Here is a 62,502-nt window from a genome sequence, read left to right on the forward strand (position 1 = left end):
ATTTCTAACATTCGGTTTGTGATTTCGATTCGTATGAACATTGAACTTATTGTTATGATGATTCACCAAGCTATGTGTGGTTAAACTCTCGGTGATCATCTTAGGTGAAGGTTTCTCTTGAACTTTTGTGTGTTAATTTCTGAATTTCTAGAATGATAACTTGCGTTGCTTGAATATCATGGTGTATGCATAATTGTTTGTAGCTTGTTAATCGATATTGCAATTTCTAGTCTCAATCGTACGTTCTTGGTGCCGTTGGCAACCGAGATATCACGGGAAGGGTTAGGGTTGGTTATTGATTAATTGATCATCGGGAAACAACCTCGCATTTAGAAATCCGAGTACTTTGTTCCCTTTTATCACTTCGATTATGTATGTACGAGTTATGTCTATGTAACTCTTTCTAGTTGAAATTTCACACAATTGTTAAAAGAAACTGAATCCTAAGATGGTCATTGTTCTCCTAATCTGTTAACAACCAATTTTGAATTGCCATTAGTTATTAATTTAGTTTTCTAAAACAACAATCCAAATTATTGATTTTATTTTCTGCAAATTAGGTTAATTGTAGTTTAATTGCAAAGCTATATAATCGACATATATTCCACATACTCCCTGAGTTCGATACCCTTTTACCACTATCTATAGTTGTTATTGGGATTAAATTTGCGTGTACCACGACAAGCACATCAAATTTTGGCGCCGTTACCGGGGAGTAGTGCGCAACGTGTGTCAGTTTGTTAGTTTTGCATTGTTATTTTCGGGTTTACACTGGTGTGTTTAGTGTGCAGGTTCTACAGGTGCATGCATACTAGAGGCTCTCACAAAGCATCACCATTGTCATTTGATCCGGAAATCGAAAGAACGCTAAGGCAAAACAGAGTTTTATTACGAGAAAACAGAATCATTGGTTCACCCACTTCACCCATTACACCAAGAAATATCATGGACGAAACACGAGTACCACCCACAACGGGTCAAACGACCTCATCTTTTATACCTACGTCCACACAACCATCACCAAACACAACCATACCAAATTCCACTACAATTCCTACTCCACCTTATGACACTACACCATCTAACACCACACAACCCATTACTACCCAAGAAGAACCAACCATTACCTTTAATCCTTCCACTACTATACCACCATTATCCCATTTCTTCCCGGGTGCGGGTCCGTCATACTCAAGCCATACCATAGCACCAATTTCGACCATTGTCCATGCTACATCGTTTCGACCGTCAAACCAGTCGGGTTTTCAATACTCGACTCTTCCATTTGGGCAATCGTCGGGAATTCAAGGAGATGGGTATGATGAAGGATTTGAGGAGCTTGAGGGTTATGATGAAGATGGGTATGCTTACGGGGGTTATGGTGATCAAGGAGAATTCGGTTATGTGCAAAGTCAATCTCAAGGGATGGCAAGTGTTGGTGGAGTGCCACAACAACAACAACTCGTACCACAACACATTCGGCCAAGACCACAAGGGCCACAAATGCAACGCCCTATACCATTGCAACAAGTCCGGCCGCAACACGTGCAACCACAATTCCAAAGACCACCCCAACGCCCACCGATGCGACAACAACAGTCGGGTTTTCAATACTCGACTCTTCCATTTGGGCAATCGTCGGGAATTCAAGGAGATGGGTATGATGAAGGATTTGAGGAGTTTGAGGGTTATGATGAAGATGGGTATGCTTACGGGGGTTATGGTGATCAAGGAGAATTCGGTTATGTGCAAAGTCAATCTCAAGGGATGGCAAGTGTTGGTGGAGTGCCACAACAACAACAACTCGTACCACAACACATTCGGCCAAGACCACAAGGGCCACAAATGCAACGCCCTATACCATTGCAACAAGTCCGGCCGCAACACGTGCAACCACAATTCCAAAGACCACCTCAACGCCCACCGATGCGACAACAACAGTTTCAACAACCAATCGCACCACAAGGGCAAGTACCAAGGCCAATGGGTCCTATTCCTCCAAGAGGTAGGTTCAGTGTACCAAGGAGGCACCTTAGAGAAAATGTGAGGGGCATCGAAGCGCATTTTAGACCGGTAATCACTCATAACCCTTCACCGGTAGTCATTCCTCACAATGATCAAGGAAGGACATTTGAAGTGAGGACTAACTCTTTGCAAAGTTTGCCAAAATATAAGGGGTTAGCAACGGAGGAGCCTTACTTTCATTTGGAGGCTTATGACTCGATTTGTAACACTCTTGGGAGTCAAGGGTTCTCAGCCAACGATATTAAATTGGTATTATTCCAATTTTCTTTGGAAGATAAGGCGAAAAAATGGTTCTACACATTACCTTCAGCATCCATATATACATGGGGGGAAATGCAACAAACTTTCTTGGATGAGTTTTACACCGCCCAAAAGACCAACAATGCAAGAAAGGGGTTGAGAAGCTTCCAACAACAACATGGTGAGATGTTCCATGAGGCTTTTGAGCGTTTCAATATGATGATAAAAAATTGCCCTCACCATGGAATCGAATTGTGGGAATTAATGAATGCCTTTCACGAGGGGTTGAGTGCCGAAGATGCTCGTGATTTGATGTCCATCACCGGTAGGACTTTTGGTACAAATTACGAGAACGATGATTGGGAGTTTTTGGAGAGCATGGCAACTACATCAAAGAGAAAAGCTCAAGAATCAAGGAGAGCCTGACCGGCCATTTCCCGACCTCAAGTGCACGCAATAGATGATGGTAATGTTCAAACTACTAACCAAATTTATGATGTTTGTGCTTTGTGTAATGAAATAGGTCATGCGGCTGAAAATTGCCAAGGAATGGTGGAAGGGCAATATGAAGAAGTCCATGCGGTTCAAGGTCAAGGAGGGGTGGTAGAAACTACAACAACATGAACTCTAATACCTATCACCCCGGGTTGAGGAACCACCCAAATTTTCGGTATGGGAACCCTTCAAATCAAGCTAACCCGAACTTTCAAGGTAGCCAAGGTAACTTTGGTTCACGCCAACCTTACAATAACCAAGGTGGATATCGAGGCGGGAACAACCAAGGCTATCAAAAGCAATATCAAACGGGTCAAGAACAAGGGGGTCTTCGGGTGGAAACGAGATGATGGAGATGCTAAAAAGCATGCAAATGGAGATGCAAAAATGGAACCAACTCGATGAAGTTCGAATGCAAAAGGATGAGGTTCGTGACAAAAGCATCCAATCACTAACAACCCAAATGGGTCAATTAGCAACCGACGTGGCTGAATTGAAGAAAAACAAGGGTCAACTTCCTAGCGACACTAAGGTAAATCCTTCGCATGGTACGTCACGAGGTAATGTTAATGTTCATCATGTTAGTGTTTTAAGAAGTGGAAAAGAGTTTAAAGCCAATTTGTCACCCGAATTGGTTGAGGGAGTAGTTGAGGACATCACGGGTAATGATAGTGATGATGAAGTTTCACCGGTTAATCCAAAAGAATTAAATGTTAACAAACCGGGTTTGGGTGAAAATGAAAAGAGTGAAAAAGTTGAGGGTGAACCGAGTCAAGTCCCTTTTCCATCGGCTTTACTTGACCCGGGAAAGAAAAATTTTATTGCATCAAGAGGTCCCCAAAAAGAAGAAATGTGGGACATGTTTAAACAAGTTAAAATTAACCTCCCACTTCTTGATGCAATAAAACAAGTACCCGCCTATGCCAAATTTTTAAAAGAGTTATGTACATAAAAAAGGCAAAACAAGAAGAAAGTGCCTAAGCGGGTTGATTTAACCGGGCAAGTAAGTGCCGTTTTAAATGGGGAGCTTCCTCCTAAGCTCCAAGATTCGGGTACGCCATTGATTAACATACAAGTTGGTAATTTTCAAATGGCTAAGGCGTTGCTAGATCTTGCAGCCGGGGTGAGCATTTTACCGGGGGGCTTATATGACCAATATGACTTTGGTCCGTTAGCAAGGGTGGAGACAACGGTTGTTTTGGCCGATTTGTCTCATAAGCTACCTCGGGGTATGGTTCAAAATGTAATTGTAAAAATTGATGAGTTTTATTACCCGGTTTACTTTCTAGTCTTGGACTACTCGTACGCGGACCCAAAACAACAACAAAACGTAATTTTGGATCGACCATTTCTGAGCACCGCACATGCCGTGATCGATTGTAGATTTTGTACGGTCGACATGACTTTTGGGAATCGGAAAATGCGTTTGAATGTTTTTACTAACAATTCTAATGCTAATGGTGTTAATGAGTGTTTCATGGCAGATATAGTTGACGGATGCAGCCCGCATGAGTATGAGGAGGATGGTTTGGATGTTTGCCTGTGTGATTTTTCTGAACAGGTACATGCTTATGCAGTCCGGGTTGAAGAGGAAAAGCAAGATGCAATGGCTTTGAAAGAAGGTAGACCACCATGGACTCATCAATTTGAAGGTTTACCGGTGGAGATAGATTCGGGTACTAAACCATCGTAAGAGGAACCGCCAAATTTGGAACTTAAAGACTTGCCGAGCCACTTGAAGTACGCGTTTTTAGGGGATAATGACACTTTACCGGTCATTATTGCCTCTAATTTGGAGTTGGCACAAGAGCAAGCGTTGTTGGAAGTCTTGAAAGAAAACAAGGGAGCTATCGGATGGATGATTGCCGATCTCAAAGGAATTAGTCCATCCATTGTCATGCATAAGATCATTACCACCGAAGATGCAAAGCCGACACGAGAAGCTCAAAGGCGGTTGAATCCGAACCTACGGGAGGTAGTTAAAAAAGAGGTAATTAAATGGTTGGATGCGGGAATTATCTATCCGATTTCGGATAGTGCTTGGGTGAGTCCCACCCAAGTTGTGCCTAAGAAGGCCGGCATTCAAGTAGTCAAGGACGAAAATGGTGAACAAATTGCCACCCGACCGGTAACCGGGTGGCGTGTATGTATTGACTACCGAAAATTGAATGCCGCCACTTCTAAGGATCATTTCCCGCTACCTTTCATTGACCAAATTATTGAAAAATTATCGGGTAAAAAATATTACTGTTTTTTGGATGGGTATTCGGGTTACAATCAAATCGCAATACACCCGGATGACCAACACAAGACCACCTTCACTTGTCCATATGGCACCTTTGCCTTTCGGCGGATGCCCTTTGGCTTGTGCAATGCTCCGGCAACTTTCCAACGATGTATGATGAGTATTTTCTCGGACATGGTTGGAGAGTCGCTCGAAGTATTTATGGATGACTTCTCCATTTTTGGCACTAGTTTTGATGCTTGTCTCAACGAATTACAAAAAGTTTTAAAAAGGTGCGTTGAGAAAAATTTAGTGTTAAGTTGGGAGAAAAGTCACTTCATGGTGCAAGAGGGTATTTTGTTGGGTCATGTAATTTCTGAAAGGGGGATGGAGGTGGATAAGGCAAAAATACAGGTAATAGCATCTTTGCCACCTCCGAAAAATGTTAAGGGTGTGAGGTCATTTTTGGGACATGCGGGGTTCTATAGACGTTTCATAAAGGGTTTTAGTGTTATCACCAAACCCTTATGCAACTTGTTATTAAAAGATGTCCCATTTGATTTTACTAACGAGTGTATGCAAGCTTTCACTGTTTTGAAGGAACACTTGGTCAAAGCTCCTATCTTACAACCACCGGATTGGTCAAAGCCGTTCGAGATAATGTGTGATGCAAGCGACACCACCATTGGTGTAGTTTTGGGTCAACGGGTTGATAGAAAGCCGGTGGTGATTTACTATGCAAGCAAAACTTTATCTGAAGCGCAACTCAATTACACCACAACTGAGAAGGAATTACTAGCGGTGGTGTATGCTTTGGATAAGTTTCGCTCGTATATTTGGGGGAGCAAGGTGGTGGTTTATTCGGATCATAGTGCGGTCCGATACTTGATGGAGAAAAAGGACGCGAAGCCTCATTTGATTCGGTGGGTATTATTGTTACAAGAGTTCGATTTAGAAATCCGAGACAAAAAGGGAAGTGAGAATGTAGTAGCGGATCACTTGTCTCGGATTCCGGTGGAAGGGATCGATGATGTTAGTGAAATCAATGAAAGTTTTCCCGATGAGCAACTCCTAGCCGTCTCCACCTTTGTTGCACCGTGGTATGCTCACTATGTTAACTACTTAGCCACGGGTGCCATCCCAAGTCATTGGACCAAGAAGCGTCGACAACAATTTATGGTTCAAGTGAAGCAATATATTTGGGATGAACCGGATCTTTTCAAGATTGGACCGGATCAAGTTATACGAAGGTGTGTGCCCGAGACAGAAGTGTTGGAAATTTTGACCCATGCTCATTCGTCCGCAATGTTGAGGTCATTTTAGTGGGCACAAAACAGGCTATCGGGTTCTCTCATGTGGGTTTTATTGGCCCACAATTTTCAAGGATGCATGTGAGTTCGCAGGAAATTGCATAAATTGTCAAAAGATGGGAAGCATATCGAAGAGGGATGAGATGCCATTACAACCAATCTTGGTTGTAGAGATATTTGATGTATGGGGTATAGACTTTATGGGACCCTTCCCGAATTCGAATGGTTTTCTATACATTTTGGTAGCGGTGGATTATGTCTCGAAGTGGATTGAAGCTATTGCAACACGAACAAACGACCATTCGGTTGTTTGTAAATTTGTTCAATCCAACATTTTCTCTCGTTTGGCATCCCGCGGGTTATTATAAGTGATGGTGGTTCGCATTTTAAGAACTTCAACTTCGGGAAATTATTGAAGAGGTATAGCGTGAATCACCGGGTTGCCACACCTTACCATCCGCAAACGAGTGGACAAGTCGAAGTGTCCAACCGTCAAATCAAAGAAATTCTCATGAAGACGGTAAGAACGGATAGGAAGGATTGGTCAAGTAAGTTAGACGATGCATTGTGGGCATACCGAACGGCCTACAAGACTCCTATTGGCACAACGCCTTACCGGATGGTGTATGGAAAGGGTTGTCACTTGCCAATGGAGCTAGCGCATCGGGCACATTGGGCAATTAAGACGGTAAACGCGGGTTATGACGAGGCGGGAAAGTTGAGAAAGTTGCAATTAAGCGAGATAGAAGAGATTCGAGACGAGGCGTATGAATGTGCATCGGCTTATAAAGATAAACTCAAGAAGGTGCATGATGCAAAATTGCAGAAGAAAATATTTGAAGTGGGTCAAAAAGTTTGGTTGTATAACTCAAGACTCAAGATGTTCGCGGGCAAGCTTAAAAGCAAATGGATGGGCCCGTACGTCGTTCGGAGAGTTGGAAGGTTTGGTGACGTAGACATCCAAGACAAGCAAACACTTAAACAACAAACGGTGAACGGTCACCGGTTGAAACCGTACTTGGAGGGAACGACATCAATAACTTGGAGCTTGATAAAGCGGGCTACATCTTGCGCCCGGTCGATGAGGAACAACCATGAGAGGCCCAGGTTTGGTAGTGTAAATAGTAGCGTTTTGTTTTGTTTTGTGTTGTATAGTTTGTGCAATTATCGTATTTCTTTGAAATTCGTGTTTGAAACAAGTGTGGGGATATTCGGGTCACGAATTGCTCTAACATTGTGTTGAGGACAACACGGAACTTTCGAGGGGGTAGGGTGATTTTTATATGCTTTTAAAAAATTTAAAAACATAAAAAACTCGAAAAACTTGAAAAAATATAAAAAATGAACCTTAAAAATCACATTTTTGAGCAAACCAGAAACTCCCAGATACCACCGTAAGTTACGGTTATACCGTAATTTACGGTGGGGAGCAAAAACATTTGATCGTTATGGTGTAACTCTCCTGAGTTACGGTGGAAATTTACTTCCAGGCCTTACTGTAATTTACGGTTCCACCGTAAATTACGACGGACCTGGAAGTCAGATGGGTTGTTTTGGTTTCGGTATATATATATATATAAAAAAATAATAATAATAATAATAATAATAATAATAAAACATCAGATTACATGACATAGCCCCAACCACTCATTCTTTCTTCACTTTCTCATACATCTCTTTCACCTATCACTTTCCAATTCCCACAAGACTCCATAGCCATCTTCAACCTTAATTCTTTCATATCTTACTCAATTCTTGTCCAAACTAAGTGAAGTTGGAGTCTATCTTGACTCATTTTTCACGTAGTTTCTGATTTTGCCAAGAAATTTACGAGAAAACGCAGTTTTAGGGTCCGAATTCTAAACCCTAGTTCGAAAAATTTTGGGGGTTTTGGGAGTTTTTGTTTCACAAGCATTCTTGCATCTTCAAACAAAGGTATGGAAGTTTATTTGTTGTATTTTGATGATGCATTGTGAAGATTGAGGTTATTTTTGATATTTGTTCATACCTACTTGCTTGTTCATAGTTTTGACTTGTTACTTGCTATTTGAACATGGTTATGGTGTGTAGATGTAGGATTGTTAGTAAAGTAGTGAACTTTTGGGAATCTCTACATTGTAGAGACATCATGCCCAAATTTTGAAAAAAAAAGATTTATAAAAGTTTTGGTTCACTAACATCTACAACCATAGTAACAAGCAAGTGTGGGGATATTTTGGAGAAAAGAGTCTAATTTTGTTTCGTTTGGTTGTGTTGTTTGCTCTAATGCGTGTAGGACAATGGTTAAGACGAAAGAGAAAGCGGGATCTAGTTCGTCTTCATCATCAAAGGGAAAGGGTAAACAGCTGGAACAACAACCGAAAAAGAGACAATATTTGGGCCGAGTGGATGAAAGTGAAAGTGAGGAAGAGATGGAGTTGGACCCGGCTGAAAAGCCGATATGGAACTCGAGTCCTTTGGATGAACAGCCGGAGCATTGGCAGCCAACGTTATATCATGACCGTATGAATAAGTTGAAGAATAAGGCAGCAGCCTTTATATGTGAGAGGGAAGTCCGGGAAGTTGAGCTTGGTTAGTTTGGGGTGTTTGACAAGTTCCGGGCTCTAGGTTGGGAGTCGGCACTTAAATGTTTTGACAAAGATAAAAGCAATTTGTTTATCACCGAGATACAAGAGTGGATGGCGACTCTTAAATGCAACACATATGAAAAGCCATCGCAAATGAAGTTGATTAGTGAAGTTCACGGGGTTCCAGTGGAGATGTCCTTTGATACGTTGAAGAAGCTCGGGAAATACGATAGCCTTCCAGCCCGTGATTATATGGTTCCCACCCTTGATGACCTTTTGGTGAAGCCAGAGAAGCACCCCCGTTGGAACGACATGTTGGCAACGCTATTTTTGCCCGGTACTTATCATGGAGTGTTGTATCGGAAGAATTTAAAAATCGAAGCGAAATTATTGTTGGCAATTTGTTTGTTGAATGTTATACCGCGAAGGGGGGACAAAGAGCAAGTGAGGTTTCCTGAAGTACCAGTCCTCTATTCATTACTTACTGGGGGCCCGCGTTTCCCAATCCGTTATCTAATCATAAACCACCTGTGGATCTGCCGAAACAAATATGGAAGGGACATTATCCCGTATTGTCGAATCATCACGGGGTTAATGAAGCAACAAAAGGCTCTTACGTCAGAGGATTGAGGGGCAACGAAAAGGCATCAGCCTTTTACGTTAGATAAGTTGGGGATTGGTTGGACGTATACACAATCGGAGCGGTATCATAAGCTTAAATCCGAGGGGCAGAGATGGAGAGCGTTAAAGGCGGGTGCTAGAGATTTGTTACCGGGTGAAGAGGATGAACCCGAGAGTGAGGCGGAGATCCCGAGTGGGGATGAAGATTATGAAGAGCAACCGCAAGGTGGTGTGAATTTGAATTTGGGGCAAGGGGGCCCGAGTGGAGGTTATGGTGGCGCTTTCTACGACTATACGGAGCGATCTTATGTGCCCGGGTGGGCTTATGAAGGTACCATGCAAGAGGTGATAGCAAATCAACGTCCTCCGGCTTCCGTTTTTGAAACTTGGTCGGGTCCGGAGCGGACGTTATATGATCAAAATACCATGATGAGTGCAAGCATAGAGCGGTCCTTGAAACAAAGCTTTGATCGTAGTGAGGCGTGGAATCGCACCTTTGCGTATTCCCAAGAGGTGGAAATGAATAATCGGTATCACGATGATCAAGAGAGAAGGATGCATGCAGATTGGCATGCCGGGAGGCCAGTGGTTGTGGATCCACAACATGTGGACTATGCCTCGCTACCACCTTATGATGGGAGTGTGTCGTATCCGACTCCACAGCTTCACCACTCACAATGGATTGATCCGAGGCAACAAGAGGGAGCCTAACAACAACAAGGAGGGAGTAGTAGCGGCTCATTTGCGTTTGGAGAATGGAACGACATGATGTCTTCCATTTTTGGACCTCCGGGACCGCGCTATTATTAGTCAGGTTGTGTTCCTCCTTTGTATATTTTGTGCATATTTGTTAGTTTGTTTTGTTTATGGTTGGGTGGTTGGGTGGTGTTAGTTGTTATGTTGTGTTTGGGTTGGTGCTAGTCGGTGGTGTGTTGGTGTTAAAAAAAAGAAGAAAAATATAAAAAAAAATTATAAAATGAAAAATCCAAAAAGAAATTTGGGGTTTGAGTGAAGAAGCTTTTTGTTGATGTTGAATGAATTTTAGTGATCAAAGCCTCCTAAAACCATACATTGGGGTCAATGTATCCCAAGTGTGGGGATGGGGGGAAATTTTTGGAAATTTTGAAAAAATTTTAAATCAAGCGAAATATTGTGAGAATTTGAACACCCTAGATTAACCCCAAATGGTGCACCGGCAACCCTTGATACCCTTTCATTCTTGGTGAGAGTTGAAGTCACATTTGTATATAAATAATGCTTATCTTTGATGAGAGTGGCTACGAGTGGGGGTACATTAGAACTTGTGCTTGAATACGATTTGAGTCCTTAGTTAGACATGAATGTGAAAAGGATAAGGGCATCTAGGTAGCCTCGTCTTTAGTGTGTGTGAGTGTGGGATTTGGGGGGTTGGACCTCATAAGTTATATATATGAGCATGGTTGCGAGAGGGGCGGGGGTTTGGACATTTAGTTGCCAAATTTGTGCCTAAAAGCCTATCGTTTGTTACCCCTAGTTACCTACCTAAAAACTTACCCAAATTTAACCTGGTCTTATAGTGTTAGTAATAGTAGTAGTAGTTTTAGTAGTATGATGTAGATATGTTTGAAGCTTTATTGTATGGTTGCTTGTTTTGAAAAAAAAAAGAGAAAAAGCAAGGAAAACTGAAAAAGAAAAAAAAAGATGTTTAGTTGTCTTGTACATAGTAGTTTAGATTGTTAGTGTTAGTTTGCTTTATTGTGTAGACCGGGTTAAGTTTTCGCTACTTCATATATATTCCATTTCCCACCTGTACACCTAGCCACGTTACAACCTTGAAAGTCCCTTTGATTTGCATTCATGTTTAGCACTTGTTAGGAGAAGGATCGATTTAGGTACAAGCTTATAGTTGTGCAACCGCCCGTTAGCCTTTGTGTGTCTAGCTCATATTGCTAGTGCTTACTTGTAACCGAGAGGAGAGACATAGTGAGGGGTGTATTATTTGGGTGTTAAAAAAAGGGGTTAGTAAAAGGATTGCCTGGTTTTGCTTGGTTTACATTGATCGCTTGTTTTGAAATTGATTTGGTGAGTTGCTTGGGACAAGCAACGGTTAAGTGTGGGGATGTGACGGGTGGTCCATCGGACAACCCTTTATGATGTTAAAAGACAAGTTTATCCCTCATTTAATTGTGTAATTATCTGGAATTAGATAACTACGGTTGCTTATGTTTCAGGTGCGGTTTGGGAGCTTAAAGTGGATAAAATGCAGCTTTGGAGGGTTCGGAGTTGAACGGGTTATGCGCGAAACGAAAGATGAAACAAAGTGCAAAATCCAGGTTTCCACCGTAATTTACGGTGGACCTGAATTCCACCTGGATCCCACCGTAAAACAGACTATTCGCACCGTAACACTTTGAAGGCCACCGTAACTTACGGTGGCACCATAAGTTACGGTGGAAGTTGCGGAAAACTTGTAAATGCCATCATTTATTCAGTTTTATGGTGTCTTTTCACCTATTCTCATCATTGGTCAATTAGAGAACATACTAGGGGCGATTTTGGTGATTCTTGCTTGGCTTGGAATTTGTGATTTCGATTCGTATGAACATTGAACTTATTGTTATGATGATTCACCAAGCTATGTGTGGCTAAAACTCTCGGTGATCATCTTAGGTGAAGGTTTCTCTTGAACTTTTTTGTGTTAATTTCTGAATTTCTAGAATGATACTTGCGTTGCTTGAATATCATGGTGTATGCATAACTGTTTGTAGCTTGTTAATCGATATTGCAATTTCTAGTCTCAATCGTACGTTCTTGGTGCCGTTGGCAACCGAGATATCACGGGAAGGGTTAGGGTTGGTTATTGATTAATTGATCATCGGGAAACAACCTCGCATTTAGAAATCCGAGTACTTTGTTCCCTTTTATCACTTTGATTATGTATGTACGAGTTATGTCTATGTAACTCTTTCTAGTTGAAATTTCACACAATTGTTAAAAGAAACTGAATCCTAAGATGGTCATTGTTCTCCTAATCTGTTAACAACCAATTTTGAATTGCCATTAGTTATTAATTTAGTTTTCTAAAACAACGATCCAAATTATTGATCTTTATTTTCTACAAATTAGGTTAATTGTAGTTTAATTGCAAAGCTATATAATCGACATATATTCCACATACTCCCTGAGTTCGATACCTTTTTACCACTATCTATAGTTGTTATTGGGATTAAATTTGCGTGTACCACGACAAGCACATCACCAAGCTTCCACGGTAGCTTCGGAAAGTGTTTTTTCTCTTAGTGGTAGGGTATTGTCGATTAGAAGAACAAGATTAACCCCGGAGTCGCTAGAGATGGCAATTTGCCTAAAAGATCATTTGGACGGCGTTGATCGTGTTCAACATAAGTCGAGTCTCGAAGACGAGGTGGACTTGTAGCACAAGATTATCGAAGAAGAGGAGGAAGAGGAAGACGAGGTAGAGACCAATGATTCCAAAGACGATTGTACCGAAGTGTCCGCACCAAAGCGTAGCGCAAGTGAAAGTGCCGCACCGTCCTCAAGCAAACGGGCAAAAAAATAAATATGAGGAACCGATTCTGATCAGTCCCGAAGGAACCGATTCTGTTACCAAACAAACGCGAACCGATTATGATTAGTCTCGAAGGAACCGATTTTGTACTAATTAAACGATTATAAATGCGAATTTTTTTCACAAACGAACTTTTATTTCACAAACGAAACGGTTACATTGATCATAAAGTTAAACCAATAAACATCACACATAACACATAACACATCAAACATAAACATAAGTAAACAAACGGATCCACCAAACTACACATTAGAAGAACCGGATCCTTCGCCCTTTTCTTCCTTTTTTTGTCTTTGTCACCGGGCAATGTTTGTCGGTATGCTTCTTGAGGGTGGAGTTGGCTGCCGCCTTCATGAACTTCCCACAATTCTTGCACCTAGCCATCTCATGGTTATCCGACATCAAACACAAATCAAAATTTTTCCAAATTGCGGGGTTACGTTTGGTTTCTAAAATCAAAACAACTCCGTCTTCCGATGCCATATGTTCTTCTTCTTTGAATTTTGAATGTGTTTACAGAAGAAGAAAGAAGATTGATGGAATGGATGCAATTTGAAATGAATGGACCGAGATCGATTTTTATATTTAAAAACCGGTTCCTAACGGTACAAAATAAAAAAACAGCTTTATCAGAGGAACCGGTTCCTAGCAGTATGGCAGCAGCTTTATTGAGAAACTCACCATAACCGGTTCCATACAGTACCCGTACCCGGTTCCACACAGTACCCGTACCCGATTCCATTGTACCCGAAACCGGTTACGCCGGTTCTAAATATATTAACGTGTACCCGGTTTGTACCCGGACCCGGTTCCACTGAGAACCCGGGTCCACTCACTTGTATCCATACCCGGTTCCGGGTTGGAACTGGTTTCGGGTTTTAAGAATACCCGATTATGCCCATCTCTAGCCATCGCCTCCAACACCAGCACCGCCAACACCGTCGGGCCAACCCCCACCACCGGAAGAAACCCCCCAGAAAAACCCTAAAGAAAAACCTACTACACCGCCTTTCAAGCTGGCTCTGATCCTCTAATAAATTATTAGATTGAACTACAGCCATGAAGAAAGACAGGGGGGTCGCCGGAGAAGGATGGGGTCGTCGGAGAAGGAGTGGGTCACCGGAGAAGGAGGGGGGCCGCCTGTAATCAGATGAAGATTTGATTCTTCTTCATTAGAGACTAGAGAGGATTTTGAAAAGATGAAAGAACAAGAGAAACAAAGGTTCTTCTTCATCAGATATGAAATTGGAAGAGAGAGGGTTTTAATTTAAGAGAGAGAAAGATGAGACATGTTTTAAAAAAGCTAGTTGCTTTAAATGAAGAGAGAGAGGACAAATATGACATTTAGGGTAAATGACCAAAATAACCCTTATGGTGGCAGAATCTAATTGGTTGAGAGTGGTTCTCACGGTTCTCGCAACTGGGGATGGTTTTCATTTTAGCGGCTCCATATATATACACACACACATATGTATTTTTATATATACGAATTAACCTCCATTTTAGTCCCTAGGGATATTTTCGTCAATTAGCCAAGAATTAAATGAAAAAGCAAACCAAGTTAGCCATTTGCATGAAAAGCGTTAAGAAATGCAAACCTTAGGGATGGTTTTGTTATAAATTATATTTTTGGACTAGACTAGTTAAAATGGACAAACCTCAAAAACGAAAACAGAAATTCAGTCTATGTAATTTTAATTTTAAGCCAGGTAAAAATGTAATTAAAATTTTTAGTATGTAATTTTCCCTTTAAACAAAAGCTTCCTCATGAAGATTTAAAAATCCTACCCCAAAACACAAATATTGAAATCAGGCAACCAAACATAAACCCTAAATTTCAAAACCCCCAAATCCCGCTTCACAAATTCATCAAACATGGACATCGATGTATCCGGATGGATCCTCGAATTCCTCCTCCGTCAAAACTCACTCACCGATCAAACCCTAAACAATCTCATTCGTGTCCTTCCACTTCCAAACACAAACCCTAGGCTCAAAAAGGCCTTAATTTTGCGTAAACTCCAATCCGACATCCAAAACGCCACAATTTCCGAACGCACAATCGGATATCTCGAACAAATCGAACAATTAGACCATAATTCATCACCTTCTACCGTTTCCGAAGCCATGAAAGCAGCTTACTGCACAGTTATGATGCACTGTACTTCAAAATTGATTGAGGAAACTGCAGGTGATAAGAAGGTTAAGTATTATACAGCTGTGAAGAGGTTGTGGAGTGTTAGGGTTTGTGAAATGGAAAGGTGTGGGGTGCAATTGGTTCATGATGATTTAGTGCGTTGGGTGCATGATGTTGAGGCTGGGGTTTTGGATGTGGATGTTTGTGAAAATGTTTTGAAAATGGTTTTGGATTCGGATGTGGTGAAGTGTGTTGGGAGGTATGTTAATGAGGCGTGGGAGACGATGGGACCGTCGTTTTTAGAGTTGGCGTGTGAGACGGTGTTGAATGATGATGGATTAAGTGAAGCTATGGGGTTGTTGGATGAAGTTGCACAACTTAGAAGTGGTGAGTTTAACTTCAGGTTAAGGATATTGTTATGTCAAATATATATGTGCAGTTTCTTGTTATATTGTGACTTCTAAATTTTAAATACTCGATATATATAACGCGCTACGAGCCAGGGGTCTCACTGGAAGCAGGCTCTCTATTACTACGGGTAGATGTAAGGCTGTCTACATCTTACCCTCCTCAGACCCTACCTTTGCTTTGCTATTGGTGGGATTTACTGAGTATGATGATGATGATATATATACCCCGTTAAGTGTGTTAGTTTTTTAAGTGTATTTCTCCCAATTATGCATCTTATTGCTAATTTATTAGTTCTTTTATTAGTGTTGTCTCATATATCAACTGATATGTTAAAACTACTTTTGATATTGTATATTGAGCAGCCGTGTTGTTTCATTTCACATTAGGATGTAGTTTATATGTCAATGTTTGGTCTTTTTAAAGTAGAGCATTGTATTTATGAGACTAAGGGTTTGATGTTTATCTTTATGTAGACACATTAAGGGCTCATGAAGAGGAAGTTTCCAAACTCAATAATCAAAGTAAAGACAGTGCACCAACAGATGATGCTGGTGCTAATAGCAAGGGTAATGGTAAATTAAACTTCGTTTTTAAGAAAGTCATAATTTTTCTTGTTAATTTGCGTCATGCTAATGTATGATGTTTATCTTCATGTAGAAGCAATGAAGGCTCACGTGCCACCTACACACAAGCATGTTGTTTCAAGACGCAGTAGAAGAGCTAAAATCGTTGATACCATGGAAGCTTCTCACGACAAATATGATTACATTCCTAGCCCAGAAGTGAGTAAAGTACAAGAAGCCCTTGAGTCAAGTACTTTCGAACTACATGCAGCGGTGAAGGACCCGCTTCCGGATGCATTACGCCTTGCAGAGTCTTTAAAAGTCGGCACGAGTGGAGAAAATGCGGCTCATGATCTTGCTGGAGGTAATGTTACCAGTGTCAATGATAAAGCTCCAAGTTCCTCACATGATAGGAAGGGTAAAGCTCTAGAAGCCGATGGAGATGATGATACCGTCAAGGATCAAAACAAAAGGATCAAACCTAGCTTATTTGAACGGAATCACACTGCTCATACTACTGAGGTATCACCGAATGTACTCATCATTTACAACTTGTTTCATTCACTAGTTACATTTTTAGTTTATTGGTCAAATTTTTGGACTTTTGGATGTTCACCCTCTATTCCTTATTCTTATCACCATCCTTTTGTTGGCTTTGATTTTGGAACTTGTGTGGAACATTAGTAACATTCTTAGGACGCTTTTTTCAACTTGTTTTGCAGCAGTAGCACCGTTTCTATTGAAGTTTTTGTTCCATTTGTTTCTTTACTACACGAGTAAACACCTTATCCTTCACCTACCCTAGCATAACCTGACCTACCCTTTTTTCACATGTATGTAGTGTAAACTGTAAAGTGTAACGAGCGGGTGGAACTTTAATGATATTATTTGGTTTGATTTTTTTGGTTCTTCAAGATGAAGGTGAGGACTAAGGAACATGTTGGTACTTTTATATTGTTGAAAAAAGTAAAAAAACATATTTTTTTTTAAACTAACATTCTTGGGTATTTCGTCCAAACACAGCATATTTTCATTGGATTTTAAAATGTTAGGCTGAAATTGGTTTCTAATGTAATTGGTTTTTAAGCTTCTGCAGAGGCCAAATAGTTATATGGCATTTGGGATTTTGGTCATTTATGAGGATGCATAATCCCTAATAAGTCGGTAATTTTACATACCACTTTCACTATACGAACAACATTTTTAGGGTACTTGAGTTATTGCTATTTGCTTGGTTTTAAAGAGCGCGCGCAGAGGCTGGCGCCTTATGTAGGGTGAGGCGCGCCTAAAACTGGAAAGCAAGAAAAGTGCATTTTTGGGGATTTTCCAAGTCTGAGGCAAACGCCTTGTGTACCCGGGAGGTTTTTATGCATTAAAATGTTGTACAATGTGTTTTTTTTGGCTTGTACATGTAGGTAAAATCATATAAAAATCTTAATATAGCTATATTTTAGATAAGGGATGCTAAAAACCGAGGCATGAAACCGTAATCGTTTTTTTTAATTTTTTTTTAATTCGATCTGTCTTTTTTTGTTCAGTGGAGTGACTCCATTGATACATCCGAGGAAGGGTCACCGACAAGGCCTCACTTGCCTAGCCCCCAAAAGAGAAAGGTCTCACCGTTAAACATTTACAAAATGGAAAAACTCGTAAGACAGAGAAAGAAAAAAAGATGGTCTCCCTTGGAGGAAGACACGTTGAGGACCGGTGTGCAAAAGTATGTCATACTTATTAACTTTCTTTTACCTCAATTTTATTGTTTTTCACATCCCATACCTATCAAGTAAAGTTCACATACATTATTGAAATCTAAGCCATGCAATTTGATCAATTTGTCGTTTTATGTTTATAGGGTAAAGTTCTTGTACAAATAATCTTAACATACTAAACATACAAATTGAAGGAAAACTCAAAAAGACAAGGTGGCATTTTTGTAATTATCAATAACTATCAAAGTTACTCTACAAATATATCTAAAAAACCTAACCCCCACCCCCACCCCACCCCCAAAAATCTAACCCCCCACACACCCCCCAAAAACCTAAAAAAAACGTACCCCACCACCCCCCCCCCCAAAAAAAAAAAAAAAAAAAAAAACCTAAACCCCCCACCCCCACCCAAGCTAAAATTCTAAAAACTAAACCCCCAAAAAACCTAAAAAAATAAAAAAAAAACACACAAATTATTTTATTTTTAACATTTTTATTAAAAAATCGCTACTTTTAGTAGCAGCAAAAAAAAAAAAAATGTTTTTTTTTGCTAGCAAAATGTAGCGATTTTTTAATAAAAATGTTAAAAAAAATTGTGTTTTTTAGGTATTTTTGGTTGAGTTCACATTTGTATAGTAACTTTGATAGTTGGTGGTAATTACAAAAATGCCACATTGTCTTTTTGAGTTTTCCTTCAATTTGTATGTTTAGTATGTTAAGATTATTTGTATTTGATCTTTTGCCTATGTTTATATAGGTGTGTTTGTCTATATATCTTTCTTTCAAATAGGTGTGTTTGTCTATATCTTGTCCTAGAGTGGCAAAACTGAGTGGACTGGGTAACAGGTCAATCCCAATATGGTTTGTAACATGTGGGGTTGAGCTGCAACCACTTAATCATTCGGTTTTGTAAAATTATAACAGATGATTAATGCTTGAGCTAAGCAGTTAATGCGGTAAAGAATCGGATATTGGTTAAGGACCAATATTTGAGATATAGGTTATTGCGGTGGGATATCGGTAATTTAAATATCGTTCAGCATTTACATATTTAGCAATTTAAGACTAAAAACACCAACATTTAACACTAACAATTAAGACTTAAAACAATAATAGCAGCACTAAGAAGACAGATGAATGGTCGAACTAAGAAGAAAGATACTGATATCGGGAATATCGCTCAAATATTGGCAATATTGGTCAATATCGCCAATAATATCGGTACTGATATTCTGACCGATATTTTCATAGTTGTCAATAGCGAGCGCCGATCGTAGCGATCGCTATAGCGCGCGCTACATAGCGTATGTATAGGTCTAGGCTCGCTATTAGTGTTGTAGCGATAGATAGCGATAGCGACAATTTTTCTTTTTTAAATATAAATAGCAATTAAATATAGCTATAAAATAGCTGGATTTTAGGTTTTTGTTAAATATACATGTAAATCAGCATGTATACCAGGGTATTTTTGATATAATATACATATAATTTTTTTTTTCTGGTGTATCGCTATTTGTCGCTATTCACCATTAGCAACTATGGATAATTTACATGGGGACCGACAACCGATATATCACCGATATTAACTGCATAGTGCTTAAGCTATGAATACAAAAACAATATTATTACAATCATAATCTTGAATGAAATTAGGTGGTTGTCTGCATTAACATAGACTTTGGGCAACTTACAACGTATTTGACCACCGTTTGAATAAAGCACAACCCTAATTGATGTGTTCATAAATGAATGGTTCGAACTGTGACATCTAGTTTTGTTTAAAATTGGAAGTGCTGTATGAAGACGAATAATTTCAATTTTCACAGACCTTTAATGCTCGATTGCTTGTTTCTGAAGGTATGGCAAAGGAAACTGGAAGCTGATCTTAAGTATGTACCGTGACATCTTTGAAGACAGAACTGAGGTAATGCAGCATTATCCATGTTAAGATATTTCACTGTAATCTATTTTTATATTGGCTTCAGTATCCTACTTCATGGTTTCAGGTTGATTTGAAGGACAAATGGAGAAATTTGACACGCTAGCGACTATCAATTCTCGCTGTTTACAAGTTAGAACCAAATATTGCCCTGTGAAGCCTCGGTTTGTGGATTGATTAGATATGCGTTGTAAAACAAATCAAAGGTAAATGAAGTTACTGTTTGTAAATACTACAGCATTTATTGAGAATGTAGTGTAGTTGAAAAACATTGTTGTACTCTATGTTGTCAAAAGCGCAAAAAGCGCGCGCCTAGGCGCCCGGGCGCAGCGAGGCGCACCTATAGCGCCTGGGGCAGCCTAGGCGCAAAAAAGGTTTTTTTTGAAAAAAACATCCTGAGGCGCGGCAAAAACGGTCTGAGGCGCAGCAAAGGCGCGCAAAAATATGGTCTGAGGCGCTGCGCACAAGCAGAAAAAAAATGAAACTGAGCGAGTATAAAAAACCTCCTCACGCGGGCCCGGGTTTTTTGGAGCTGCATTCGTGTCCGCAGGTGCGGGCACGCATGAGTTCAACCAAAAGACCATAGTTTCTAAAACCTTAACTTTTGGTTTTTTGACAACCCATTTAGCTGGTTTCTGATTTGGGCTCGACCTGCCAACCCATAAAATGACCTGTTTAGCACCCCTAGCCGAGTTAGAGGTGCACAGATCACTTAAATTCAGTAACCGGTTCGGTCAATCGAATTGGCGGTTTATTTCTCTTTTTTGCTTTAACCGGTTATTGGTTCGGCTATTCACTTTAAATAGGTATTTTTTTTCGGTTAATTAACCAAATTTTTCCTCTTTTTTGTTTATTTTTTGGTTAACTGGTAGCTCGGTTAACAACTGGTTCCTTCTAAAAAATCCCTAACCGGTTACGAACCTACGGTTAGAAAAACCACTAACCGGCTATTCCTTAATCGGTTATTAACTGGTTACGGTTTCGGTTATTTTGTGCACCTCTAAGCCGAGTAAACGTGAACATCAAAGATGGAAATTTGTTGTTACGATTAATAATACCTGATGTGGGAATTTAGTGACATGCCAAGTGACTAAAGAACGGTTAAAATTAAGTTGGATACCCAAAAGTTGAGGTTTTATAAACTTTGTTTTATGAGTGAAAATGCATTGATGTTGTTTAACAATATAATTTCTTTTTGTTCTGGCAATCTGCTGTTGTTTAACAATATGATAGGTTCAAGCATATGATTATAACAGGAGCCAGCTTTGCTGTAAGCTTCGTGTCTTCTTTATAAGAGATTCAAGAAAGTAGTCATTTTTGCGGATATTATGTATGTATGTGTTAGTAATGAATTACGCTCATACCCTAGAGTTATGCGATACCATGGTCACACATTTCACTTTATTCCATCAAACGTCGATAAAAATTGTGTAGTACTAGCAGGACCTTGCTTCATGTGCATCACCTTTCTTTTGCATATAAATAGCCAGACTCGCGTAATGACCCTTTTTTTATTTGCGTATCCGGGTATTAGGGCATGAAATTTATACATATCTAAAACCAATTTTATAACTCATCTAAACCCATAGACTGAGAGATCATTATACAAGCCAGAACTCTTTAAAATCACAAAAGCAATTAATGTTGTTGGTTGGCGGTGTTGTGTAAAACTTATTATGACCAACTGTAGTGGGAGGGGACAGCCTTGTGCATTACCTGTCATATCCGTATTGGGTTATTATGAGGTATTTGTTTAAAACGGGTGTAGTGGTATAATGCCTTAGGCTGGAGGGTGTGGGGGCACCACCCCTGTCAGTTAGGACACTATAGCGCCCCGGGGCGCTATCCACCTACACCCCGCAAGTTAACTGGGGGGCGCCATAGATGGCTTGCCAGCATGGTAACCAAGGTTCAAAGGATCAAGTGGGGCTCACATGTGTTTGCACCAATCAAATCTTTTTTTTTTGTTTAATATGGGGCTCCATCCACACCATGCAAATTAAAGGGGCTCCATGACTGAGGTGGATCCTAGGTGGCGTTGACGTGGCCTGATAAAGCCCCTAGGGGGCTCCAGCCACATCCTCCAGCCTTATAATGCCCCAACCAATAATTACCCAATTATTTTTTTTCTTTTCAAATTAAAACTGAGAATATTTTTCATTAAATAAAAAAAATTACATTGATAAAATTAAAAAAAAGCGCGAAAAATGCAAAAAAATAAAACATAAAATTAAAAGTCTGTATTTGTCACGGATTTTTTGCCGACACATTTCCGCTAGAATCAATGCGTCTTCTACGAGGTGATCGATCGGTTAGACAAAAAATTTACGTCTTTCTCCATTTGTCTCGATTCTTGTAGCGCGACAATTTTTTGTTTTCGGGGTTTCTTTCTTGTATTGTCTCTAAACGCCTATGACCGAGGTCTCGAATGTAAAAACGCCTCTCGTTCGATTGTACTCCTCCAACGCTTTTGTTAATATATTCGCGTCGTTTTCTCCGCTACCCCAGTTATCACTCGTGCGTTGGAAAACTTCTTGGAACTGATGACATTTGTGGTTTATATCGGTCCATTTGCTTGATATCAAATCCTTGTCCCGATACTCACCTTTACCCCTCGCTTTAAAAAAAGTTTCACGAATTTTATTCCAAAAAATGGGTGAAGTTTGATAGTTTGCTAAAAAAATAAAACAAATATATTGTTATATTTTTAGAAATAAAATATAAAAACGATTACCAAACTATTTAAAAAGGTAAATAATGCTTACCAACTTCGGGGTCCTCCGAATGTCGAGCCACACCCGTGCTAACGCGTACTCCTCATCTTTCGACCAAGTTAGGTAGGTTTGATGCCGACGTGGAGCGTTTGGCTCCTTTTTTTATGAGACTGTTTACCACATCGAGACGCCTCAGCTACGAGCTCGGGTTGTGTCTACGGTACCGTTTCAACGTCGGGCTCGGTTTCTTCTTGAGACGGTTGCGAACCGCCCATGGATACAAAGCCGCGTGGACCGTGAAAGAACGGTTGCAGGGATCATGCCTAATATTTGTGCGTACGCCAACATACTTGGGTTCATCTCTTGGAAATTGAAGGACGGTTGCGGTTGGGTGGTGTTCGGTCGATACGAAGTTTGGTTTCTAGGTCTAGACGGAACACCGAAAGGGGGTCGGAAGGGATTCATGATATATATAATTTTTTTTTATAAAATACGAAGTAGTATTTGTTGGGATTGAACCCTATCAAAGGAACGGATAATTAAAGCCAAAACTGGATCAAGAGCAGTGGATCCGGAATAAGCAGATGTTGTGTATACAAGTCTCTCCCCTTGAAAGTGGTTTCAACATCTGCTGACCTCCAATCTACTGATCATTACAAACTGCTGACTTATAACTGCTGCCCAAGTCAAAGACTGATGGAAGATTAAAGCTCTGCTGTTTAATCTACTGCTATGAGTCAAGCTCTGCTGGGTTCACGTCAGTAGAAGGATGCAGCAGTAGTTTAGTTTACTTTATGAAATGTAATGTATAACAGTTGTTAGCACAACAGTAGTTGTATAGATCAGATGTTAGAGTTTGTTAGGAGGTTAGATGTCACTTTCATGGTGACATCAGCAAAGATGCTCAGTGGTTTGCTCGTGCCTATAAATAGAACAATGCTCTGTACTGTTCTATTAGCTCTTCACCCTCTTCTTCATGTACGAACAAATCACTGAGCTCAGGCTGAGGGGGAGTTTGTTGCATACATGCAAGTGTAATTGAATCTTGAAATAAATTTAAGCATTCGGTTCATTGTTGAAAATGTGTGTTGAAAGCAATTCTCCTGTTTGATTGTGAAAAGTTTGTTTCCATTTAAATTCCGCTGCACTACTCTTTCATTGTTCATCTTAATTCAAACACAAATCACAATCAATCCAAACTCAGATCCTAACAATTGGTATCAGAGCTTGGACAGTCAAATTTGATTTAACAATCATTTTGACATAAATAGTTCAGCTCAAAATCGTTGATACTGATAGTTTGTTCGTTTTGTTGAAAAACAGAGTAAGGTTTAATCACCATCAAAGTTGATTAATCAGTACCTGTAAAACAACCAGGATGACGTCACAATCACAAGATGATAAGAATAACATTGGCTCACTTTTTAAACCACCCATGCTTAAACGTAATGAATACAACATCTGGGAGAGAAGGATGGGACACATCCTTTCTCAACAGAATACTGGATGTTGGAGATCTGTTGTTTTTGGACCACATGTTCCCATGGTGCCAAGTGCTGAGGATGCAAAGAAGTTCGTACCTAAACCATCTGAAAATTATAATGAAACTGATTTTCAAAAGTTCGAACTCGATGCCAAAGCATTTAGCATCATTGCATCTGCATTACCCAATGAAATCTATGCTGGGCTGTTACATTGTAACAGTGCCAAAGAGCTATGGGATGCACTGAAGGAACAATTTGGGGGGATGGAAGAAGTTATTGAAAATAACAGGGAAATTCTGAATCAGCAGTATGAAACCTTTTTTCACATCAAGTGTGAATCATTGACCCAACAGTTTGAGCGATTTAGCTGTCTCATTAGTGAGCTAAGACTTGTTAAAGTTACATTTCCTAATTCAACACAAAATAGCAAGTTTCTTAGATCACTACCTGAAAAGTGGGATACAATTGCTTTTGTAACTAGAAATTCAGCTGAGTTCAAAGATCTGACCCTGACCCAACTTCATGGTAGACTCCTGACTTATGAAAGGGAGTTAAACCAGAAAAAGAAGTTGCAAGAGTCTGGCAAAGTTGCTGATGATTATTCATTTGGCAGCACAACTCTTTTTGGTCAGGAAGAATCTGGTAGCAGTAGTAAGGATCAGAGTTATGATCATTTTATTGACATAACTGCTGGTGGAAATTTTAACAACTCTGATTCTCACTCTGCAAATTATGCTTTCACTACAAATTGTGAAAACCAGATGTCAGATAACTTGTGTTTTGAACTCAACGATTTACAACACTTTGATTCCACTGACTTAGAAGAAATGGACATTTTGTATCAATTGGCTTTGCTTAGTGTTAGAACAAGCAAATTCTACAAAAGAACAGGGAGACAATTCCCAGGGCTACATGGGAATTTAAAGGTGGGGTTGGATAAGTCAAAAATTAAGTGCTATAAGTGCAACAGGCTAGGTCATTTTGCTAGGGAATGCAGGAGTCAAACCATTGGTTTAATAATAACTCATCCCAGCTCAAACCCTAGACCACAACAACAAAGCACTGTGCACTATACCTAATATACCCCTGCAGCACATGTTAACACTGCTCACTATGCTGCAACCCCTGTGCCTGTGCAGTACGTTCAAACCACTGTTCCACAAATTCAGTATGTTTAAGCCCCTGTCCCTCAGGCACAAGTGCAACCTGTTGCACCTCAACAAGCTGCTCCAACAGTGGTACAACCAGATCAGCAAAGCCTTTTCACCCAAAGCTTTGTTGACTGGAGCAGCATGCCTGTTGAGCTTGGTGATGAAATTTTGCACTCTATGCCTCTAATGATACTTTTGATGATGAATTTTGTTTGATGGCTTTAGAGTCAATACCAGAAGGGGTAGAAACTGAAGGTGAACAGCTAAGTACTGAAACAGTGGATGAAGTGGCTGAAGCAGTGGTTACTGCAGTTGCTGGTGAACTACTGCTGGGAGAAAATTCAGAAACCTCGATTGAACCACTGTCTGATCCGTGGTCCAAAGAAGACAAGGAAGAAAAGAAAGCAGGTGAGAAAGAAGATAGAGCTGATGAAGAAGGTGATCATCAATGTGATTGTGCCATGATGGCTGCTGCTAAGGTATCACCTCAAGTTCTTGAAAAACTATGTTCAGACAAATGCATTATTGCATTTGCTAACATTAAAGAGGTAAATGAAAACCTTAGGGGTAAAGTCTTAACTGATGAAGTCAAATCTGAAAAGTCATTAAAAGAACTTAAAAACAAATTGGCTGAAAAAGACAAAGAAATCAGCAGTCTCAAAGTAGAGCAAAGCATAACCAAGACTCAACTCTAAACTATGGTAGAAAAATACCAAGTTTGTAAAAAGGAGTTGGAGTCCACCCAAATCATTTGTGAAAGATGGGTGGAATCTTGCAAAGGTTATGAGGTCATGCTTGAGAAACAACTTGAAAGCAATGTCAAATTTGGAATAGGATTTAGAAAATATGATGAACTTGAAAACACTGCTGCCAAACAAGCTGGTTCAACTGAAATAAAACCAACCAACAAGAATGGCCAAGAAGTTAAAATTACTGACAAACTTGGTAACAAAATCACTATGGAAAGACCATCTGTGGGGTCCTCAACTTTTGAGGAAATTGAGAAATACCAATTTAAACCCACATGGTCTGATGAGTGTGACATTCTTGAAAATTTCAAGCCTATGGATTTCACAAACACTGATGGTGTCACAGCTCCAAAAGCAAAGGTCATTCCTATCAAAGATATCCCAACAGTGGTTCAAAACTCTGTTGCTAAGGAGTCTGAGAAAAGGAAGAAAAGAGAAAAGATCAAAAACCTGTTTTATGATTTTTGTGAAAAGAGGAATCATCTAACAAAAGACTGTTTTCATCTAAAAGCATATGATCTAAACAAAACAAGTGTCATTATACATGCTGAAAGCTGCACCATCTGTGGTAAAAATAACCATAAAACTTAGGAATGTGTGTATCTCAAAAACTTTGATGAGAAAAAGAATGAGTACACTGCAAAAACATCCTTAAGTTCATCAGGATCATCTGTGAAATTCACCAAGAAACAACCACTGTTTGTCCCTGTCCAAACAGCTGTCACAAAACAGCTAAACCAAACATCTGTCCAAAGAGATGTTCAGGTGACTGATGCACCCCCTGCTAATCAATTCAGAAGAGGTAAGGGTCAACCATCATACCAAAGGATCCCACATGTTTATGAGGTTTACAAAAAACCTTCTAAACCAAAAGTGAACAGGCATCCTTTTGGTTATCAGCAGGTGATTGGTCAAAACCCCCAATAGTGGTTAGAGAAAAACATTCCTAAAAATGTTCAAACCCCTGAGCTAACCACTGTCCATGCACCTGAAACCATCCCAGACACTGTTGAGACCCCATCCAAAGCCTTATTGGCTTTGGAGACCTTAATGAACTAATCCTTTTACTTCATGTGCAGGGAGCTTCTGCATGCTTAGATAGTCTTTGGTATGTAGATAGTGGAGGCTCCAGGCACATGACAGGATGTAAAGCCCTTCTTCAAGATTTCAAAATTCATGGAGGGGGTGATATATCCTTTGGGAATAATAGTAAAGTGAAAGTTCTGGGATCTGGTACAGTAAAATCTGGTAATGTAAAATTTGAAATGTCAATCTTATACACAATCTAAAATTCAACCTCCTGAGTGTGTCACAAATGAGTGATAAGGGGTATGGCTCATTCTTCACAAAGGATTGTTGTAGGATTATTGGACCAGAAATGGTTGATAAGATTGAAACAATAATAAAAAATGGAAAAACTAAACTTGTTGCTCAAAGAAGTGGCAATGTTTATGTTGTTGATATGTCAAAAGAGTGCCCCAGAACTGATGCCTGTCTGTTCTCAGCTGCATCAAACAAAGAGACAGAATTATGGCACAGGAGATTGGAGCACACAAATCTCAAGATAATCACTGCCATTTCAAAACAGGGGTTAGTAAGAGGTTTACCTAAAAAACTGTTCACATGTCCTGAGCATTTTGTTTCCTGTTTAAAAGGAAAACAACATAAAAGCTCATACAAATCCACTGATGAGTCCAAAACAACCAAATGTTTGCAAATGCTTCATATGGATTTGTTTGGCCCAGTTAAAGTCATGAGTCTTAAGAAAAAGAGATATTGTTTGGTTATTGTTGATGACTTTTCTAGGTTTACATGGACTTACTTTTTACACTCAAAAGATGAGACTGTAGGCATGCTGCAAGACTTTGTGAAACAGGTTGAAAAACAGTTTGACCTTCCAGTAAAAATCTTCAGAAGTAACAATGGCACAGAGTTCAGGAACAAGGAGTTGGATGATTTCTGTGTGTCAAAAGGAATTGTGAGGCAATACAGCATTCCAAGGACACCAGAACAAAATGGGGTTGTTGAAAGAAAGAATAGAACTTTGATTGAGGCTGCCAGAACCATGCTTGCTGATTCAGGTTTGCCATTAACTTTTTGGGCAGAGGCAGTAAACACTGCTTGCTATGTCCAAAACAGAGTTTTAATCAACCCTAGGCATCAAAAGACTGCCTATGAACTGCTATATAAAATAAAGCCATTAATTTCATACTTCAAATTTTTTGGCTGCCCATGCTTCATTTTAAACTTAAAAGATTCTATCTCAAAGTTTGCAGCCAAAATTGATTGTGGTTATCATCTGGGATACTCAACCACTGCTAAGGCCTACAAAGTGTTTAACACAAGGACCAAAACAGTGGAAGAGACTTTAAATGTAAATTTCAATGAACTTTCATCACTGAAAATTCCAGCAAACCCTGCAGACTTGTTTGATCTTGATAAATTCACTTTTGAAAATACTGCTATCAAGACTAACAGTGCAGGTCCATCAGAAAATTCATCACCAGACTATGGGTATGAGATCATCATTCCTCAACAAAAGTCTGCTATAATGGGAAGAGCAACAGATGTTCAAAACAGCTGTCAAAGCTCAATCACTGCTACCTCAACAGTTGTTGACCAAAGTAGCCCCTTAACCCCTGCTTCCACATCATCAAACACTACTGACAAAAGTCCTCAAACAGTGGATCAAAGTCAACATGTGTCCACACCATTACCTCCTATTCTACCACCTTTTGAAGCCACTGCTGGATCATCAAAGTCACCAGCAGTGGCTAGCTCAGATGATTCACATCTGCACCCCTCACCACTTAATGCCATTGTTCCATACCAAGGAGAGTTAATCTTCTTGAAATCTCATCCACCAGACCAAATCATTGGCAACATCAATGAAGGGGTGCTCACAAGAAGTCAATCCCAAAACATTTGTCTTTTTGCTGGTTTTCTATCTCTCCATCAGCTAGTCAAGTACCAAGAGGCACTTAAAGACAATAGCTGGGTAGAAGCCATGCAAGAGGAGCTCCAACAGCTCAAAAGACAACAAGTATGGGAGCTTGTACCACTGCCAGAAGGTGTAAGTCCTATTGGCACAAAGTGGGTCTTCAAAAACAAAACTGATGAAAGGGGCATTGTTGTCAAGAATAAAGCCAGGCTTGTGGTTCAAGGTTTCAGACAAGAAGAGGGCATTGACTATGATGAAACATTTGCCCCTATAGCAAGACTTGAAGCTATCAGATTGTTTCTGGCCTTTGCTGTCAACCACAACATCAAGGTGTATCAAATGGATATCAAATGTGCATTCCTCTATGGTAAGATTCAAGAGGAGGTTAATGTTTGTCAACCTCCAGGTTTTGAGGATCTATTTAATCCAATTCATGTCTACAAGCTAAATAAAGCTTTGTATGGCCTGAAAAAAGCACCAAGGGCCTGGTATGAATAAAGCCAGGCTTGTGGTTCAAGGTTTCAGACAAGAAGAGGGCATTGACTATGATGAAACATTTGCCCCTATAGCAAGACTTGAAGCTATCAGATTGTTTCTGGCCTTTGCTGTCAACCACAACATCAAGGTGTATCAAATGGATATCAAATGTGCATTCCTCTATGGTAAGATTCAAGAGGAGGTTTGTGTTTGTCAACCTCCAGGTTTTGAGGATCTATTTAATCCAATTCATGTCTACAAGCTAAATAAAGCTTTGTATGGCCTGAAAAAAGCACCAAGGGCCTGGTATGAAACTCTTTCAACCTTTCTACTCTCCATTGGTTTCACAAGAGGAAGAATTGATAAAACATTGTTTTTAAAATGGAGAGGGAAAGACTTGATGATTGTCCAAATTTATGTGGATGACATCATCTTTGGAAGCACATGTAATAAAATGTGTGAAGAGTTTAGGCAACTCATGACAGCTGACTTTGAAATGAGTGCAATGGGTGAACTCCAGTGCTTTCTTGGTCTCCAAGTAAGGCAACTGCAAAATGACACTTTCATCCATCAAGGCAAATATGCCAAAGAACTTTTAAAGAATTTGAGATAAATGACTGTAAGCCATGTAGTACACCCATTGCAACCAATAAAGTTGTCATATCTGATGAAAAGGATGAATTGGTTGATCAAACTCTGTATAGAAGCATGAATGGGTCTTTATTGTACCTAACTGCATCCAGGCCAGACATCATGTTTGCAACATGTGTTTGTGCAAGATCCCAATCAGCCCCTAGAAAGTCAAACCTTATTGCTGTAAAAAGGATATTCAGATACCTCAAAGGTGCTCCCACACTTGGTATCTGGTATCTAGCTGATGGTAAAATTGAGCTTTCAGGTTTCTCAGATAGTGACTTTGCTGGATGTGACAAGACAAGGAAGTCCACTTCAGGAGGGTGCCAATTCCTAGGCAATTGCTTAGTGTCTTGGCAAAGCAAAAAGCAAGCAGCAGTTTCAACATCCACTGCTGAGGCAGAATACATAGTTGCTGCAAGCTGTACAGCCCAACTGCTTTGGCTTTAAAATCAGTTGCTGGATTTTGGTATCACTGCCCTAAAGACACCACTCTTGTTGGATAGTCAGGCAGCATAAAATATCATCAAAAATCCAGTTTCCCACTCAACCACCAAGCACATTGACATCAGACATCACTTTGTGAGGGATTGCTATGAAAAAAAGTTTGATTTCTCTGCACCATGTTCCAACTAAGGATCAGCTGGCAGATGTGCTAACCAAAGCATTAGACACATCCACCTTTGAAAGCTTGATCTCTAGGATTGGCATGCTAAACATGGAATAACAGGCAAAATCCTGTTTTTCTATGAATAAAAGCATTAAAATGTTTTTAGAAAATCAAAAATCCATCCTTAAAAATAGCTAAAATGAAGTTTTCATTAAATCCTTAAAAGTCTGCCATAACCACTGCTGTGTTCAAAAGTCTATTCTACTTTAAAGTCTGTCCACTGCTGAAAGTCATCCCCTGTTCTCTCATTCTCTTAAGCACTGTTTGTCACACCCCAACCGATGGCGGAATCATCGGGGCGCGGCACTAAGCGAAACAGATTGTTCAGAAGTTTCCACAACAACTATCATACAATTCAGTTATATAACACGTCCCATACCGTGTCCCAAATAATAACAAGTCATCATAGAAATCAACTAAACAATATGGGAACTGTTCCGACAACTCAGATTCTTAATTATTACAGACCGAATTTAAATATTGTTTTAAGACTTCTAGTCGGCTAGCGGTAGATCTTACTGACTACAGGTGCCAGTACAAGATCTACAGATAATTATGGCCCTGGAGCAGGTATATGGACACTGTCCTAAGGTCACAGGCTCCTAGAAGCTTATTATTGCCTCGCTTCCCTAGCACGCTAGTAGCTTAAACACCTGTCACATACGTTAAAATAAAAGTCAATACATATAATGTAAAGGTGAGTACACAAGTTTGATATAGCATATAAAGTTCGAAAAGTTTACGCATAACCAAGCACGTACACAAGGGCAAACGATGCATGTAAATTATCAACAAGGGACCATCGATACCAACGACTTCAAGTTGACTGTCCGAGACAGTTCGCAATACATGATTACCACTGTAATCCATGCAAGTAATTGTCCTTAGCAACCCCCGTGTGAACGGGTGCTGAGTCCAAACTATAGTACTACGTTGCTAAAGCAGGCAGATAGCACTCCACGTGTAAACATAATAAACAGCAATCATTTAGACAAGTAATACATGCAAGTAGGTTAGCGTTCAAATAGTTTGTGTTGTTTGTGAATTTGATAGATTACGTATGTAACACCCAAAAGTGCTGAAAGCAAAAAGGGATCGAGTATACTCACAGTGGTTGATCGTGGATGGAAAGGAGCACTGGGAATAGGTTAGCCTGAATAGTTCGATAACACAACGATGAGTAACGCGGAAAAAGTAAACAATGTACTTGGATCGAGTAGGCCATTCGATCGGACAGCAGTTCGATCGAGTGGGCTGTTCGATTGGTTTGAAAGTCCGTTCGAACATCCATTCGATCGGCCGGCTGGCTCGATCGGCTGGTTCCTTCAAGTGGATTGTTTCTTCCTTTGATGAGGAGGATGTGTTTGTGTATGATGGTTTGTACTACCTTTCAAGTTGGCCGATCGAACGGGCTGTTCGATCGGTTAGCCCAACCGATCGGCTAGCACTTCATTGTTTTCAAATATGTCACTCGATCGGTTGGCATGCTCGATCGGGTGACATTCCAATGTTTCGAAAAGTCTAAGTGTTTTGAAGTATAGTATCTCATGATTCGAGCAGTAATGTCCAATCGAGTGGCGTAGTCGATCGAACAGTACCTCGTCAATACTACACTTTGTGAGTTGGTGGGTCTAAGTGCTAGTCGATCGGTTAGCCTAGCCGATCGGCTGGCGTAGTCGTTCGGTTGGGCTGTTCGATCGAACAGCCTAGCCGTTCGGCCAGCTTCTCGATTCGGTTAACCTATCACTTAACACTTGGTTATTCCCGTTAATTGTTGATGTTTTAGAGATATTTTGACTACGAGTTGAACCACAAAGCTGAAGTCCCTACTTAGTCTACTGACTCGAGCAGGAATCACCCAAGCTCGGCCAGAGGCGGTTTGGAACTTAAGTTTAACGTTTAACCCGAAATCGGTATATCTCTCGGTAGAACCCGAATCTTGAACCATGTGTTTGTTTAGATTGATTTGTAAATCGGTTCAAGTCCCGTTTTCACCTTTTTGAGTGTAAAAGAGTTGAAAGATAGATGAAAACCCATCTTCCAATCCTTTTCCACCGTGAAATGTTAAGATCTTTGGAAGATTTTAGGTTATTTATGTGGAAATCGGTTAGATCTAAGTTATTCATGGTGGAATGATGTCAAAACTTAGTGTTCTTGAAGAACACATGATGACATCACTCAAGAACACCTAGATCTTGGTGATTTCATGGATGAAATCCAAGTTTTGAAAGATAGAAAGATGTAGAATCGATTGATGAACAAAAACGTACAAGGATTAGAGCGAAATACTTACCGGTTTGAGAGAAATCTGAGATTTAGTGAGAAGAAGAGGCTGGTCGGTCAGAGCTTTTCCAAAAGTGGAAAGTTTGACAAGGACAGCCCTATTTATAGGCTTCCAAAAGAGGAAAGGGTCAGCTGATCGAACAGCATCCCTGATCGAGCAGCTGCCCGATCGAACAGCCTGTTCGATCGGCTAGCCTGTTCGATCAGGTTGCCCTGTTCGATCGGCTTGCCTGGTTTAGAGTGTTTCGCGACGATTTTTGATATTTCGACTTCGATGAACGATGATTTGAGAATGATAGAATTTCTAATCAAATTACTTTTAGTCTCAACCACTATATCTAACATACGAGCATCCTTACAACCTATTTCGGGTTCGATTCCCATTGAGTTTGATTCACCTTCGATTCTTGATTGATTTGATTGATTCACCACACACTTTAACACAAAAGTAAACATGCACAAGTAACACATAAGGCACACACACACGTATAAAAAGTACTAAAATCCCCACACTTGAGTTCGATGATTGATTTGATTAGCTTGATTATTGATTGACTAGCTTTATTGCATTGTTACTTCCTATCATTCACAGTCGGTCGTTGTTTCACAGTTCGGCTATCGGCCGATTAGTTTGATTATACAACACTTACTCCAAATAATATGAAAATCAAAATGAAACTAAAATGAAATTAATCTTTATTGATCTTTAATTCCAATAACAGTCAATCCTTGACTTTGACTTTGACTTTTTGGAAAACACGGGGTGTTACAGTCTCCCCTCCTTTAGGGAATTTCGTCCCGAAATTAGGCCGAGAACCGTACATCGCCGTGTGATTTTACCAATTTGATGCTTCAGATCTATCCGAATAACTGCGGGTACTTGGCCTTCATGTCACTTTCGAGTTCCCAAGTGAACTCCGCGCCTCGTTTGCCTTCCCATCGTACTTTTACAATAGGAATGCGAGAGCGTCTGAGTTGCTTGGTCTGTCGGTCCATGATTTCGACAGGCTTTTCCACGAAGTGTAGCGTCTCATTGACCTGAAGATCGTCGAGTGGTATTATTGCGTCGTGGTCGGCTATGCATTTTCGAAGGTTTGAAATATGGAAAGTCGGGTGGACATTGCTGAGTTCCTCCGGTAATTCGAGTTTGTAGGCAACCTTACCGATCCTTTCCAGAATCTTAAAAGGTCCAACAAATCGAGGCGCAAGTTTCCCTCTTTTGCCGAATCGGACTACTCCCTTCCAAGGTGATACCTTTAGGAGTACGTAGTCGCCAACTGCAAATTCGCGGGGCTTGCGTCGTTTATCGGCGTACATCTTTTGTCTGTCCCGGGCCTTCACCAAATTTTCCCTTATCTGGTGGATCTTGTCAGTCGTTTCTTGCAGAATCTCGGGCCCAGTCAATTGTGAATGACCGACCTCGTGCCATACAATAGGCGAGCGACATCTCCTACCATACAAGGCTTCGAAAGGTGCCATTTCGATGCTGGAGTGATAGCTATTATTGTACGAAAATTCGACCAACGGTAGGTGTTTGCTCCAACTACCACCAAAATCGATAACACACGCACGGAGCATGTCTTCAATAGTACGAATCGTTCTTTCAGTCTGCCCGTCGGTTTGCGGGTGGAATGCGGTACTCAAATTCAGCGTCGTACCAAGAGCTGCTTGAAAAGTTTCCCACAATCTCGATGTAAACCGAGCATCGCGATCAGAAATGATGTCTCGAGGCGTACCATGATTCTTAATGATCTCGTCGGTGTAGATTTGGGCTAGCTTGGCCACCTTATAGTCTTCTCGTATTGGCAGAAAGTGGGCTGATTTGGTTAGACGGTCGACTATAACCCAAATACTGTCGTGACCTGATGGCGTGGTCGGAAGCTTAGTTATGAAATCCATAGCTATGCTTTCCCACTTCCATACGGGTATCGGCGGTTGTTCGAGTAAGCCTGAAGGTCTTTGGTGTTCAGCCTTGACTCTTGCACAAGTTAAACAGCTACCAACATATAGAGCAATATCCCTTTTCATCCCAGGCCACCAGTACTTGTAGCGAAGGTCCTGGTACATTTTGTCCGCACCGGGATGAATGGAATATCGGGATTTGTGGGCTTCGTTCATGATGGTCTTTCGCAAATCTGTCCTCCTCGGAACCCAGATTCGGTCCAGATAATAGAATATCCCGTTGGCTTTGCTCACGAGCTGAGTTCCATCGTGATAGATTCGTTCTTTCTTCAACGTACGCTCGTTAAAGCATGCGTGTTGTGCTTCGCGGATGAGAGCTTCGAGGTTATACTGAGCCTGGATGTTTCGAACACCTATCACGTAATTCTTTCTGCTGAGGGCGTCTGCAACTACATTCGCCTTGCCTGGGTGATAACGGATCTCACAGTCGTAATCGTTGAGAAGTTCTACCCATCGGCGTTGACGCATATTGAGTTCTCTCTGGTTAAAGATATGTTGTAGGCTCTTGTGATCGGTGAAGATCGTACACCTTGTACCATACAGGTAGTGTCGCCAAATCTTTAAGGCAAAGACAACTGCGCCTAACTCAAGGTCATGGGTTGTATAGTTCTTCTCGTGGATTTTGAGCTGTCGAGACGCGTAAGCTATAACCTTGTCTCGTTGCATGAGAACACAGCCAAGTCCAAGGTTTGAAGCATCACAATAGACAACGAAGTCATCGCTTCCGTCCGGCAGTGTAAGAACTGGTGCATGGCACAGCATGTGTTTGAGGGTTTGGAAAGCAGTCTCCTACGCGGTTCCCCACACATAAGGCTTGTCTTTATGAGTAAGGGAGGTAAGCGGTACAGCAATCTTTGAGAACCCTTCGATGAATCGCCGGTAGTAACCGGCTAATCCGAGAAAAGAGCGAACTTCTGACGGATTCTTTGGCGTAACCCATCCCTTGACTGCCTCAATCTTTGCAGGATCAACGTGTATACCCCGACTATTCACAATGTGACCCAGAAATTGAACCTCCTCCAGCCAGAACTCACACTTGGAGAACTTGGCGTAGAGTTGATTTCCCTGAAGCAGCTCGAGAACCAATCGCAAATGCTGCGCATGTTCGGCCCTCGATCTGGAATAGATCAGGACATCGTCGATAAATACAATGACGAAACGGTCTAAGAACGGTTTACACACGCGATTCATCAGATCCATAAAGACCGCGGGTGCGTTGGTCAAACCAAAAGGCATGACAACAAATTCGTAGTGGCCGTATCGGGTTCGAAAAGCGGTTTTGGGTATGTCTTCCTCTTGAATCCGCAACTGATGGTAGCCTGAACGTAGATCAATCTTGGAGAAACACTGAGCACCTTGTAATTGGTCAAACAGATCATCGATTCTTGGTAAGGGGTATCGGTTCTTGATGGTCAGCTTGTTCAATTCCCGGTAATCGATGCACATTCGGAACGACCCGTCCTTCTTTTTGACGAAAAGGACTGGTGCGCCCCATGGAGAAGTGCTCGGGCGAATGAAGCCTTTTTCAAGTAACTCTTGGAGTTGGTTCGAGAGTTCTCGCATCTCAGATGGAGCGAGTCGATACGGAGCTTTGGCCACTGGGTTGGCTCCTGGAATAAGGTCGATTCGAAAGTCGATATCACGACTAGGAGGTAATCCAGGAAGATCATCAGGGAACACCTGAGGAAATTCTCGGACAACGGGAACATCCTTGACTTCAACTTTCCTTTTCTTGTCCGTCTCTGCTACAACAATGTTGGCCAAGAAGGCTCGATATTCCTTGCGGAGATATTTGCGAGCTTGAAGACATGACATGAGCTTGAGATCTTTTGCAGTAGTTTCACCATAAACACATAGAGTATCACCACTAGCTAGCACAAAACGAATCATCTTATCGGAACACACAACTTCAGCACGGTTTTCACGAAGAAAGTCCATGCCTACTATGACATCGAAACTTCCGAGCTGCATTGGAATGAGATTAATCGGGAATATATGATTGTTGAGCTCGAGAGTACAATCACGGAGCACAGAATTGACAGCAATGGTTCTTCCGGTAGCGACTTCTACTTCGAAGGGTGACGAAAGATAAGAGCGCTTACGTCTAAGAAGCTTCTCAAATTCAATTGACACAAAGCAGTTATCGGCTCCAGTATCAAACAAACATGATGCATATATACCATTCACAGGGAACGTACCATTGACCACGTTGTTATCAGCTTGAGCCTGGCGTGCGTTGATGTTGAAAGTTCTGGCGTGAGCGGCTTGTTGTTGAGGCTGCTGCTGTTGTTGCTGGGGTCGTTGAGCTTCTTGTTTCACCACCCTGTTCGGGCACCGGTTTGCGAAGTGGTTAGGGTCACCACATGCAAAGCAGGTCCGAACATTGTTTGCCGGGGCCTGTGCAGCTTGAGGAGCTTGAGGAGCAGGTAGCAGGGCTTGGTTAACAGCGGCTTGAGCTTGCGTTTGACGAGGACCATAGCGGCAATTCGCAGTGAAATGCCCGTAAACGTTGCAGTGGGCACAGTAACGGCAGGCCACACCCACCGGGTGATGATAAGAACATGTGGCACAGAGTGGGTGGGGGCCGGTGTACGCACGCTTAGCCGGCGGCGCATTGATCACTGGCGCAGTGCGCTGTGGTTGTTGCTGTTGTGGCGGTACTGACTGAAGAGGAGCAGCATTGGTTGCGGCGGCGCAACTCTTGTTCTTCTTTCTTCTTCTCGAGGACTTGGAAGCTTGAGCAGTAGGGTTGTCGGTTGATGCGGTAGTAACTTGATGCAACGACTTGGATGGCTTATCCCAGACACCAGCCTTAACTCGCTTGTCGTTAATCTCGGCAGCGAGTAGGTAGGTTTCCTCGATTGATGCGGGTTTGGCGGCGAACACATAATCTGCAACACAATCCGGAAGAGCACGGATGTATTTCTTGATGGTCATTTCGGGAGTCTTGACCTGATCTGGACAGATAATGCTCAGTTGTTTGAAACGGGCGGTGAGACCAACGTTGTCGCCCTCCTTCTGCTTGATGGTCCAGAACTCATCCTCCAACTTTTGGCGTTCGTGGGGAGGACAGAACTCGTCCAGCATGATAGCCTTCAGTTCCTCCCACGTCAGCTCGTAGGCAGCGTCGTTCCCGCGCTTATTTCTTTCGGCTGTCCACCAGTCCAATGCCCGCAACTGGAAGACACCGGTAGCATTGAGAGTTCGAAGATGATCCGGGCATCCGCTTTGACGAAGGGTAACTTCCACAGAGTCAAACCAGTGAAATAAGCCTGTAGGGCCCTCTTCACCGGTGAACTCCTTCGGTCCACATGCCTTAAATTGCTTGAAACTGAACGGAGCCTTGCTGGGTTCAGTGAGGGTTCGGGATTCTTCCGACGACTTGCTGGTGTTTTCGTACACCTCGCTGACAGCTTTCGCTACAGACCTTGAGATGAGCTTGGCGAGACGTCGGTCTCTCTTTTCCTGACGGGAAAGGTTTTGGCGGATTCTTGATGATGACGACATGGTCTGCAATAGACATCGCCATAGGGCTCAACACAACGAATTCGAATCTCACTCGTCTTAGTTTACTAAAGCTTAGAATCACGTCGCATCTCACGTCACGTAACGCATATAAACACATAAGCACATAATCATAGAGGCACATAAGCACAGAAGCAATTAGAGCACATAAGCAATTAAGCAAGTAGAGCACTTAATTTCCTAAACACGTACGCACTTTTATCACAGAGGCGGTCAGAAAACAGAAACCTATAACCACAAGTCGAGTGTTGTTCGTTTTGCATATCAGATAGCATCACATGGTATCGTCTAACTTAGTCGTATAGCGTAGCATGGCACACTGGTCTCGTTTAGATCATATCAACAGGGGTTTGTATCGAGATAGGATAGCAACAAAGGTCACGCAGATTGATAACAAATGGAGAAATCAACGAATCTTAAAACACGTAAACAGGTAAATCATATAAAATCAACGAAGCAACACTCAAAATCGGGAAATGGATTGTCTGCGGCTACTAGACTTTGACTAACCATGGCAATTTAACTATTCACAGTTGACTTGTCGTCACTTTCGATTATAGGGGACATGTTTCTGCCTCGATTCTTGGGCATTATGCATGTGCATTCTAGGCCATACTCGTGAGTTCAGGTCGTTGGAGTCCGTCAATTGCCTTGGCGAGATTAAAATAAAGTTGGAATAACTGCCAAGGTTAGGGTTTCACCCCTAGCTCAGCAATTTCTTCCTTGTTTTAAGAAAATTTAGAGGAAAGTTTTCATCAAATTACGGGTTTCAGCCCTAATTTGGTATAATTCTCCCCCAATTGGCAAAAATTTGTAATTTAGGCAGGAATTTGCGGGTTTCACTCCTAATCCCGTCCAAACTACAAAATTTGGCTCGGAGTTCGGATGTAATGATAGAATAGAAGGAAACAACATAAAATAAGCACATAAACTTGGTCTCTTGGTTCCTAACTATAGTCTAGGTCTCTAAGACAGCGATCCGGACTAGATCGTGTCTAACCTAATTCCCTATAGTTATGGCTCTGATACCAATCTGTCACACCCCAACCGATGGCGGAATCATCGGGGCGCGGCACTAAGCGAAACAGATTGTTCAGAAGTTTCCACAACAACTATCATACAATTCAGTTATATAACACGTCCCATACCGTGTCCCAAATAATAACAAGTCATCATAGAAATCAACTAAACAATATGGGAACTGTTCCGACAACTCAGATTCTTAATTATTACAGACCGAATTTAAATATTGTTTTAAGACTTCTAGTCGGCTAGCGGTAGATCTTACTGACTACAGGTGCCAGTACAAGATCTACAGATAATTATGGCCCTGGAGCAGGTATATGGACACTGTCCTAAGGTCACAGGCTCCTAGAAGCTTATTATTGCCTCGCTTCCCTAGCACGCTAGTAGCTTAAACACCTGTCACATACGTTAAAATAAAAGTCAATACATATAATGTAAAGGTGAGTACACAAGTTTGATATAGCATATAAAGTTCGAAAAGTTTACGCATAACCAAGCACGTACACAAGGGCAAACGATGCATGTAAATTATCAACAAGGGACCATCGATACCAACGACTTCAAGTTGACTGTCCGAGACAGTTCGCAATACATGATTACCACTGTAATCCATGCAAGTAATTGTCCTTAGCAACCCCCGTGTGAACGGGTGCTGAGTCCAAACTATAGTACTACGTTGCTAAAGCAGGCAGATAGCACTCCACGTGTAAACATAATAAACAGCAATCATTTAGACAAGTAATACATGCAAGTAGGTTAGCGTTCAAATAGTTTGTGTTGTTTGTGAATTTGATAGATTACGTATGTAACACCCAAAAGTGCTGAAAGCAAAAAGGGATCGAGTATACTCACAGTGGTTGATCGTGGATGGAAAGGAGCACTGGGAATAGGTTAGCCTGAATAGTTCGATAACACAACGATGAGTAACGCGGAAAAAGTAAACAATGTACTTGGATCGAGTAGGCCATTCGATCGGACAGCAGTTCGATCGAGTGGGCTGTTCGATTGGTTTGAAAGTCCGTTCGAACATCCATTCGATCGGCCGGCTGGCTCGATCGGCTGGTTCCTTCAAGTGGATTGTTTCTTCCTTTGATGAGGAGGATGTGTTTGTGTATGATGGTTTGTACTACCTTTCAAGTTGGCCGATCGAACGGGCTGTTCGATCGGTTAGCCCAACCGATCGGCTAGCACTTCATTGTTTTCAAATATGTCACTCGATCGGTTGGCATGCTCGATCGGGTGACATTCCAATGTTTCGAAAAGTCTAAGTGTTTTGAAGTATAGTATCTCATGATTCGAGCAGTAATGTCCAATCGAGTGGCGTAGTCGATCGAACAGTACCTCGTCAATACTACACTTTGTGAGTTGGTGGGTCTAAGTGCTAGTCGATCGGTTAGCCTAGCCGATCGGCTGGCGTAGTCGTTCGGTTGGGCTGTTCGATCGAACAGCCTAGCCGTTCGGCCAGCTTCTCGATTCGGTTAACCTATCACTTAACACTTGGTTATTCCCGTTAATTGTTGATGTTTTAGAGATATTTTGACTACGAGTTGAACCACAAAGCTGAAGTCCCTACTTAGTCTACTGACTCGAGCAGGAATCACCCAAGCTCGGCCAGAGGCGGTTTGGAACTTAAGTTTAACGTTTAACCCGAAATCGGTATATCTCTCGGTAGAACCCGAATCTTGAACCATGTGTTTGTTTAGATTGATTTGTAAATCGGTTCAAGTCCCGTTTTCACCTTTTTGAGTGTAAAAGAGTTGAAAGATAGATGAAAACCCATCTTCCAATCCTTTTCCACCGTGAAATGTTAAGATCTTTGGAAGATTTTAGGTTATTTATGTGGAAATCGGTTAGATCTAAGTTATTCATGGTGGAATGATGTCAAAACTTAGTGTTCTTGAAGAACACATGATGACATCACTCAAGAACACCTAGATCTTGGTGATTTCATGGATGAAATCCAAGTTTTGAAAGATAGAAAGATGTAGAATCGATTGATGAACAAAAACGTACAAGGATTAGAGCGAAATACTTACCGGTTTGAGAGAAATCTGAGATTTAGTGAGAAGAAGAGGCTGGTCGGTCAGAGCTTTTCCAAAAGTGGAAAGTTTGACAAGGACAGCCCTATTTATAGGCTTCCAAAAGAGGAAAGGGTCAGCTGATCGAACAGCATCCCTGATCGAGCAGCTGCCCGATCGAACAGCCTGTTCGATCGGCTAGCCTGTTCGATCAGGTTGCCCTGTTCGATCGGCTTGCCTGGTTTAGAGTGTTTCGCGACGATTTTTGATATTTCGACTTCGATGAACGATGATTTGAGAATGATAGAATTTCTAATCAAATTACTTTTAGTCTCAACCACTATATCTAACATACGAGCATCCTTACAACCTATTTCGGGTTCGATTCCCATTGAGTTTGATTCACCTTCGATTCTTGATTGATTTGATTGATTCACCACACACTTTAACACAAAAGTAAACATGCACAAGTAACACATAAGGCACACACACACGTATAAAAAGTACTAAAATCCCCACACTTGAGTTCGATGATTGATTTGATTAGCTTGATTATTGATTGACTAGCTTTATTGCATTGTTACTTCCTATCATTCACAGTCGGTCGTTGTTTCACAGTTCGGCTATCGGCCGATTAGTTTGATTATACAACACTTACTCCAAATAATATGAAAATCAAAATGAAACTAAAATGAAATTAATCTTTATTGATCTTTAATTCCAATAACAGTCAATCCTTGACTTTGACTTTGACTTTTTGGAAAACACGGGGTGTTACAGTCTCCCCTCCTTTAGGGAATTTCGTCCCGAAATTAGGCCGAGAACCGTACATCGCCGTGTGATTTTACCAATTTGATGCTTCAGATCTATCCGAATAACTGCGGGTACTTGGCCTTCATGTCACTTTCGAGTTCCCAAGTGAACTCCGCGCCTCGTTTGCCTTCCCATCGTACTTTTACAATAGGAATGCGAGAGCGTCTGAGTTGCTTGGTCTGTCGGTCCATGATTTCGACAGGCTTTTCCACGAAGTGTAGCGTCTCATTGACCTGAAGATCGTCGAGTGGTATTATTGCGTCGTGGTCGGCTACGCATTTTCGAAGGTTTGAAATATGGAAAGTCGGGTGGACATTGCTGAGTTCCTCCGGTAATTCGAGTTTGTAGGCAACCTTACCGATCCTTTCCAGAATCTTAAAAGGTCCAACAAATCGAGGCGCAAGTTTCCCTCTTTTGCCGAATCGGACTACTCCCTTCCAAGGTGATACCTTTAGGAGTACGTAGTCGCCAACTGCAAATTCGCGGGGCTTGCGTCGTTTATCGGCGTACATCTTTTGTCTGTCCCGGGCCTTCACCAAATTTTCCCTTATCTGGTGGATCTTGTCAGTCGTTTCTTGCAGAATCTCGGGCCCAGTCAATTGTGAATGACCGACCTCGTGCCATACAATAGGCGAGCGACATCTCCTACCATACAAGGCTTCGAAAGGTGCCATTTCGATGCTGGAGTGATAGCTATTATTGTACGAAAATTCGACCAACGGTAGGTGTTTGCTCCAACTACCACCAAAATCGATAACACACGCACGGAGCATGTCTTCAATAGTACGAATCGTTCTTTCAGTCTGCCCGTCGGTTTGCGGGTGGAATGCGGTACTCAAATTCAGCGTCGTACCAAGAGCTGCTTGAAAAGTTTCCCACAATCTCGATGTAAACCGAGCATCGCGATCAGAAATGATGTCTCGAGGCGTACCATGATTCTTAATGATCTCGTCGGTGTAGATTTGGGCTAGCTTGGCCACCTTATAGTCTTCTCGTATTGGCAGAAAGTGGGCTGATTTGGTTAGACGGTCGACTATAACCCAAATACTGTCGTGACCTGATGGCGTGGTCGGAAGCTTAGTTATGAAATCCATAGCTATGCTTTCCCACTTCCATACGGGTATCGGCGGTTGTTCGAGTAAGCCTGAAGGTCTTTGGTGTTCAGCCTTGACTCTTGCACAAGTTAAACAGCTACCAACATATAGAGCAATATCCCTTTTCATCCCAGGCCACCAGTACTTGTAGCGAAGGTCCTGGTACATTTTGTCCGCACCGGGATGAATGGAATATCGGGATTTGTGGGCTTCGTTCATGATGGTCTTTCGCAAATCTGTCCTCCTCGGAACCCAGATTCGGTCCAGATAATAGAATATCCCGTTGGCTTTGCTCACGAGCTGAGTTCCATCGTGATAGATTCGTTCTTTCTTCAACGTACGCTCGTTAAAGCATGCGTGTTGTGCTTCGCGGATGAGAGCTTCGAGGTTATACTGAGCCTGGATGTTTCGAACACCTATCACGTAATTCTTTCTGCTGAGGGCGTCTGCAACTACATTCGCCTTGCCTGGGTGATAACGGATCTCACAGTCGTAATCGTTGAGAAGTTCTACCCATCGGCGTTGACGCATATTGAGTTCTCTCTGGTTAAAGATATGTTGTAGGCTCTTGTGATCGGTGAAGATCGTACACCTTGTACCATACAGGTAGTGTCGCCAAATCTTTAAGGCAAAGACAACTGCGCCTAGCTCAAGGTCATGGGTTGTATAGTTCTTCTCGTGGATTTTGAGCTGTCGAGATGCGTAAGCTATAACCTTGTCTCGTTGCATGAGAACACAGCCAAGTCCAAGGTTTGAAGCATCACAATAGACAACGAAGTCATCGCTTCCGTCCGGCAGTGTAAGAACTGGTGCATGGCACAGCATGTGTTTGAGGGTTTGGAAAGCAGTCTCCTGCGCGGTTCCCCACACATAAGGCTTGTCTTTATGAGTAAGGGAGGTAAGCGGTACAGCAATCTTTGAGAACCCTTCGATGAATCGCCGGTAGTAACCGGCTAATCCGAGAAAAGAGCGAACTTCTGACGGATTCTTTGGCGTAACCCATCCCTTGACTGCCTCAATCTTTGCAGGATCAACGTGTATACCCCGACTATTCACAATGTGACCCAGAAATTGAACCTCCTCCAGCCAGAACTCACACTTGGAGAACTTGGCGTAGAGTTGATTTCCCTGAAGCAGCTCGAGAACCAATCGCAAATGCTGCGCATGTTCGGCCCTCGATCTGGAATAGATCAGGACATCGTCGATAAATACAATGACGAAACGGTCTAAGAACGGTTTACACACGCGATTCATCAGATCCATAAAGACCGCGGGTGCGTTGGTCAAACCAAAAGGCATGACAACAAATTCGTAGTGGCCGTATCGGGTTCGAAAAGCGGTTTTGGGTATGTCTTCCTCTTGAATCCGCAACTGATGGTAGCCTGAACGTAGATCAATCCACCGATGCTTTCGACTCCATCATTGAAATCATGTCTGCATCAAAGTACAAAACTTTGTTAACAGCAGATGCTCCAATTTACTTGGCAACCCAACGAGAGTTTTGGAAAAATATAACCCTTGACAAACAAGGAGAAAATGCCATAGCCATTAACTCTTCTCTAAAGGGTAAAGCTGTCAAAATCACACCTCACTCCATCTCGGAAGTCTTTCAACTCGATGATCAGCAAGGTAAAACTTTCTTTCCTAAAAACGAGTTAAAAACAGATATCCTTGAAAGAGGGTATGCTGAACAAACAAAGAGGGATACCTTACAAAAAGGTTACTTCCCCCCTGCAACAAGATTTTTATTTCATACCCTGTTAATGTGTGTTTCAAACAAAACCACTGCTTTTAATGAAATACCATTAAAGATTCAAAATCTGGGATATGCTATTCTTCAAAATGAAAATTTCAATTACTCTCAGGAAATCTTTAATGATCTGGTTAAAAATGTTGAAACCCAGCCATTCTTACTTTTTCCAAGATTTCTAAGTTATTAAAAATTTTGAAAAGAAATTTGGTAAGGATGATGCTTCTGCAATAAAACAAGGTGAATCTTTTCAAATAAATAGCTTAACTGCTGAAACATTTACAAGAATGTCAACACCTTGCAAAACACAAGCAGAGGTGCCTGAGCAGAATTTAGCAGCTACCACTGCTCCTCAGGTATCTGCTGCTAAGCCCACTGCTCAAGGTGATCAAAGCAGCAAAACAACTGTTTTGAAACCCACACCTACAATCCGCAAAAAGCCAAAACAAAAGAAAACTAAAAAACCCCCCAAACCTATCAAAAAGGCAACTCTGGAGGATGAGATACCAGAGCAACTGTCAGTGACAACACAAAAGTCCCACAAAACCACTGCTGCTACTTCCTCACAGCAGTTGGTAGAAATATCTCAACCCATGGCTGAAACTCCTCCTGCTTCTTCTCAAAAAGAACAAGTTGTACAATTAGGGACACCACAATATGATGCTCTGGAATCACTTGCTTCCATCATCCACAGCCCAATGCCCGGGGGCCAATTCTCTTTCCACACCTAACCTCACATGCACACTTCCCCCACAAACAAAGATCTTGTTGGATGCTATTGATTTGAACCAGACACAAACCAGTCCTTCTCAATCACCTATCAATGAGAATATGCCTCAACAAATGACTGGGTCTGATGTATCAATCATTGCTAACCCACCAACACAACCTGAGGAGGTTACACCCCTTAAGTTACAAGTAACTCTTGGTGGTAGTCCAAGTGAAGCAGCCACTACAAGTGTTGAACCCACTGGTTTACATTTGGACGGTGGTTACATCAATAAGACTTCCTTAGAGGCAATTCCTTCCATAGCACCTCTGATATCCACCAGTGAATTTGTTTTGACCACTGGAAACATCAAAAGGTTGTCAAGTGCTGAAGGAAGAAGACCCTAGTACCAAGACAAAGGGGCATCAGTGGTTAATGTTTGGAATACACTCCCTGCATCAACCACTGTTACAACCACTGATAGTGGGAAATCAGATGATCCCATTAACTTGGGTGATGGTTTAAAGTACCTAGAATTGACGGATAGAGTTGAAAAACCGGATACCTCTGTTGTAGAAATCAAAGAAATGCTGCATCAGTTGTTGAAAGTTCAAAAGGTGCAACCCACTGCTGTTCCAACTCAAGCACCTGCTCCACCACAAGCACCTGCTGCAGATGAGTTATGGAATCTATTTCAACCTTTTCTCCAACAACAAAAACAAATGGCTGATCAGCAGCATGCAATACATGTACAAGAGCTGAGAAACATAATGGAGTCCTGGTTCAGAAACACTCAAGCAGACATCAAGGCTATAAAGGCCCACATCTTGAAAACCACTTGCACTGCTCCTCCCACTGTTCTCTTCATTGATCAACTACCCCCAGATAATGCCAAAAAGGGGGAAAATCAAACAGTGGATAAAGAAGGGAATTGATGATGGTCTCTATATTGAACCAGAAAAAGATGCCATGAGTAGAGACATTCTTTGCCAGATGGTAGTAAGAAAGTTGATACTACAACAAATGCACTTGCTGAGGCAACAACAAGTGTAAAAAGGGATAGAAGGGCTAAGGATAAAGCCAGGTGGGAACAGGAGAAGAAAGCTTATATGGAGCTGAATGCACAGGGTACTTCTGGGCTAAAGGATGATGAAAATCCTAAGGATGAAAAGAAGAAGCCCACTAGACAAGTGAGGCAACCCAAATCCACACCATCCAGACTCACAAAGTGTTGCTGACAGTCTGTTGCTGACAGAAGCTATTGAAGCTGAAGCTATCCAAAGACCAAAGATAGTGCAACATTAATTGAAGATTGCAAGAAGACTGAAGACAAAGTTTTGACTGAAGACAAAGTTTTATGAAGCTATTGTCAAGGGGGAGTTTGTTGGTGCATATTCTGTGACAACAACTTAGATTTGGTCTTTGGATATCTTGTAATTAGTTAAACGATAAAGGTTAGCGGGTTAGCTTTGTATTAGTGAGATAATTGAGTTTAGGCTAAACTAAACCCAGTTTGGGTCATAGGGGACGAATTGGGCTTGTCCATGTATGAAACCCTAGTCCAACTTGTAAACCTTGTGTTATATAAACAAGGTTAGGCTTTAGGGTTTAGGTTAATCAGCAAAAACAGTATTTGTGAGAGAGCAATTTCGTGAGAGCTTAGCTTGGACGAATTTGTGGTTAGGGTTTTAGATTGACTGTAATTCTTTGTGATTGATAATCAATAGAAACCCAGTTTGAAAGTGATTTGCTGTTCCTACACGTTTGCTATATTCTGATTAAGAGGATTCCGCACTCTTGATTGGATTGACAATTCTGTGAAGATCCATACGACTCAAGGGGACCTACACAAAGCATGCCTCCAAACCACCTCCAAAAGGCTCCAAGCATCAAACCTCTACCCAAACAACTGTTGTAACTCCTGTTGTATCAACAACTGTTGGTACATCAGTGGTTTCAACAGTTGTTAAAACTCAAACCACCACTTCAACACACACCACAACCACTGCCTTACCACCATCACCACCAAAAATCTCTTCACCACCAAAAACAGCCACCCCACCATCACCTCCTGCCAAAAAGCAGAAGACATCAGATGTTAATCTGCTGTAATGACAACAGTGGTTGAAACACCAGTTGTTTCAACAGCTGTTAGTCAATCACAAATCACTGCCACTCAAATTACCACCACTGATCCACCCAAAACATCATCAGCCTCTCCTCAACCAAAAAGGAGAAGGCTAATCTTGAAAGATGATGACATTTCACCACCACCAACATCTTCAAAATCTCTATCACTTGTTACAGTACCAAAGCTTGTTCCTCTCTCATCAGCTCAGATTCAAAAGCCATTAGCTCCTGCAGGTGTTCAATTTCCTCTTGAGCTCATAGCAGTCAGAGAAGAAATTAAATCTTTCTATTATGAGGATGATCCTACTAAAAGGAGCTTGCCATCTGTTGAAGGATATCCAAGGCCAAATAATATTGAAGAATATTTGAAAGTCAAAGCTAAACAAGCAGAGGATATCTCAAAAAGAAATTCACAAGGGAAATCTGATAGATAAATTCAGCAGAACTATCAATTCTTGCTCACACAAGTCAGATCTTTGGAACAATTTGCAAAGAATGTGTGTCAGCAAATATCAGAAAAAGCAGATGAATCCCTGAGAAAAGATTATGTTGAAAACATCATGGCCCACAAGAAATACAAAGGAGAAAAATACATGTATAAAGACTGGACCATTCCTGAGCTGGAAAGTGAAGCAGCTAGGATTCAAGACATGATCAAGAACAAAGTGAAACATACTCCTCCAAATTGGGCAAAATACAAAAAGAATGTACCTGATAAAAAAGGTAGAGCTGAGGAGAATGAAAGAGGAATTAGCTGCTGCTGATTATGGGTCCTTGAATCAAGTGTTGAGATGGAAAGAAGAGAAAGTCAGGTCCACCTACAAAAGCTTGGAGAGATTAAGAAAGACAGATCCTAATGCTCCACAAAAACCTGACTATCCTGAAGCAGAGGTTTCAACAAGACCACCAAAGCTGCAAATCAGGAGAGCCACTGCTCCTGCTGGTGCTGCCATCTACAAAAGAAAGCAACAAAAATAGTTGGATGCTGAAACAGTGCAAGAGTTAATGGCATGTGATGACCTTGTAAAAGAGGGCATTAAGAAAATGATTGAAGAGACTCTTGGGCTGAATCAACCTGCAAGTACTTCTCAGTCAGTCATCAATAGGCCAGCATCACCAAACACCTCGTCTAATAAAAATCTCCCAAGAAACCCACCAGACTCAAAAGTACTAAAGTGGAAAACTGACAAACAGACCCATAGTGGAGAAGTGAAGAAAATATCAAGAGAACAAGCACTTGGCCTAAGTCTTGAAGATTTGCAGGATCTCCTTGATCTTCCACTTAGCAGGGATGATGATGACACATATGCCTTAGCCTTTGAATTACAACTCAAAGGGCAAATAAGGGAACTGTTGATGAGGCAATAAAGATCTTCCAATAATAAAGGGTTTTGGCATTATCTGTTCCAGGGGGAGATTGTTGGGATTGAACCCTATCAAAGGAACAGATAATTAAAGCCAAAACTGGATCAAGAGCAGTGGATCCAGAATAAGCAGATGTTGTGTATACAAGTCTCTCCCCTTGAAAGTGGTTTCAACATCTGCTGACCTCCAATCTACTGATCATTACAAACTGCTGACCTATAACTGCTGCCCAAGTCAAAGACTGATGGAAGACTAAAGCTCTGCTGTTTAATCTACTGCTATGAGTCAAGGTCTCTGCTGGATATATCCAGTGCTGCTGGGTTCACGTCAGTGGAAGGATGCAGCAGTAGTTTAGTTTACTTTATGAAATGTAATGTATAACAGTTGTTAGCACAACAGTAGTTGTATAGATCAGATGTTAGAGTTTGTTAGGAGGTTAGATGTCACTTTCATGGTGACATCAGCAAAGATGCTCAGTGGTTTGCTCGTGCCTATAAATAGAACAATGCTCTGTACTGTTCTATTAGCTCTTCACCCTCTTCTTCATGTACGAACAAATCACTGAGCTCAGGCTGAGGGGGAGTTTGTTGCATACATGCAAGTGTAATTGAATCTTGAAATAAATTTAAGCATTCGGTTCATTGTTGAAAATGTGTGTTGAAAGCAATTCTCCTGTTTGATTGTGAAAAGTTTGTTTCCATTTAAATTCCGCTGCACTACTCTTTCATTGTTCATTTTAATTCAAACACAAAACACAATCAATCCAAACTCAGATCCTAATAGTATTGAAGAGAAGAGGGTAAAGTTTATAAAAAAGAGTAGAAAGTGGGGTTTTTATAGGTAAAAAAGTTGATTTAAAATAAATAAAAATTAAAATTTTTGTTACCGTTGAAAACAATGGTCATATATCGATTCTCGTGCGAAAATTGGCGTTTTAAATAAAAAGCTTGGACCTTTTTTTTTTTGAAAAAAAAACGCCCCTGAGGCCGGTCTCCATAGCGTTGTGAGGCCTTTTTTGAAGGAAAAAACGTCAAAAACCCGCGCACTATGGGTGGTCTAAAACATCAAGACCACAACTCATGCTTCTTCATAGCCACATGTTTTCATGACTACTGCTACTACAGAAAATGGTGGGATGTTCAATTGGATTTATGAGCCGTACCTTATAAATGCTTGATAATAAATGTATTTATAATCGTAGTTAAAAGGTATAGTAAATACACGGATAAATTTATTTTCTAAAATAGGACCCTATCAAGTGATGGGTCATCATCATATGTACTCGTACCCTTTTTAATAGGGTTGTCACTCGGACCACAAGGAACCCAAGTGGCTAAACATATGACAATAAATGCTAGTTCATCGAAGATGATATGCATGTTTTATATATAGAAAAACGCCATCAAGGGGGCAACGAGTTAAAACATGTTTTTGTGAACGCCTATTATATTCACTTTTTGGCTCCTAACGGCGGGTGGTGAAGGCAACGGTGGATAGTGGCGGTCCAGGTGACAATGCTGGTCATGAAGGTGGCGCCGACGGTGGGAGGGGTCTAGTGTTGGTGATGATGTGGCACCGATAGTGGTTGTAATGTGGCGGTAGGGGTGGAAGAGATGCCAAGATGGAGACAGTGGGAGAGAGGACGACACTCGTATAGTAGCGTAGTAACGAAGACGTAGGTGGCATAATTATGGCGAGTGGTGCACACCCAAGCACCACACCACCACCCATGCATTTCAACCTGTCTTAGGTTAGCAATTTTATAATGACGACTCAAGTTAACCTGTGTTATAATCCAGTAAACTCAAATTTACCCATTAATGAGTTCCCGTTAAAAAAAAAACCCATTCAATAGTTTAGTAGACCAAAATGAACTAATATTTATTTTTTTTATTTTTATGACTAGATCAGCTCATTTCTTGATAAACAAATAACTTCTACTTTCCATAGTTGATGACACCCTAATATGAAAATGAAGAGAAAAGATACATAAATGTAAACTAACATAAACCCTAATATGAAAATAAAGAGAAAAGAATCAAAAGACACTTGTGGCTTAGTGGTAGGAGATTTGGGTTTTCCAATAGGGACTCAAGTTCAATTCCCACTTGTGTCATATTGGGGTGGATATTGGGCAATGATGGTGACAAATCCACCGAGGGGGTTCGATCCTGAGACACACCCCGATTTTCATCCGGCTGTTACTTCAGCGAGGCTTCTCGTGTGGAGGCAGTACGGTTTCCGGGGGAACGCCGTAACCAAGTCTGGCCAACCCAGCGCAGACCCGGTTAAGACAACGTTAGTCTGGGCAAACTTGACTAGGGCTATCGATTAGGCGGTGTAACATTGGGTCACTAAAAATTAAATTCACCGTTACATAAATGTAAACTAACATAAACCGATAATAAAGAGAAAAGAATCAAAAGATACATAAATGTAAACTAACATAAAAAAATGACACAGTTGTAGTTGTTGGGTGTCTTCTCCTTTTGTTGGGCAATTGAAGTGATTAGAACTATCAAATAGCTTACTTTATATGATATGATTTGGGTTGATTTGGGTTTCAAATCATACTTAATTTATATGGTTGTAATATTCCATCGACATGACTTGAGGTAACCGGGTGGGCTTTTATTGGTTTAATCAAGTTGAGGGGTCTTTATCATAATCACCTTATTTTCCAAGCTACCTCCTAGATATTTTTAGACACTATGGCCCACTTATAATTCTCATGTCGTATCAACAATTTGTGGAAATTTATTCATATACAAAGAAAAAAATATTAGTGTTTATGGGTCGCTTTTGTTCGGTTATGAGTTAAATTTGAATTATATCAGTTCACAGACTGTCCGATTTTGATTAATAATGGACCGTTATCAGTCAAATCAAAATAGTTCGATTAAAAATTCATTTAATAGAGTTAACTATGCTTGGTTTGGTTAATACTAGGGTTATATTTACACTTAAACATTAGTAAACTGTTAACTTCAGTGAAAATCATTAGTATTATTATTGATTCCGTTATTTTCGATTGATTAATTTAGTTTCAATCATATTTCGGAAAGAATTTTACGATACTAAACAAAGTAAATGGTTATTAGTTAGCGGTTAATTGTTTTATATTTTCTATCGTTTTCAGATTAGATTTACGAGAATAATAAACATGTATGTTAACAAGTTGTCACAATTAATCATTTAGACCATGTAATTATTTTCTCTCAATCATCAATTAATAAGGACATCAAATTGCCGTTGAATAAATATACAACAATTATCAAACACACGTTTAAAAATTTAGATATATACCCTTACTTAATTTGTGAAATATGACAAATAAGTTGTTGATTAATTGTATACTTTTTGCAACTCAAAATATGAATTATTTTGTGTTACATTTGATTGTACACCATGCATGTGCCTATCATAATTGTACCAAGCAAGTAGATCCACATGTCCTAAGTGTCCAACATTTATCATGTAAAACTAAAAAACCATCTTTCATTCCATACAAGCTCACCCCCTCTCATTTTCTCTCTCATCATCATCTTCTCTCTCTACAATGGAGGGCATCCATGCATGGATTCCATATTGATCTATAAGCTTTATGGTCCTTTATTCTTCATTTTTCTTGATTCCCACTCATCAAAACCACAAATTCTTTGCTTTTATTCTTGCTTCAATCATTCCAACAGTTTGTTTTGTCCAAAAACCTCAAAAGAAACATTCCAAGTTCACAACTTGTTCTTGCCATGGTCTATCGCCGGCTACAACAAACGGACATCACGGTTGCACCATCAGCCGCCAACGGAAGCTCAATAGACGGTGGTTACCCGGCAGGAGATGATAGCTTTGACAACAACATGATGATCATACTAGCCGTTTTGCTTTGTGCATTGATATGTGCTCTAGGGCTTAACTCAATCGTTCGATGCTTCTTTCGATGTGGCCGAACCTTTCTTTTTGGAGATACTAGACAAACCGAAGCGGGTTTGGCCTCGAATGTCCGGAAGAAAGGTAAGTTGAGTGAAATTCCCGTGGTGGTTTATCGGTCGGAGATGAAAAATCCGGTCACCGATTGTCCTATTTGCCTAGGAGAATTTAGTGAAGGTGAAAAGATGAGAATTTTGCCTAAGTGTAAACATTTGTTTCATGTTAAATGTATAGATAAATGGCTTATGTTACATTCATCATGTCCAATATGTAGGCAACTTTTATTTGAACTAGATGAGGTGTAGTTGCAACTACAAAATTTATTATGTGGTTTTGCAAGATTTGATAAAGTTCATAGCTAGAATGGTAAATGTGTTGTTTTTGTGAGGGTTAATTGCTAAATGGAAACTCCTAAAGGGTGAATATTGACAATAAGTTTCAAATGTTCTTAAATTTTGTGATAACGACACAAATATCCCTCTCTACTTAGCAATCTAAAATTATGAACCACACATTGTTTATTTTGTGTACCATGATATTAAGTTATTAACTATAAGGGTGTTAGGTTTGTAGGAATTCAATAGAATACAAGTTTGAATTTTCTTTCTACTACATTTGTTTTGTAAAACTCGTTGGAATTAGAATACGAATTTAAATGATAACATGTTTTGTTGGAGAGCAAAGAAAAGTAGAATCATTATCATCATACTCAGTAAATCCCACCAATAGCAAAGCTAAGATAGGATCTGAGAAAGGTAAGAATTTAATCAAACAAATTGGATTCTCCCACCCCATCTCCACCACCACCACTAGTGTCACAACCATAATCAACACCGCCACAACCAAGTTTGCCACCACTATCAGAATCGTTGTCACTGCCACCGCCACCATCAAATCCCTACCATCATTATTCCCATTGTTCCTACCCCCACCACCATTGACCCCACTGCGATCAATGTAACTGCCACACCGCCTCAGCCATCATTGACCACCCAACCATTAGCGTTATCGCTGGCATCGTCACAACACCCTCAACATTGACACCACAACCATATTGTTGCCCCCCCCCCCCCCAAAAAAAAAAAAAATGTTTCATAAAGTAATCGGATTGTGTAAAACGAAGATGTGCTGCAAGGAGATGTTTCTGTCAACAAGTGCATTATTTTTTCATTGGCCGATCATACACCCTAGTATGTTAAGAACCGCGAGAACACAACATATGCATAAAAACAATAATATAAATCAAAACATATGTAACAATATCTTGATAAGTAATGCATAAAACAAATAAAGAAATAAATCAAATATAATTTTTAACATATTTAGCAAAACTAAACTTTGCTTGCTTCTTAGCTTCTTATCTAAAAATAAAAACAAAAAATAGCACAAATATATGATATATAGATATTTTAAAAAGGAAGGTGATGACGAGTGGGGGTAGCATAAGGTGAATACTCAGGGGTAGTGACAAAAGAAGGTGGGCCACTAGCAACAATATGGGACCGATTTGGGGTTCTTGGGGCCCCTAATGGGCTTCTTGATTTAGACATCATAACACTTCGGCTATACATGTTTTCTCCAGATCTTCTGGGCCCTTTTTCGGCCCATTTAAGCTCTTGTACTTTGACTCCATTTGGATACCCACTAAAACACGTTGACCAGCATCCTACATCTCCTGCCCGATGTATGTACCTGTGTATCACAATACGTATACACGTATTAATATACGTATATATAACATGTATGTAAAATGAGTCCACTTGGGTTGTGTTTTTAGCAGACTCAAATTTGAATAGCAGCCCAAAGTGATTAAACACGTTAAAGGGTTAAAGGGTCAGAAGAAGTGGCGAAACTTGAGATTTCCGACCGAGGGGCGCAAGTCACCGGACCTAAAAATTTCTATAAAACCGGGGGGTCTAAAATGTATATACCCTAAAATTTCTATACAAAAACTTACTCTCCACTACTGATCAGTTGGCCGCCCCTCCCACCCATTAAAAGCTTCGCCGGGGGGGGGGGGGGGGAGTCATGGGACCAATTTTTTTCTTCATATCGCTGTGTTTCGGGTTGTATGTTCAGGTCGGATATTCGATTCAGACCGAGTCAAACAATAGTAACTCCAAATAAAACTACATAATCTCCATTCATTCAAATGACGCGTTCTTACACATAAAACTAAAAAAGCTAAATATTGTTTAACAAAAATAAATACCAAAATACTTAGGGTGTCAGCAGCGTCTTCGATGAATGCATGAGGGGAGGGTTTGCCGCATGAGGGAAGGGTGCCGCCATCTCTTTTCACCGCATGAAGGGGATTAAAATCGGTGGATGTTTACCGATTGTGGGAAGAGAGGAAGAGGATGGTCCACTAACTTTTCAACCAATAATATGTTTTTCTTTTTTAAATGGTTTTCCCTCACCTCATGAGGGGTGCACCCCGTACGTTTTTGGACAAGAGGGAAGTTATAGAGGGGAAATGACATGGCAACGTATGATTGGGTTAAAAAAAGTTTCCCCTCACCTCATTACGGGGGTGCCCCCTTCACCCTTATAGTGATGCAAGATAGATGGTAAGTATCTTTAAGACCAACTTTAAGATAGAAAGGAATCCTCAACTTTGATTTATATATAAAGTAGTAACAAACTTTACTTAAAGTTTATAAACAATTATAAAAACTTACTAATAGGTCGTTTTTCACATTTTTTTAATTCAATACGAAAATATGTATATAAACTTGGTAGGGACAGAAGATTTTTAGGCAAAATAATTGATAGAAAATTGCCACTCCATGCTTCAAGGGTTTTTTTTTTTTTTTTTTTTTTTTTTTTTTTTTTTTTTTAATAACAATTCATTTATCATTTACGTTAGATTTTTATGTAGTAACTTTTGTCGTTAACTACTATATATAAGATTATATAACCTAGAATATTATGTTGTGGTTTGGTTTTTCTTGGCCAGTTTCAAATGTAAGCCGTAAAATCAAACCATACGATTTGAAATATCCTAAAATGCACATTCAGAATTCTTTTGAAAACCGACTATGAAAACAAACCGATTATTGAATTAAAATCGGTTTCATAGTTTCAAACCAAACTAGGAGTGCCCCTAATTCAACCTATGTAACGTGTGAGTTTTGCTTACCGTTGGCTAAATTTTCTTCCGAGACAATCAATACACTTTCTTCCTTCGGACATCTCTCCCATGCCGACGTTCAAACATTGTCTACAATACACTCTTCCGCAAACCTACACAAAAGACGATTATAAATATAGGTTATAGATATAGATATAAGAAGATAGAAGGGGGAAAGAGAGGGGACTTACAAGGCAACGGTTGCGAAACACATAGATATAAACACTACACACGGCGCAAATATTGGAGTGAGGGATCCCAGGACGACGTCGTCCTGCCTTCTCTTGGTACATGGATGTGATGCTCATGCCACTCATCACACTCATGTCATCATACGCTATGCTATTTTCCCCCACATGTCCATGATGCCCATGCCCATGACTACTCTTCATCCCATGATGCCCATGCATAGGACTCTTCATGGCATTATGCCCATGCATAGGACTCTTCATAGCATTATGCCCATGACCATGTGATCCATTACCATAATAACCATGACCACCATGGTTATTATATCCATGCTTCCCTACCTCCTCCACTTGGTGGTGATTTCTCCCCGGCGGCAAACCGACCACCGGCGGATCAGCCACGACATGGTGCTTTTGGTGTTGGTGGTGGTGTGTTGCTTCCAAGCCTCTACTGAAATCGAGGCTTGGAATCTTGGCTAGGTAAGGTGATGACAAGGGGTCGCGTTTAGGAGTGGATTCTGATATGGAATCCATTTTCTTGACCGGCCCAGCTGGTGGGGCCGGTTTCTTTTTTTTCCCTGGGGGAGGGGGTATATGATTCTGTGAAACTTGCGCGAAATCTTGAAACGTCAAGTTTACAGAATCATCAGGGACGCCAAGATACAACTCTTCAAGCTCTCTTCTAGCTTTGGCTAATGTTGCTCGATCACTCATTGTTACAAATTATGTGCCAATGTTTTGGTTATAGAGAGAGAGAGAGAGAGAGAATAGTTAGAAATGTGGGGATAAAGGTTTCATATATGTAATGAAGATTTAATAGTGGTAAAAGCCAATATTTTGGCCGGTCGTATAAACGAAGAAAAGATGATGCAAAGAATGAGTCATTTGTCAAATAAAATAATATAAGTCTAGCAAACTAAAAGTTAAAAATGTCAATTCCAAAGCGATTAAAGACTCATTTGTATCAGGAATATGCATTTAATTTTGTCAAATAATATTAATTCTAGCAAACTCTACGGGTCAAAACGGGTATGGATCAGTACGTTAAACATTACAAACAAAGTAGGCAAAAGTTGCAATCAAAACCGTTATAATTTTCGATTTATCTTATGAGGTAAGTATGTGACTAACCTTTATTACAATGCTTGTAAGTATTCCGATTTATACTACTATTAGTGTGAGGTTCATTGGGAAACACTAAAAAAATGGAGAACCGGAGAAGAGTGCATTTAACATGTTATATATATCTTTTTTTGAACGGCCAACGAATCCCTCAAATTTGCTACTAGCGAAATTCACCACATCGGGTACACTCGCATGTTAAAAATTAATTTTTAAAAGAAATTTTTGGCGCTTTTGCATATAAAAATGTGTAGAAGCTAAACCAATAAATAGCATTTTTGTAAAAAAAAAAAAATTAACATTTTTCGAACTGTTTTTTAAACATTTTTTATATATTTTTAGTTTTTGATTTTTTTTAATTAAAATATTTCTATATGTATTTATAGGAAAAAAACGCTGAAAATGTTTTTAAAAAATTGTTTTTTAATATGTTAAGTTGAATTTTTAACGTGTTAAATGCATGGTTCCTCGGTTTCCCACTTTTTTAGTTTACCACAATGAACTCTCCCATGTATGTGACTAAGTAGCGCTGATAAGGTACGTCTTTTGATTTTTTTTTAAAAAAAAAATCATACACGCTTTTTTTAAACAAAAATTTCTAGATTTTTTAAGATAAATAAATACATCATAACCTCCGTATTGCATGATATGAACAACCAACCTTTTGGTTGTGAAGCAGGGTGACTAATTCCCGAACCTTTTGTATTTAGTTATGTCTTATAGCGTAGCGTTATCACACGCTTTGACAGTGTTTATACGTATAAGAATGACGTTGCAAATTTACAATTGGTAACATATTAAGACAGTTTGTTTTGATCGATATTGAAAAGGACTCGAATTAAAAAATAAGTTGAAACAAAAAGAATAATGGCCGGACAAGTTTAATAATACACTTGTGCTAATTGGATGTATCGAAGAACATTTAATATTAGTTTCTTTTTTTTTAAAAAGTACTTTACTTTCCACGGTGAACACAACCAAACATTTACAAGACGACTGACTCGTGCAGTCTTCATACGTTTTCTCCTTTTATTTAATTTTCTGATATTTATAATTTATTTTTATCTTTTGTGTTTGTTAATTAGGCATCGGATTTATCGTATGAATGAATAAATTATTTTTTTGATATTTAAAAAGTCGTAGGTTTTATAGCAGATGTCAGACGGTTCTAATGTATCCCTATCCGTTAACATATAGTTGATATGTGACATAATAATGAATTAATGATTTGCTTAGATGGAAATACATGTCATCGTGTCAGATATGACACGTTTAACATGACTATTGTACCTAGACACAATATTAATTAAGCGTCTAATTGTATATATGTATTAATTGATAAATGTCGGCATAATAGTATTTTTTTTTCTTTTCAATTTTTACCAATGAACTTTTGGATGTTCAAAAATCTATTTTGAACTCCTATTTCCTCTTATCCCTACAATATAAATTGACTGATGCATGCTCAATATTTATTATTTTCACTTTATAAAAACAACTAGGTTAGAACCCCGTGTATTACACGGGTTGAATAAATATAATTTTATATAGTAAGTAATAAAATAGTTACATCTTTTTAAAATTTGTGTATTGCACAATTTGAATAAACACATGTCTTACACGAATAATGTAATCCGTTAAAACATTTAGTCATCAAGATGTGTTTTCTAACAAAAGGAACTTTGAGGCACTATTTACTTAGTGTAACATCTCACTTTATTTTTTATTAGGTTAAAGAGTTGTGTATTACATGGTTTATAACATTTTACTTTTTTTTTATTTATTATTAGGTTAGAAACTTACGTATTACCTGATGTTAGATAATTAGCAGAAAAAAAGAGCAGAAATATTTTAGTAAAAAATATTAAATATATAATAGATAAGCTGAATATTATGATTTAATATTATTATTTTATTGGAGTGTAAAACAGGATAATGGGATCCTTTATTAAAAATTTGATTCTAAATATACCGTGTATAACAGTTGATTAAAATAACTATTTTTATTTTAATATGTGATTATCGGTTATCCTTGTTCTTATCATCAAAATATAAAAATAATTAAAACTACCAATTAAATAAAATCTTTATCTTTATAAATATTTAAAACACTAATATATTTTTTTAGATTTTAATTAATTAACATATGATTATAATAATTAATATATTATTATCAGTTGTCTTTGTCTTTATCATTAAAATCTCTTCTACAAATTTTAAATTTAATATTATCAATAAATAACTTTTCATAATAAATATTTAGAAAAATAATAACGCCATGTGTCCCTAACATGGTTTCTTTTATTATATGTATAGATAGATATGGTATTCAATTATTTAGCAAAAAGAAAATATTATTCAACGAAATCAATTTGTTTTTCGTTTCGATTCATCAGTATTAAAGAAGTACGTATTGCTCATGAGGACCAAATTGCTTTGTTGTTTTGTTTGATTATTTTACACATTACTGGCCCTGAATTCTAAACATGAATCAGACATCAACCATGAATTACAATTACTAAAAGCTGAACAAAATTCAAAGGTCATATCCGTTTTGTTTATAATAAAAATTTGTATTAGATTAGATTTTAAATTTGATTAAATATTATTAATAATAAAAATTTGTATTAATTTAGATTAAATATTGTTATTATTAGTATTATTAATAATTTTAATCAATTAAATGAGAGAATGACAAGTGTACAAAAACAGATTTCTTTTATTATATAGTATAGATTTTGGTTATTGTAAAATAATTTCACTATATTACCTTTAAAAAAAGAAAGCATTAAGTTTGTGGAAACTGGGCGTGATTAGATTTCATTTGCTCTTTTTCTAAAACTTAAAAATTGAGTATTTTGGCACCCACATTTTTTTTAAACGTAGAAGACTTTATTTTAGTTTAATTGTTAAATCAAGATATGAAAACATCTTACTAAATATAAAATATCTAGCTGCATCATAATATTACTCCGATTGCGTTCCGGTTGCGTTCCCCGTAACTCACAAACATGCATTATACATGATATATGCATGTCTATATATGATCACATATACATATATGTCTATATAAACCATAGTCGTCGAGTATTGTCATACGTGCAAGGTTATGAAAAAGTGTCGGTACAACAACGATAACATAACAAATCAAACCAACATCGACATATTTTTCGCCGCAACACGGTGGTGATTTTATTAGTTAAAATTAATTAAACAACAACACGGATATGTTTAGTAGAACTAAGAAGGTTACACCACGTCTAACACGACTAAATATAACAAGTTCACTTACATGAATGAAATGACTTATTTAACACAAATAATTGACAGCGTATTTAACATGATTAACAAAGAGAGATGGTATTTGGACACCCCATTATACACGTCATATAGGATTTCAACTGCATTAAATAAGAACTCTTTATGCCGTGTATAGCACTTTACGCGACATATTTTTAAAAAATCTACACTAGTCATATCATGTCTGGCGGTTGGGTCTCTACGCCACGTATAGACCTAGTTTTTTTTTCATAAACTTCTTTATACGATAAATATCATATAAAGAAGTTTGTAAAAAAACTAGGTTTATAGTATAGATCTTTATGTGGCGTATAGACCAATTCGTCAGACATGATATGATTAGTGCGTAATTTTTGAAAAGGCTATATGCCACATATAGCACTATATACGATGTATAGGTCACCAGAAGTGTCCAAATAACAATTCATAAAATCCATAAAACAAGTTTTGATAAATGGGTTTTAAAAACACGTCTTGCTAACCCACTTAACATGATTACTTAATTAGGTTGTGCATGTTATAAACAACCCGTCTTCAACCATGTTTTATGGGTTAAATCCCTCTAAACAGTCTTTAAATGTGTCACCGGCGGTTTGAACCAGTTTACCTAACATGATTACTTACATGTCATTTAGCAGGTCATTCTCAGATGGTGTTATAAATTCTAGAGTTAAGCTCATTTTTCATCCACGTGGTTTGACGAAAATTTTCACTTGTATAAATCTTGCTTAGGACACATTTTGGTTTTGATTTATTTACAATTTAGGTTCACGTAACTAACACTATTAGGTATTTCTGTTAACTTGAAGGGTATTCAAGTCTTTTAACATGGTATAAGACATTAATGCGGATGCTACAAGGTATGAATGTATATAGTATACAAAGGAATTTTTTTTTCTTCCAAAAGAGCGTGGGTGGGAAAAAATATTTACTAAATTAGTGTTGTTGAAAAACTATTCGCTCGGTAGTATTATATATGTAGTTTTCCAGGGAAGACTATTGGGCAAGCTAACCCGTGCCGTCGCTGGAGGCCCAAATTTTCAAAGGACCCGAAAAGTTTTTATAAGCTTTTATATATATATAGTAAATGATATATATTTAATATATGCATTCAATTAATATACATAAAAGTCTTGGTTGTGAAGTGGAAAAAGACAATCTCAAGATAATGTTGAGGTCTCAAGTTTAATTCTTGCCTCCACCATCAAGGTCTTATTTTTTTAATTCATTTCCTCTTACTACAATTTTGGGCCCAATTTTTTATTTCGCCCGTGGCCTAAATTATTGTAAGAGTTCTCGAAGACGGCTATGTAGTTTTCGTATAGAATTTTTTTGGGTATATACGTTTTCGACCCACCGGTTCAATAGAAATTTTTGGGTATATACGTTTTCGACCCCCTCGTCTTCATGTCAAGCTTCGCCACTGCTAAAATAGGTCAGATTTCGCTAGTGTGTCTAAGGGGGTGTTTGGTGTCGCGTTTTCAAAACTGCGTTTTGAAAAAGCATGTAGGTACATGCTTCTC

At 39.8% G+C, this 62,502-nt stretch overlaps 2 protein-coding genes and 1 non-coding gene across 5 annotated transcripts; 1 reads left to right on the forward strand and 2 right to left on the reverse strand.

Annotated features, from left to right (window-relative positions):
* Window positions 1–2,406: 2,406 nt before the first annotated feature.
* Window positions 2,407–2,513, reverse strand: LOC118481376. The gene has a single exon (XR_004865583.1). It is a non-coding gene; the product is annotated as a small nucleolar RNA R71 (small nucleolar RNA).
* Window positions 2,514–14,830: 12,317 nt separating this feature from the next.
* On the forward strand, window positions 14,831–21,326 carry LOC110916413. Of its 3 annotated transcripts, XR_002579717.2 has the most exons (7): window positions 14,831–15,577; window positions 16,075–16,173; window positions 16,259–16,686; window positions 17,703–17,881; window positions 19,731–19,797; window positions 19,880–20,018; window positions 21,046–21,326. XR_002579717.2 is itself a non-coding variant. In XM_022161156.2 (6 exons), the coding sequence occupies exons 1-6, from the start codon at window positions 14,929–14,931 to the stop codon at window positions 19,916–19,918; spliced, it is 1,461 nt and encodes a 486-aa protein (XP_022016848.1). In that variant the 5' UTR covers window positions 14,831–14,928; the 3' UTR covers window positions 19,919–20,083. The 3 variants fall into 3 exon arrangements, 2 of the variants coding, with proteins under 2 accessions (XP_022016848.1, XP_022016849.1); XM_022161156.2 differs by lacking the exon at window positions 21,046–21,326 and having other exon boundaries at window positions 19,880–20,083; XM_022161157.2 differs by lacking the exon at window positions 21,046–21,326 and having other exon boundaries at window positions 14,832–15,577; window positions 16,075–16,167; window positions 19,880–20,083.
* A 33,148-nt stretch (window positions 21,327–54,474) lies between these two features.
* LOC110920005 lies at window positions 54,475–57,298 on the reverse strand. Its single transcript, XM_022164250.2, has 3 exons — window positions 56,561–57,298; window positions 56,379–56,482; window positions 54,475–54,928 (listed from the first exon to the last, which is right to left on the reverse strand). The coding sequence occupies exons 1-3, from the start codon at window positions 57,269–57,271 to the stop codon at window positions 54,646–54,648; spliced, it is 1,098 nt and encodes a 365-aa protein (XP_022019942.1). The 5' UTR covers window positions 57,272–57,298; the 3' UTR covers window positions 54,475–54,645.
* Between the last annotated feature and the right edge of the window lie 5,204 nt (window positions 57,299–62,502).

Source organism: Helianthus annuus, chromosome 8 (assembly GCF_002127325.2).
Source record: "Helianthus annuus cultivar XRQ/B chromosome 8, HanXRQr2.0-SUNRISE, whole genome shotgun sequence".
NCBI lineage: Eukaryota > Viridiplantae > Streptophyta > Magnoliopsida > Asterales > Asteraceae > Helianthus > Helianthus annuus.

What these genes read in the sequence shown, in the direction of transcription:
- LOC110916413 (XM_022161156.2), top strand. Translation starts at nt 14,929, where the DNA reads ATGGACATCGATGTATCCGGATGGATCCTCGAATTCCTCCTCCGTCAA. An exon ending in TGCTAATAGCAAGGGTAATG is followed by an intron (nt 16,174 to 16,258) that starts GTAAATTAAACT and finishes ATCTTCATGTAG; the next exon opens with AAGCAATGAAGGCTCACGTG. An exon ending in ACACTGCTCATACTACTGAG is followed by an intron (nt 16,687 to 17,702) that starts GTATCACCGAAT and finishes TTTTTTGTTCAG; the next exon opens with TGGAGTGACTCCATTGATAC.
- LOC110920005 (XM_022164250.2), bottom strand. Translation starts at nt 57,271, where the DNA reads ATGAGTGATCGAGCAACATTAGCCAAAGCTAGAAGAGAGCTTGAAGAG. An exon ending in TGTTTCGCAACCGTTGCCTT is followed by an intron (nt 56,483 to 56,560) that starts GTAAGTCCCCTC and finishes TCTTTTGTGTAG; the next exon opens with GTTTGCGGAAGAGTGTATTG. An exon ending in GGAAGAAAATTTAGCCAACG is followed by an intron (nt 54,929 to 56,378) that starts GTAAGCAAAACT and finishes TGTGATACACAG; the next exon opens with GTACATACATCGGGCAGGAG.